At 45.1% G+C, this 72,089-nt stretch overlaps 1 long non-coding RNA gene across 1 annotated transcript; it reads right to left on the reverse strand.

Annotated features, from left to right (window-relative positions):
• Positions 1-35,513: 35,513 nt before the first annotated feature.
• LOC120230713 lies at positions 35,514-49,837 on the reverse strand. The gene is made up of 4 exons (XR_005528131.1): positions 49,815-49,837; positions 44,469-44,535; positions 38,707-38,805; positions 35,514-35,774 (listed from the first exon to the last, which is right to left on the reverse strand). It is a non-coding gene; the product is annotated as an uncharacterized LOC120230713 (long non-coding RNA).
• Positions 49,838-72,089: the final 22,252 nt, after the last annotated feature.

Raw genomic sequence — 72,089 nt, forward strand, 5'->3', positions numbered from 1 at the left:
CGTCAGAATTTAGTAGGAAAACCACAACTATGGCTTGCTTCTCCACTTTTTTCATGGTTCAAGTCCTCTCCTTTCCCTGGGTCTGCCTTTGTCTTCTGCCCTCCCCATTCAGCTCACTTATATTTGCCCCCATGGAGCCCCCACCCCAGGATTCCTTGAATGGGCTGGTTCATCCCCAGGGAGCTCCCAAGAGAGGCCTGGAGGGTTCGCTGTATCCCAGGACTGATTAGAGTCACCCAGCAAAGCAGTGCTAACCACCAATGGTAAGTCGCTTTCTGCACTTGTAGAGAAGATATGGGATGTTGAACAGCCCAAATAAACTCAGCAGACAGAAGACAAACATCTCAATGGAGAACTCACAAACACTCAGGACTTCATTATGCTGAGATGTCCCTAAGAGATCCTAGACATCTGGTGGGAAGCAGTAAAAGCTTGAAATGGCTCCATTGTGAGCAAATGAAGCCTGCAGTCTAGGGTAGACCACCCATTCTAGAAGTTCCCAGTGAAAGAGGAGGAGAATAGGGTGGGGGTTTAAAAACATAGATTGAAAGAGAGTTTTATTTGTCTGGGGCTACTTGAGCCTGTCTAGAGTTTGAGGGTCAGGGCTCAGAGGAGAGGTGTTTTGAAGGCACAGGAGTGGAGAAGGGTGGTAATCAGTGGATGGGCTCTCTCAGGATGGGAGTGGGCCCTGGGTGCTTGGGCCTGAGGATGAACAGGAGAAACAAAGGAGGCTAGCACTCCAATAAGAAGCACTATTAATGGAGGGCTTACTGTGCCCCAGATATCATGCTGAGAATTTCACACAGATTGTGTCCTTTCACACTTCAGACAGGCACTGTCATGTCCTCAATGTCCAAGTGACAAATCTGAAGGTCATGGAGGTAAAGTGACTTCCTCAAGGTCCCAGAACTAAAAAATGGCACAGCCAGGACTTCAGAGTTCGTGTTTCCAGCACTGCTTTATCTTTGTTTACATGTTGTGCTTCTTACATTAAAATAATAAGCATTGCTTACATTATTTAGTTCATACCTTGTGCTAGACACTCTTTTACATATACTAACCCCATTTCCTCTGCAGCAGCTCTATGAAGTGGAGGGTATGGCTGCTCTCCTGTTCTGCACATGCAGTGAATTGTCTGAGGACACACAGCTAGTAAAAGGCAGCACCTGCTCTTGACTCCAATGGACCGACCTCAGAGCCCGACACTTGACCCATGCTCCTCACTGCCCTTTTCCTTCAATGAGAACATGGTGTGAAGGAAGATGGGAGCAGAGGTGGGGAGTTCCCAGCTGCTGGCCTCCATGTTTCCTTGGAGGTGGTGGTAAGGGAATCTCTTGGAGGTGGTGTGGGGTTGGAAGGTAGGTTAAGGGGGAAGGGATATGGGAAGGCTTCAAGAGAGCAGGAAGTGGGAACAGGGCTCAAGGACCTAAGAGTGGGCAGTGAGGCAGAGCTGGTGGCAATTGCTCTGAATCTCCCAACTTGAAGTTCCCTTTAGTGTCTTCAGCAGAGAGCCCAGCCTTGGGCCTCAGTTGGGTGCCTAAGGCTCAAGACCATGTGGTCTTGAGTCTCAGGCACCAAGAGCAGGTGGGCCCCATGTTAGTTTTGAGAGCATCTGATGGATAAAAGGGGCTGAGCATGGAGAAGAGACTTGCAATGAACTGAATATTTGAGTTCCCCTTCCCTACCCAATGTGATGGCATTTGGAGGTGGGCCTTTGGGAGGTGATTGGGTCATGAGGATGGAGCCCTCATGAATGGGATTGGTACCCACAGAAGAAGACACAAGAAGCAGGATCTTTCTCTCTATGTGAAGATATAATGAGAAGTCAGAGTCTGCAAACAGGAGGAGGACACTCACTAGAACCCAATCATCCTAGAAACTTGATTTTGAACTTCTAAGTTTCAGAACTGTTAGAAATAAATATTGTTTAAGCCACCCAGTCTGTGGTATTTGTTATAGCAGCCCAAGATGACTGAGACAAGACCCCATGGAATAAAAGAGGCTGTTAGTTCTTTTTTTTTTTTTTTTAAAGGTTTTTATTTATTTCTAGGAGAGAGAGAGAGAAACAGCGTGAGCAGGGGAGGGTCAGAGAGAGAGAGAGAGAGTCACAGACTGAAACAGGCTCCGGGCTCTGAGCTGGCAGTCAGCACAGAGCCCAACGCGGGGCCCGAACCCACGAACTGCGAGATCATGACCTAAGCGAAAGTCGGACGCTTAACCGACTAAGCCACCCAGGTGCCCCAAGAGGCTGTTAGTTCTGGAGAGAGACCCCCAAGAACGTTCCCTTGGGTATACTAATGGTAGATGTTTATCTTGACACAGTTGAGCACTGGTCAGCTCCAGCTTAAGGGAACTGACTGGATCTAGGTTTCCCAATATCAAGTACTCATGGTCTTGAAACCCATGGGAGGAAGAATCAAACCTTCAGAAGAGACCCAGGTAAGAAAGGCCCAGAATTAGTCACATGACTGTAGCCTCTCCTCCCTTGTCCCACCAGTCTCTTTCTGTCTTGGCTTTTTCTCCAGGGGCTGATCCTGCGACTAGCCTTGACTGGTGCACCTCTTGGTCTCTCTGTCTCTGTCTCTCTCTGATGATCTCCTCTCAATGGCCTTTGTTGTTCCATGGTTCTACTTCTGGAATCATGAACTGAACTTGGTTCAGAATTGACCACTCCTGGGCTTGGGCCTCACTCACCCATGTTGAGTGCTCCCTGCACTTGAAACTCATTGCTATCAGTGTCCAGTGTCCAAACAGATAATAAGCTGCATGGCTCTAAGAGTGGCTCAGGTAACATTAGATTCAGTAAGATGAAGCCTGTAGACAGACATGGACAGATGTGAGGATGGAGACCTTTCATTCATAGCTGTCCTCTCTAGGGTACGAGTCTGGGAGCTCTTGTTCAGCTTTTGCCTATTGGAAGGAGAGCAGTGCTTAGCTTCATTCTTGAAGGGAATCTCAGATGCAATGACCAGAAGTAGCTGTGCTCAGGGATGCATCTGCAGAGCTCAGAGGGCTCATTAGAGCATCATCTTGCTCTGATAAGTTATTAGTTATAAGTCACCAGGGGTGGAGGGCTTATTGCATCTCACTGAGAATTCCTACCTCTTTCTAGACACATATTATTGGGAAGGAAGAATGTTATAGAGAGTATAAGTGGCTAAATATTCTGAGCATTATTCAAGCCTAAAATAATCATGCTTTTTGGACCTGTGGAAACCCAATGCTGTGCTGACTTGGTGTCTGTCAGAGAAATCATGCTGGGGCAGTATTAGGGGACAAACAGACATCCTAATGGTAACACTAGTAGTAAGATGAAAAGAAGCAGTAATTTATGGAGCTTCTAGACACTAGGCACTGTTTTGCACCTGTGCTAGGCTGAATAATGGTTTCCCAAAATATCCAGGTTCTAATCCCTGGAACCTCATGATAGCAAAGGGACTTTGCAGATGTGACTGCATTAAGGATCTTGAAATGGGGAGATTTTCCTGGATTGCCTAGGCAAGCCTAAAGGCAGTTTAGGAAGGCAGAAGCAGAGTCAGCTCAGAAAAGGAGGAGATGTGACAGAGAAGAGACCATAGTGATGTGGTCACAAGCCAAGGCATGCTGGCAGCCACCAGAAGCTGCAAGAGGTAAGGAGTGTGTTCTCTTCTGTAGCCTCCAAAAGGAGCCAACTTAGCTGTGACCTCTTTACTTGAGCCCTAGGAGACTCTTCCGGTGCCTGGTCTCCAGGACTGTCAAAGAATACATTTCTGTTTTAAGACACTAAGTTTGGGTAGTTAGTTAGAACAGCAGTAGGAAACCAATGCAATACCTTCTATACCTTTACTCACTCAACTCTCCTCCATCCTCTGCATTATGTACTATTCCAATCTCTATTTACAGATGAAGCTGTGGCTCGGAAGGACTGAGAGACTTGCTGAAGTTTACAGAGCTAGGAAGTAGAAGAGCAGGAAATCAAACTCAAGACTTTTTCCTGAGCTCATGCTCTTCACCATGAGTCTATATGACTCACAGCTACAACTCAACTATCAGCTGTGGCAAAGGTGGCTAGCAAATCAGGTAGCTTCTGCAAGGCTGGGCTAAGAAATCATGGAATTGTGACTGAAGCTACTTAGTGGAAGGTCCTTGGGCATGGTCACTGTCAGGAGAGAAGCCTCCAGAAGGGAAGGAAGAGAAGCAGTTATAGGTATCATAATCAAGATGTTTCCAGAGAGTGGGGAGAAGTAGATGGGAGTTAGCCATGGGGAAACTGAGGTAGTTGGGATGCCAGGCAGAGCGAGGCTGGGGGTGGGGTAGATCAGAGCAAACTCTGATCTGGAGTTTGCTACCCCTCAAAAGGGTGCCAAGGATCAAAACTCCCATGGGCGTCTCAGTTATGACCAAGGCAGTGTTAAAAGGTGCTATTTCCCGGAGGAGTCCACTGCGGAATGGGAGTGGATGTGTGTGTGATGACAGCCCTTTAGGTTCGACAGGTACAGTGCTTTTCATCCAGAGGGAGCCTTTCCCAGTCTCTGCCTGAGGGCACAGGGAGGCATGACACCAGCTCTAAGCCCTTGGTAAGGGGAGGAGTGGGTAAGGGCTTGGACCTCCATCAAGTGTTATGGGATTAGAAACAGGGCTCCCGTGGCAAGGGGACTGGGGTGCTGTTTGATCTGAACCCACTCTGCAGAGGCTGGAAAAGCTGTGACTGGTTGGGCAGGCAGGTGCTCAGGGCTCATCTCAGACCACCAGGCTCTGCCAACGCTGGGCCAAATTCAGCAGAAGCTCAGCCTGCAAGGGAGAGGCTGGAGTTCTTTTTTGGTTCCCAGCTATGCCCAGGACCAGCTCAAGGGAGACTTCCACAATCAACTGGTTGAGCCAGGGAGAGGGGTAGAGGTGGTGGGTGGGAGGAGGTAGACTGACAACAGAGTCACCTCAGAGGGAATTCCTGGTGTGATCATTCAGGAAGATCCAGGACACTGCTTCTCAAGTGTAGTCCCTAGACCAGGCGTATCATCATCACTTGGGAAATTGTTACAAATGTAGATTCTTGGGGCCCATCCCCCACCTGCTGAATCAGAAACTCTGGAGTTGGGGCCCAACGATCTGTGTTTTAACAAGCCCTCCAGGTGACTCCAATGCAGGCTGAAGTTTAGGAACCACTGGTCTGGAGCACCAACTAGGATATCATTGGGTTCTCCTAGGAAGACTGGGGTCATAGTCTAATGCTTTGCATTTTCTCCCCATGCCACACAGGTGGCAGATTTTTCAAAGATGTTCCACAGCTGTATCTAAAGCAATCCTCTGTATGAAAGGAGCCTTTTTTCCCCTTTCAGGGATGTGAATTCATATCAGCAGATAAGTATCTCCTTTCACTGGAGCTTTTGAATTATACAGGACTGTGGGAGGAGTTCAGGGGATCAGATATTAACTAGACCTTGAAATATATTTTTCCAAATGGATGCGTAGTCTTTGTTTAAATAGAAAGCATTTCTGGTTAAATTTGGTGGCTCATTTGTACGAAAACCAGCAGAAACCTGACTCCTGGGAGTCTTGATGATTTAAACCCTGTTAATATTAGCTGCCGGTTGAATCATAGGAAGAAAATCGACAGAGTCATTCTCCTGGGGGCAGGGAGGGGAAGGAGTCCCAGCTGAGCCAAGAATCCACAAGTGTGTGTCTGGGTGATTAATGGCATCAGACCTCAGTGCCCTCCTTAGCAGTCCAGCCAGTGGCCTCAGGGAACCCTGCAGCATCAGGCTTGTTTATGTGAAGCAGCTCCTGAGCAGTGCTGGGGACAGGAGATAGTGGGGGGGGGGGGGGGGGTCAGAGAGGAGACCAGGCCAAAGGAACTGTCTCCATATTCCCTCCCCAGCCGAGCCTGTAGCTTCATGTGCCATGAAAAAATGATCACTTGACTTCATTAAAGCCTTGTCATCTTTCCCCTACTGACAGCTTGAAAAGAGCACTCTTGCCTGAGCAAACGGGATCCCAGAGGCTGCTGGGGGCATGGACATCACAGACTGAACTTTCAGAAAGAAAAATCCTTTTGACCATGTTAAGCAAATGCTGATTATAAAAATGAAGGGGCTGGGGGGAAATTTTCCTCTGAGTTTAGGCAGGCCTGGAGCATGTACAGCCAAGGAACTCCATGTCATCAGGCCCATCCTCTGCTCTGGCCACTTAATGGAGGATCCTCAGGCATGGTCACGGTCACAAGAGAAGCCCTCAGAGGCGAGGGAGGAGGAGCTGTTACAGGTGTCATAACCAGCAAGCACCTGACTTGTCTTGCCTGGCATCACAGCTTGCCTGCCCCTGTCTTGCCTGTTTTAATCTAATCTTCCTCTAGCCCACATGGGTCAGGTCCTTGATATATGCTGAGCACCTAAAATGCCATATGATGGACACAGCCCCATGTGTGGTCCCCTTGATGCCTTCTTTGAAGGTGGCATCATTACTGCCATGTTGCAGAAGCAGAGGCTGGGGGATGGGAAGAGAGACTGAGGTCTGGTGATCCAGAGATGACACCAGTTCTGGAATATAGGCCTGTCTGACTCTGGTGGGCCTTCAGGTCATTGAGACATGGAAGAAAGCCTAGAGTTTCTGTGCTGCACTGAACCTCAGAGGTTCAATGCCTTGCTGATGGTCTCTCAGTTGGTTAGTGAAGGGATCAAAACAGAATCCTGATGTCTGACACATGCCTGGTGATCTTCTCATTCATTTATTCATTAATTCATTCATCAGCTTTAAAGATATTTTCTAATTTCTAAAAAAATTTTTTAAACAACATATTCATATAGTTAAAAATAAATCAAATAACAAAAGGCTTGGGGTGCCTGGTGGCTCAGTTGGTTAAGCATCCGACTTCCGCTAAGGTCATGATCTCAGTTTGTGAGTTCAAGCCCGGCATTGGGCTCTGTGTTGACAGGTCGGAGCCTGGATCCTGCTTTGGATTCTCCCTCTCTCTCTACACATTTCCCACTCAAACTTTGTTTCTCTCTCTCTCTAAAAAATAAATAAGCTTTTTTTTAATAAATAAATTTTTTAAAATTACAAAAAAGGCTTATAATAAATAAGAGCAGTCCCTGGACTACCTTACAATCTCTCCAGAGGAGATCATGTAAAACTCTTCTGCATATTTCCTTAACTTTAATTCTCTATCTCTACATTTATGCCTGTACTTCTACTTCATGATTTGTGGGTTGGGAGAGTGTAGCTTTCTTTTAGCAGCTCTCTTCATCTTACCCCCCAACCCCATCATACCATTTAGTCCTATCATCGTTTTCACTTAGGTAGATGATCAGAGTGTATTGCACTATATTTTCCTTCTTGAAGTTTTTTGTTTTTCCTGGAGTTTATAATGCCTAGTATTTCCCTTGCATCCTTTTCTACATATATGTCTTTAAATTTAAAAAATCAATCAAACCTGTCATCTACATAGCATTAGTTTTTATAAAAATTCCATCATATCACATAGTTTATTATCCTCTCCCCCCTTTTTATTCCTGGAGACCTCCATTGTAAGGAATGCTTTCCTGTCACTTCCAATTGTGATTGTCAATTTGTAGACCTCCTGCACAGCTACCTCCAGGGATTTCCTTTACTCCTGTCTTGGGCTGGATCTATCATTTTTTAATTGTTCATCTTCCTTTTTCTTGAACTACTCCCTAATTTTGCTGCAACACACCCTCCAAGAGCTTATTAAGAAAAGATGCATGAAAAGTAATTTTCTCCAAGTTTTTATGTTTGAAAATATTTTTATTTTCTCTTCACACAATTTCTAGTTTGGCTGAATATAAAATTCAAGACTAAAAGTATTATTTCAAAATGTTATTGCATTCATTGTTTCATTGTCTTCTACCTTCCAGTTCTATGCTTGGGAAGTTAAATGACATTCAGATTATCTATCTTTTGCATTATTTTTTTCTCTTTGGAATCTTTTAGGATCGATTTCTTATCCCTGATGTCCCCCAAATTTATATAAGCCTTGAGGTAGAAGTTGCAGTCTGTTTCCAGGAAATATTTTAACTTAATTCTTTGACAATTTCCTTTCTCTGGTCTCTCTTTCTAATTTTTCTCTTTGTCAGATATTGGATTTGCTGATTGGTTGTTTAAGGCTCTTGCATTTTCTTCCACATTTTCTATCTCTTTTTGTTCTGCTTTCTAATCAATTTCATTATCTTTATCCTCCAAATCTTTTACTTGATTGTTGTATTTTTTTCTCTCCTACTCTTAATTTCTAACAGCTCTTCCTTGTTCCCTAATTGTTCCTTTCTTAATAAACCCTATTCTTTAATGAAAGAAGTATCTCCTATTGTGGCTCTGAATGTACTAATTCTATGTTATTTATTTATTTATTTTAATGTTTTATTTATTTCTAGGAGAGATAGAGAGAGACAGCGTGAGCAGGGGAGGGTCAGAGAGAGAGGGAGTCACAGACTGAAACAGGCTCCAGGCTCTGAGCTGGCAGTCAGCACAGAGCCCAATGCGGGGCTGGAACCCACGAACTGTGAGATCATGACCTAAGCGAAAGTTGGACGCTTAACCGACTAAGCCACCCAGGCACCCCTCTATGTTATTTTTAATTTTTCTTCTGAGTCCTGCATTATCTCTACTTTCTTCAGTTCTTTAATACCCCCCCTACTAGTTTTGATATCAGAATTGTCATTTTTTAATGCTTTCTATGTTATGTTGGTGCATTTTTTCAAGTGTCTAGTAATCATGAAATAAGTATTAAATAGATGACTGAAATCTCTGTGTGTGTGGGTAGGCAGAAGGATTAACAACTGGTAGGTTTTCACCATAGGGTGATCAGATGCCAAACTGACTATTTCTTTTGGAAAGTCTCAAATGACAATGTGTGAGTCTTCTCTTTGGGGCCATTCCACTTACCCAGAAAAGAACCTTTCAATCCCTTGCCTGGTTGGCATGTTCTGGCATCTAAAAGGTTGAAAATGGGACATGGGAAGGGGCCAAAGATATCCATGTGCAGCTTAAAAAATATTTTTTATTGAAGTATAATTATGTATAGTAAAATGTAAAAATCGTCATTGTATGTTGAGTGAATTTTTATATTTCTGACACTCTGAAAGTTCCTTCATGCCTCATTCATGCACAGGCTGTTAACTAATTCTTGTTTTCAGTGTTGTACCTGGTTCCCAGCCTCCCCTTCCCCTACACTCAATGCCTCTGAATCCTGTCCTCTCCCATTTTCCTTCTCCAGAGAATAATCTTCGCCTCCCCACCTCCAGGATATAGCTGTAATGGATAGAGCCTTGACTTATACTGCCTTAAGCAAAAATATTATTCCATATAGCTAGAAGTTCAAAAGTAGGGAGTGCTCTAGATATGGTATGGATCAGTAGTTCAATGATGCCATGGAAGATTTAGGGTTTTTCAGGCTCTTTGCCTGAACGTCTTCTCAACATCTGATTCAAATGAGTTGGTTCCCTACATGACCAGAATATTGTGCCACAAGGAAATGAGCTATTCATTTACTACCCAAAGCATGGTCCTTGAACCAGCAATATTAGTATCACCCAAAAGCTTGTCATAAATGCAGAATCCAAAGTGAGGTCCCAGACCTACCAATCAGAATCTGAATGTTAATAATATCTTCCCATGATTCACATGCACATGAAAGTTTGAGAAGCACTCTTTTTATTATATACTTCCATATCCAAGTGAAGAAAGTGAGAGAAAATCTCTCTCTTAGTGCTTTTTTTCTATCTGATGGGGTCAGCCTGGGTCCTCAGCCTGTGTGAACCATTCTGTGCTAACTGGCTCAGGCCAATATGCTTGACTTCAGATTGGGTTTCCCCTTGAAGTGCATGCTATGTGGAAGACAGATTGGTCTAACAAGGCAGGGTTCTGTTAGGAAGAAGGGAACTGAAATGTGTGCAGACTCTTAACATCTCATTGGACAGTCTAGTCGTCCAGGGTTTCCACTTGGGTCTCTGTGTGCAGTCCTGAGCTTCACCTCTGCTCTCCACGGTACCTAGTGCCTCCAAGCTCTGACCTCTCCAGGGGCCCTTGGGCAGAGCACATGAGCTGTCTTCTCTCCAGAAGGATTTGCAGGTGTCGCTTCTTCCTCTCTGACAAAAGAGTTACCACCCCTCCTTCGGATTTGCATCCTCTAAAAAGTGTTAAAATCTCTTGTTTGTTGCTATTATTCTCCCAATTCTCTTTATCCTTTAAAAGATTTTACCACTATTATTTTTCTGTGGAGATAAACACTATGTTCAATCCACCATCTTCAACTGAAAGACTTCAACACGGATGGGGTTGATAAAGACGTTATGTCACACCACTTTTTTTCTGATCCTTTTCTTCTCTAAGAAGAAACCAAGCAAAGAGTGGCTTACTCTCTAGTCATAGACAGCATGGGCAGCATCAGAGCAAGGAATATGGCTGAGAGTGGATACATGAGTACAGGAGCCTGACTCTGAAGACAAGTCAAATGGAGACTGCCCCAAGAGCCCCGAATCCCTGCCCTGAAAGGCCAGTGCTCACCTTCCTCCACATCCCTGCCTTGCTTATCCCAAAATCACTCTGCTTTCAAGTTGCTTCAACAAAAAGGAATGTTTAAATAAATTATAGTTACACATGTGTGAAGAGGAACATGATTCATCTATTAAAGTGACAATGTCCATATCTACTGATATAGAAAGTTTCACACAATATACTGTTGAGGTGGTGGTGGTGGAGGCCATTTGAAAAGAGCAGGTAGACTACATGTCTACAAATAGAATGTCTCAGACTTCATCAGCTTGTGAGAACATATTTCAGCTAATTCTGTAAATGACAAAGGCTCTACATCTTGGTTTTGGTTGATCTCAGGAACACAGCCTCTCTCAGAGGATCACGTGGTCACTTCTGGGTGTCCCCCAAGGTGTGGTCTGCATGCATTGCCCTGCCTCTGCTTCCCTGCAAGCTCCAGGAGACAGGCTCAGCAGCCTGTATCTGGGACTGGTGACCTTCTGCCAGACTCTGCTGGTACTTCACGCTGGCCTTACGAGAACCAGAATTGCTCTCCTTTTTACCGTTCTAACTTCAACCCAGAAGAGCTCTTCCCTTAGTTACATGGCACAGCTAGTACTAATCTCTGCCTTCTCACTAGATTTGAGGATAACCAAAGGGAACCATCCCTATGAGCAAAACTGAAAAGTCCCAGCAGAAATGACGGCCATGGTCACCCCTATGGACCGTCACTGCCTTGCTGCCACCTCCACCAAGCTGGAGGCTGTCTTCCTCTCTGCAGGAAGTCTCTGTGATGTCTGGGCTTCCGAGGTTCTGGTTGTTCTAGGGAGAAGAAGGCAGATATTCCTCTCCCCGTCTGAGGCTCACCTGCCTGGGCCTCGCTTGCTTTCTCAGGATCATCCTTTCCTGGCTGACAGCACAAATGCTCATTTCTCCTTCAGTGAACTGGGCGGGCCCTGTCTAATGGGCTCCAAGTGGACAATGGCGTCCGGTACAATAGTTCAGTATCAGTTCATTCCCCTAGAGCTGCAGGAGGGAGGTATTTGCTTAATGTTTTGTTCAAAGGATTTCCCCCAAATAAACAGTTTACTCCTAAGGTCAGTGCTAGTCTGTATCACTTTCTGGACCAAAAACTGTTTTATCAAAGCTTTAACCATCAAGATTTTTAAAAAGCCTTAGGTCCAGAATTTCAGCTTGACACATATTTATATATTCACATGTAGGTATGGCATATTTACACAAAAATGTGAAAAAGAGTGGTTATTTCAGAATAGTTGGATGGAGATCATTTTTCTTAATTTTCCTTTGGCCTATCTGCTTTTTCTACAATAAACATAAATTATTTGTGAAAAAATTTTAAAGTTAAAAAAAGACGATGAACCACACTGTTCATGTTCCTTCAACCAGATCCTTAATAAAGATGCTAAATGCACTGAGTATGGGCACTGCCTCTTGTTGGCCACGTGCCCCTAAGAGAATCCATCACCCTTACATTTCCCCAACAGTCAATTTTGCAGTAATTTCTGTCCATTATCATGTCCCAGGAAATGTGAATGCATTTTCAAAGAAGACTAGCATCAGCAAACCTGTATTCTAGAATCTGAGTAGGAAAAGGGCTACTAAGATGGAAGCAATATTCTCCGATGGTGCTCCAGGTGCACCTCCCTGCCACCCCTGTCCTGGGAAGAGCCACTATTGGTAGCCACAAAGCCCTAAGGAGAGGACTAACCCAGGCAGGCTCAGGGCTGTGACAATGCAGGAGGCAAAGCAGAGGTGGCCTGTGTGCCAGGAGCACACAGCTGGGCCTCATCAAGTGTGACTCACAAGAGGCTGGAGGGAGTTCTTGGTGCTGCCAAAGGGTCTTCAGGAGCTGGAGTGTCAGGAAGAGGGTCCATGTAGCCTCTGTGTAGTTGGGGGGCTTCGGTCATAGAACCAGAGGACAAGGCTGATGGTGACCAGATGCTCATGCTGGGCTCCCTCCCCCAGCCCATTTGAGTGGGTGGCTCAGGAAGGTGTACCCTGGCACTGCCAAGGGTGTCTCAGGACCTTGACCGCTTGAGGTCTCATGCCAGCAAAGGGAAGATGAGAGTGCAGCTATCTCTTTGGAGCAGGTCCCCAGCATAGCCAGGGAGTGGGATTTATTTTTTTTTTTTTTTTTTTTTTTTTTATTTTTTTTTTTTTTTTTTTTTTTTTTTTTTTTGTTTTTTTNTTGGTTAAGAGCCCGGATTTTTTTTTTAAATTTTTTTTAATTTTTATTTATTTCTAGGAGAGAGAGAGAGATAGACAGCGTGAACAGGGGAGGGTCAGAGAGAGAGGGAGACACAGACCGAAACAGGCTCCAGGCTCCGAGCTGGCAGTCAGCACAGAGCCCGACGCGGGGCTCGAACCCACGAACCGCGAGATCACGACCCAAGCGAAAGTCGGACGCTTAACCGACTAAGCCACCCAGACGCCCCAGGGAGTGGGATTTAAGTTCCACTGCCAGACCCTCTGGCAGAGGCGCTGGTAGAGCTCAGGGTCTGCCCATCAGGCCAGAAGGCAGGGGTACAGGGCCAAGTTCCTGCCTCAGGGAGGGGTGTAAACCCTGGGCAGAACAACAAGGCAGAAGCTGGCCCTAGAGACCGACTGCTCTTCAGGACTGGGGGTTACAGGAAGGCAAGTGACCAGGAGGTGTCTAGGTGGTGAGGTCTGTCTCAGGGCTTGAGTCTGTCCAACTTAGTGAGGAAGGAGTGTCCTGGGGTTCTTGTGCCCCAGGATTAAAGCATTAAGAGTGATCCCAATCTCTTCCAATATGTTCTCAACCCTGTGGACCAGGCAGAGCAGAGTCATTTATTGAGCGCTTACTCTGCCGCTGTCCTGAGTGCTTCACACGTGTTAACTCACGTGATCCCACAGCAGGGATCACAGGACAGGGAATGTGATCAGCCTCACCGAACCAATGAGGACACAGGTGCAGAGATGGGGAAGAGAACCGCTTCCTGCCCAAATGGACAGACAGGCCCACCATGTACTCTCCATCTTCCTCTGCGCTCACTTCTCCTGACTGGGAAATAATGATGCTGGAACGGAGTCGCCCCAGGGTGGCAGACATAGTGGAGGCCCTGTCCTTGTCCCCTGAAGTCACCATCCTCTTCCTGGTAACAGATTTCCACGGCAAGCACTAGGTCCCTCTACCTGAGGGCATTCTCTATTCAGAGCATGCTGGGCTGGGAGTCGGAGTCAGGGCAGGATGGCTGGGTAGATCCCGCCTCTGGGAACGCCCTCAAGCAGCCACTGGAGAGAGTGAGTAGCTCAATGCTCACTTTCTGTCAGGTGTGACAGCTCCGAGGCGTGTTCCACACAGTCTCCCAGAGGCTCCCGGAGGGGCTGAGGCCTAGGTGCTCACATCAGAAAGCGTGTTGGCTTCCTTTCCTTCCCTGTGTTACTCCCCACGCTTTCTCCTGGGATCACGTCCCATGTAAATGACCAAATTCCTTGTCTCAGTCTGATTCTGGGGAGCCCAGCCCCACCCATCTGCTCTTCATTAGGCCTGACTTTCAGGACTTCTTAGGCTCACGTCCCGCCCCCATTGGAGTTGGCCTCTTTCTTCCTGAGTGCACCCTGAGGGGGTGTGGAAGGATGGAGGAGTCAGTTTCCGGGGACCTGTCAGCTGAGTTGAAAGGAACAAGGGAACATTGTGCTGTCAGAGAAAGCTGTCGCTTTACTCCTCAAAAGGCAGATGCTAGAAACGTCCCCTTCTTTACTCGTCTCTTAGAAATACTGGTTCCCGTCTGATTGAGGCAGTCTGCTGAAGACGTGTAAAGATGAGGGTGTCAAATTCTACTCCGCCATTCGGCAATTTGGGAGCAGCGTGCCGCCTCTCCACTGCGCACAATTTGACCGGGAGCTCTGAACGTCAAAGCCCAGAGGAACTGCAGCCGGTTTTCCTCTTCTGATCTTAATGGGAGCTAGGGATAATAAAGAAGGACCTGTAGCTGCAGTCAGATTTGCTCAGTTACTCCGCGCCTCCGTTTTCTCATCTCGCACGTGGCAATAATGATCCGCCTGGAGCACTGTTGGTGCAGAAGCGAGAGCATGTGGCCCACAGTATGTGTGTTTGGTTGTTTTTGAGATGATCAAACAAGGCTTCCAGTTTATTGGGAGGTCACCGCGGGAGGCCAGGGTGAGCTGCGGGTGAACGGGCTTGAGGAGTGAGAGAGGAAGGCTGTGAAATTGGGATCAGGGGTATTGAAATCTCCATGACTGCAGTCAAATTTCCCTGGAGTTAGTGATAGCAGGACACGTGGTCAGGTCCCCTGTAGTTTTCTCGTATTACAGCTGCTGGCAAGGTCAGACCAACAGGGCAGCATCAGTGCGTGAGTGTGAGTGTGTGCATGAGAGTGCATGTAGTGGGGGGGGGTTAGGGCTGGAGCATGAGCTTGGCCATGAGCTCCTGCCAGTGGATTGTCTGGTTCCCTAAACTCCTGTTAAATTTAAAAATAAAGTACCCAGGAGATACCACCTCACGCCAGTCAGAGTGGCTAAAATGAGCAAATCAGAGAACTCTAGATGCTGGCGATGATGTGGAGAAACGGGCACCCTCCTACACTGTTGGTGGGAATGCAAACTGGTACAGCCCCTCTGGAAAACAGTGTGGAGGTTCCTCAGGAAAATAACAATAGAACTCCCCTATGACCCAGCAATAGCACTGCTAGGAATTTACCCAAGGGATACAGAAATGCTGAGGCATAGGAGCACATGTACCCCAATGTTCATAGCAGCACTCTCAACAATAGCCAAAACATGGAAAGAGCCTAAGTGTCCATCAACGGATGAATGGATCAAGAAGATGTGGTTTATCTATATCATGGAATACTACATGGCAATGAGAAACAATGAAATCTGGCCATGTGTAGCAACGTGGATGGAACCTGAGGGTGTTATGCTGAGCGAAATAAGTCAGGCAGAGAAGGACAAATATATGTTTGCACGTATAGGAGGATTAGGAGGAACTTAACTGAGGACCATGGGGGAGAAGAAGGGGGGAAATGATGGGGGAAAGGGAGAGGCAAACCATGAGAGACTCTTGAATGCTGAGAAACAAACTGAGGACTGATGGATGTGGGGGGGGAGGGGGGATGGGCATGGAGGAGGGCACTTTGGGGATGAGCACTGAGTGTTATATAGAAACCAACTTGACAATAAACTATTTGTAAGAAAAAAAAAATAAAGTACCCAGGTGTCTGACCAGCAAAAGAAGGGTTTATTTGGGAATAGCACAGAATTACAGTTCTGGACAAGCAAGCTGAGGCAATACTGTAGGCAAGTCCAACAGACAAAGGAGAGGAACATTATTACTTCGTGGAGAAGAAGGAAGAAGTTGAGAGGATTTTTTTGAACAAAAGACCATGGGAAAAAAGCAAGAGTTCAGGATGTTGATGGTTTCTCACTAGCTGAATTACAGGGATAGTCAATTTCTTACTGGCGATAGTGTATAGCTTTCCCTGTTGGGCTTGTATTTGATGATTCTTTCCTGTTGAGATTCCTCTGTCAGGGTTGGTAACGGACAGTTTTTCCTGTAATTGACATTCAGTGGTAGGACTCTCCCTTCCAGCCTCCCCTTCCAGCCTCCTCAGTTCACTTTAGTGAGGTTTCCTTTTATTAAATTGAACACTCCCATATCCCTCCTGTCCCCCCAGAAAGTCTCTGGGGCCCATACATTCTCCTTACTGGCTATAGAGATTCTTTCCACCACAGCCTTTGGGTTTAAGTGATAGTAGGCCCGTCACGACCCCAGTCATCAGGCTCCTGTGCATCCTCTCTAACTGCTATATGAATGCCCATCTAACCCTAAGCACTTAAGGTGTGAGTGCCCCTTATGTTCTAACATTTCTACTGGACTTGAACTCATAGGCCCGATTGGTCCTTTTTTTTGAAGAATTCGGGGAAATTTTATCCAGGGCTGGTTTTGGGGACTCTGTTGGGTACCATACCAGATCCAAAGTACCCTCTCCAAATTTAGCCAGAAATAGCCACATTTTAAATACAGTAAAACCTTGGTTTGTGAGCATAATTTGTTCTGGAAACATGCTTGTAATCCAAAATACTTGTATATCAAAGTGAATTTTCCCATAAGAAATAATAGAAACTGAGACGATTCATTCCACAACCCAAAAATATTCATATAAAAATTATTACAGTACTGTAATATAACACAAAATAGTAAGGAAAATACGAAATATAATAAACAAATTAACTTGCACTTACCTTTGAAAACCTTTATGGCTGGTGTGAGGGAGACAAGAGAGGAGGGTTATTGTGTAGGACCACTTTCACTCTCACTAATGGAATCATTGCTATCTATTGGCCCAGTGGAGTCTTCTTCTGCATGGGGGTCATTTACATGCTGACACGGATGTTGACTACAGTATAGTATTAATAAACTCTTGTCATCTACTGTATTTAATGTAACTGGCAATAAAGCAGCAAAGGAAAGGGTCTATATCTGCAGGCAACTTGACCTAGAATGAAGCAAGTGCATTCCTAAGCTTAGTCTGGAATGGAAAAGCAAAGGACTGTCCATAGGGGCTTTGAAGTGACAAAAAAATACACTGGTGTCAGGTGTGGGCACCTTCCAACATTCTGTAAAATCAGTGATTTCTGCTGAATACCATGGCCTGAGACCAAGCATCTGAGCATGAGAGACAATCACCCACAATCAGAGAGAGAGAGAGAGAGAGAGAGAGAGGGAGAGAGAAGCATTGGTTCAGTCGTGATCATGTGACGTTTGGCATCATGTACTACTTGTATTGCAAGACATTGCTCATTTATCAAGTTAACATTTATCAGAAATGTTTACTTGTCTGAAGAACACTTGCAGAACAAGATACTCTCAATTCAAGGTTTTACTGTAACATATCCATTTGCAGCTATGTACTTCTAGGTCTAGTTAATATCTGACCCCTTGAACTCTTATATAAATCAAAGTTCCAATGAATGAAGATACTCTGCCCCAAGATTCCCAGCTCTGTGGCCTGTGTACGGGCCAGGAGGGTTTTTTCTTCTGATTTTCAGCTGGATTTGGCCAATGGGGAACACCAGCAGGAAATCCCAGGGAAGGAAGAAAATAAGGGAGAGTACTATTTTCCCCTGCTTCTCTCCTTGTGGGGTCACCATGAGCTAGCTGCCACCATGAAAGAAAACCACAGCTTTCTGCCTCCAGATTCCTGTACATGTTCCCCTCCCCTCATTCCTTCAGGGCTGGGGTCCTGCACCATCTTTTATGGCGTCTCTGCACCCTACCCACCCCTTTGTAAACTCCCTTCACTTATCCAAGCTCAGTGTGCCACCTAATTTCCTGCTGGGACCCTGACTGGTACCTAGAACTCAGGCATTTTGACTAGTTCAGAATCTTAGTCACAGGATGCAACCTGTCCCAGTGAGGACACTTTTTTTTCCCCCAGAGGATTCTCTACAAAGAGGTCACAACTCCTGTTTCCCAGCACCTGAGACAGTGAGAAAGTGAGACCCTGGCTGTATAGTTAATGAGATTATGTCTCCGTCATTCCGTGATCACTCAGGGCCTTCAAAAAAAATGGCGTTCATCATTTTTATCTTTATTTGTATTTTCTTCCTTACAGATGTCAGTTTTCAGAAAAGGGAACATCCAAAGCCCTAGAGCCTCGGAAGAGGATGCACTTTTGGCATTTTTATAACACTTAACAAAATGAATGGCTCTCTGTTAGTATTTTCAATCGATTTTATTTACTTTCTTGTATGTCTGTATGAAAAGCCCTTTTTTCAAGTTTTTTTTTTCTCTCTGTCTCTCTTTTTTTTAAACCAGAATTGCTGTGAGCTATCCCAAAGGGCCAGGAATCTGGCTCGAGGTTGCTTGTGAAATTGGCATTTTTCTTTTTAAAATGTAACTTTTCTTTTTAAAAAAATCAATAAGCCCATTGTGATACCTTTACTAGAGATTAGATCAGCTTTTCTTTAATAAATATTAGCTTTTACCTCGGGATACCTCGGAGTGATATTTCGACGTTGTGAGGAACTTGGGCCTTGAGGTATTGTGTTCTGAAGGTCCTGAAAAGATCCATCATGTGTCTTGCTTTTGTTTGTGGATGGTGATTTAGGGCCGTGGGACCCAGGTGGCATCTGTACATTTTTGTCAGGCTGGGATGAAGTCATCTGCTGGTGGCATGCTTCCCTGATACATTCCTGACTCTTCTGGGTTGGCTGATCTGTATTACAGGATGCACTGTGCTGGGTGTGACTTGGGAGGTCCCCTTCCTTCAGCCCTCGTGAAGCCACACACAGGCAGCCTCCCTCAGGGAGAAGGCAGGAGCCTCAGTTTCCCCATCTGGATATTGAGGCCAATCTTTCCACCTCAGAGGCTGTATCTTAATGAGGTAAGCCTTGAAGATTACTGAGCATATGGCCCACAGTTAGTACTCATTGAATGTTTTCTATTGCCATTGCTGTCACTATGAATGTAGTGACATATAGATCCTCAAATTGACAAATTTATATTAAGGAAAAAAGTTTGTTGTGTGACATCATAAAATAAAATTCCACACTATCACTTTCCTGCACTCAAAGAAAAAAATGTAAAGCCCAACCTTTGGGGAAGATACGTTAATCTAAGTTTCCCAGCTGTTTGTTCTTAGAAAGGACTGTCGTTTATTCTGATAATATGTCCTCTCGTTTTGCTGTTAAAATGTCCATGAAATGATGGCAATCGTAGATTTTTAAAAAATACTCTTGTTTGCCAAAACAAAAAAAAAATTGTAAGTCACGCTTTTTAAAAAACTCCGATGTAGAGGGTGGAGGACTTGGGGTTTCTGCAGTGTCATGTAGAGAGTGAAAGTGAGAGAAAGGAAATAGGTGACCACAGACTTCTGCGTATGAGTGGCTGTTCCTGGTCGTGTGTGGAAAACTCCACAAAGCCTTGGGCCAAGTCCCTTGTGTCTTGGGCATAAGTCATGTTCCAAACCGTTGTAGAATATGTCTACTCACAGCGGGGAGAAGCATGGAAGGGAACCAGCATCACGGAATTCATTCATGCCTCCAGTGTTTACTGAGCGCCTACTATGTGCCAGCACTGACCTAGAGCTAGAGCCGTGAACTAAGCAGACACATTCTTTGCCGTCGTGCAGCTCATGTTGCCATGGGGCTGTCTGCCTGAAAGTTTACAGCGTGATCCTCCAATAGCCCTGGGGGGATGCGTGTAAGGCCTCCCTCCTCAGGGTGAGAAAACCGAAGTCCAGAGAGGTTGGGCCAGCAGCAGCAGCAGCAGCAGCTGTGGTTTAGGGCCTTGGTCTGTCCCTCCTCATAGTCACCACTAGGGGCGCACTCTGTCAGCTGGACGCCTGGTTCCCAGGTGAGTGTGGACAGTTCAGCCTCAGGAGCTGAGCTGCATGATGGATGCTTTTCACTCAGGAGTTGTTGTGTCCGCTGAAGCCATGGCCCTAATGAGAAGTATGGACTCCATCTTGTAAATCAGTCTGGGTAGCAACGAAACTATGGAAAAGTTTCCAGCTCCAACCACAGCTCTGCCACTGACAGCTGGGTGACCTTGAGGCCATCATTTATCCCCCTCTTTACTGTGGCCATAATATTACTCCCTTGCAGAGCTTTTATAACTGTTCATAAAACAGCATATGTAGAAGCACTGAGCTCATCACTTGGCAAATATAGTTGCTCAATAAATGTTAGTTAAATTGGAATCTGAAAAATCGAGGCAGAGGCACTGAGCCTAATTCCTGAGCCTGGAGACCTCATCTGGCTCATTGATTTGCCTTTAAGCGACTGATTTTATATGTCAGGGCACACATCAGGATGATGCAGGGAACCCAATTTAGCAAGCTGGTTTTATCTGGTGTGGATGTGATCTGTGACTGAAATCAGAAGCGTTTCCACACAGGGCATCTGCGAGCTCTGTAGACAGGTGGTCCGCACACACACCTGTGGCCTGTGAGGATGTCGGTGCCAACCTCACTGGCCCTTCAGTGCCAGGTGGGTCCCCCCACCCCTCCTCAAGGAGCCAAGTCCCTTCGCATCTCTACTGCCTCCACCACACTTAAGAAGAGAGCCTAATGCCGTCAGTGAATGAGGAGCTCAGTACCCTTGAAAAGCATTCCTCTTTGTGTCAAGGAGCAAGCAGTCAGGAGCACCCCCCTGATCATTTCTTCAGATGTCAGTGAGGATAGTGGTGCTGGTGCTGGTGAGACTCCCAGCCAAGGCAGTGGACTTCATCATCTTGATGCAAAAAATAGGCGGCACTGCCACTGGGTCAACCAGGAGTTAGTGAAAGGACAGTTTCTTTGGAGAAAAGATCATGCCTTCTTTTTAAATGGGGAAGCAGATAGAAAATAGGCCCAGCCAGTAAGTCCTTTGGGCAGACTGGAAAAGAGGGGTGCCTCTTGTGCACAGTTTTGGAGCCTGGGAGCAAGAGCCAGAATGGTGTCCCTGGGACAGAGGGCCAAGGCCAGAGACAGGTGTCCAAATGAGTCATCATGTAAATGTGATGGAAGTGAGTGTCAGGTGCAAGGGTCAGAGGGGCTCTGCAATTAGACCTGAGGAGTGCCCATTGCCAGCTCCTGTCTACCCTAGGCATTAGGTGGGGCAAAGCTCTGGCCATGGACCTGGCCACGGGTCAGAGTGGGCATGGTGGCCACACAGGCAAAGGGGGAGGTCCCTGGACTCCTCCTGGTGGAGATCAGGATGCAGCCGGGAGGTCAGGCTGCTCGGAGGGCTCTGCAAGGGGACAGCAGTGAGGTGAAGACCTGACAGATCAACATGCACAGTGTAGGCCGAGGTGCTGTGAGTCCCAGGCCCTGGTGAAGACCTGGTGGCCTAAGGACGCTCAGGCCACTCTGGGTCTGGGGGGCCACGGGTATGCTCCAGCTCTTGGGTGGCCTCATACTCAGCACATGTCTCGCCTTCTGGTCTCAGGCTGCCAACTCCTGAACCCAAATGACTGATGTGTCACACCAGCTGGTGGCCAGGCACTGTATTTCCATAGACCCGGACACCCACACAGCTGGTGGTTTGGGGGAAATCTATGGCAAGAGATGTGTAAGGGGGTAGCTGTTGGTAGACTCATCATTTGTTGACTGACTGTAGTTCTGACAAGAGAAGATTCCTTACCCTCCTTTGGTCCCTTGAAGACCCAGCAGGAGGCCCCCTCCTCAGCCAGCCTGAGCCAGCAAAGCAGGGAACTGAAGCAATCAGCCAGATTATTCAGGCAGAAGTCCCACAATGCAGCTATTGAGATGGAGAAAATGCTAGTGGCACCTTCCCTTTAAAAACCCTACCCTCTCTATTTTAGTTGCTTTTTGAAAAAACAAAAACCCAACATATTGTGTTAAAGTTACTTTGGAGGTTGACTCAGCTGGGCTCTCATTGTGCTCCCCCCAGGATTCCACCTCAGCCCCAGCCTTCCCGCCTCTCCTAGGATGACTGCAGGATTGAGTTAAAATTGAACAGATTAGTAAATAGATTTCCATCTTCATGCTATACAATAAACAGCATTGGAGGGAACACAGGTAAGGATTACTGGATAAAAGAACCCAGTCAATCCAATCAGAGGGTAAGGAGTCTCTGCTGGGACTGTAAAGGAGTGTCAGCAAACATCTGGAGGGGAGGGGTGGCCACAGTCACTGAAGTCCCCACTGGGAACCACAGCTCATCCCTTCTACGAGCAGAGGTCCTTGTTTGTCCCTGCTCCTCTCTTTTCTGATGAGCAACAAACTGACCCGTCCACAGCAATATCCACACCGCCCCTGAGCTCACGCTGACCCCTCCTGTCCTGGGTGGGTTCCACCAGCCAGAGAGGCCCAGGCTCAGGCTGTGTTCCTGGGCCTCCTGTGTTCGTGGAGCCACACACTGCTCCTTCTCAGCCTGTGTGCCTGGCTGGCACATTGGATTCTGCCTTGGGTCTCAGCAGTGTCCTTTGCATGCCCCAGTACCTCTAGACCATTGCCCAACATGGAGTGATTTTGTTTTTTAGATGATGGAGGGGCATGCATTAACAAGGCACTTCTCTGTGTCTAGGTCAAGCCCCAGTATGGGGGGAATCGTCACATTCCTAGCATGTAGCAGGCGCAATAGGCTTCAAAATCCATCCTAGGCATATGGGATCCGAGGGGCATATGGGTTGACAGCAGTATGGCTAAGCCTGGATCTGCCTGCTTGTGGGATTCTCACTCGGGCTGGCTTGGGTTGCGATGGGCTCAGGGCCTGAGGGGGCCACACTGTGCAGGGATATATCTGAGTCTAAAGAGAAATAGGAAAGCCGTGGCATGAGGGCACAGACAGCAGGCTGCCGGCTGACTGTATACAAGTGTGACCCTGTGGCTGATAGTGAGGACTTTAGCCAGTGTCAGCAACTTTCCCATGCCAGCGTTTGCCAACACTGACTTCATGTCATACCCTCCTGACACACAAAAGTCATCTCAGATTCCCTCCTGCTTATAACTCGACAGACTGCATTGGTTGAATTTATTTCCAGTCATTTTTTTGTTTGCTAATTCTGGAGGTGTCCATTTGCTGGTACAAAAATACAAATCCTTTTACTAGCGTGATCAAATTTAACTCAATCTGACAACCCCCAGCCTGATGCAAGCATTTCATCTTTCTAATCCACAAGGTCTCATAAGGAATGAATTTAGAAGCATGTCGTGTCTTGGGAGTCAAGTGCTGAGCCTGAGTGCACGTGACCTCCACACCAGGATTGGCCAGTGGTGTGCAAACAGGGGGGAGGGCGCTGTGTTGGCCTAGCAACGAGGGGACATGGCTATGAACTGGACATTGGGCTGGCTGGATTCATCTCCCTCCTGCTTTCAGCCTTTTGCTCTCAGAGCCTGGTCCCTGGCCAGAGGCACAACACCTGCTCCCTGCAATTGGTGGCTCTTCCCATTCCTTTCTGTGTTTTAGGATTTAGCTTTGGCTTTGTTCTCAGCTTCATATAGTCTTTCAGTCTTGATGTTCTCTGGGGTCTCAGGTAAAGTACTCCATTCTCCTCTTTCATTAACCACAAGGTAGGAAATGCTCAGAGCCTCTGTCTGTGGATCTTCTGGACCACTGGAATAGCAGAAAGCATGCAGACTTGGGAGTTGAATGAACATGACTCTAAAGTAAGGCTGTGCCTCCTTATTGCCCTGGGAATTGGGCCCAGTTTGCTGCTCCCATTAAGGAATGCCATGCCTAAACAGATGACCCCATTGTTCTGCTGTCAGGGGGTTCACCCTGGTGGGTGATGGGACTGGGAAGAGTTCTTGGTTTTCTTTACCAGAAGTAATGGACACCTACTGTTTTTGTCTACTTAGTGTTCCTTTCCCCCTTATAACCACATCATCATTTCACTCACCAGTTGCTGTATAACAAATCCTTCTAAAACTTTGCATCTTAAAACAACCATGATTTGTTGTCTCTCATGATTCTGTGGGTTGACTGGGCTCAGCTGGGTGGCTCCTCTCTTCTTGGTGTTGGCTGGGCTTTAGTCCCCTGAAGCTTGATTGGGTGGGGAGGTCTAAAGTGTTCACTCACATGCTTATAGCTGGTTCTGGCTGGGAGTTGGGTGCTCACAGGGGCTGGGGGCCGAGCACCTTACTCTTTTCCACACAGTCCCTCTATGTGATGTAGGATTCTCATAGCACTGTTGCTGGGCTCTGGGTGGGAGCATCCAGGTACATGAAAGCAGAAGTTGTAGGTGTCTCAAGCCCAGCCTTAGTAAAGTAACACCATGTCTGCTACATCTTATTAGTCAAAACAAGTAACAGTCTGGATTATGGGGCTCATGTGTGGCTCAGTTGGTTAAACGTTGACTCTCGACCTCAGGAGCTGAGGTCTTGATCTCAGGATCTTGAGTTCAAACCCCATGGGGGCTCCACCCTGGGTATGAAGACTGCTAAAAATAGTCCAAATTCAAGGGAAGGAGAAATAATCTCCACCTCTCAATGGTAGGCATGCCAAAGAAATTTTGACCCTTTTAGTTTACCATGCCTTCCTTTGTTTAAAAAAAATTTTTTTTAATGTTTTATTCATTTCTGAGAGAGAGACAGCATGAGCAGTAGAGGGTCAGCAGTAGAGGGTCAGCAAGAGAGGGAGACACAGAATCTGAAGCAGGCTCCAGGCTCTGAGCTGTCAGCACAGAGCCCGATGTGGAGCTCGAACCCACGAACCGCGAGATCATGACCTGAGCTGAAGTTGGACACTTAAACCGACTGAGCTATCCAGGCGCCCCACCATGCCTTCCTTTGGAAAACTGCCTGGTGGGGATGATAGTCAGAGCTCTAGCCCTCTGGCCACAAGAATGGACAATTGGTCCCAGCCTGGATGGTCAAATTTCCCTGTTTGTGCTTCCATCCCCACAAGTCCTGCCATGACATTTGGCCCAAGAACGGGCATGTAACCCAAGCTGAGTCACCCAGACTTCTTCCTTGGGATCTAACATATGGGCAACAGAAGAGATATGTTTCCCTCTTTACTGTGGGGTTGGGTAGCTGGGATGATGTAAGCCTGAAGCTACCCACAGCCTGAGTGCAGCTCCAAGCCATTCGTCATGGAAGCTCATTTGCCTAAGGCAACAATAAAGCAAATGTTCAGAAAATAGTAGGAGAGAAAGAGCAAAGGGAAAACTATGGAGAGAATGGAGAAGATAAAGAAGAAAATGGCAAGGATGATGACAATGTCATTTGTCAAGACCTGGAGTCCTCAGACTTCCAGTTACATAAAACCAACAAATTCTCAATTTTGCTAAAGCTAGTTTGAGTTAGTTTCTATCACCTATGATCAAAAGGGTTCTGGTTAGGAGGAAGTCACTCATTAAGGTTGATTTCTCATCTAGAAAACAGTAACAATTGTAGTTAGAATGTCCTGAGCTTCTACCCAGGGCTAGGAACTGTGATGGGTGTGTTACGTACTTTTCCTAAATTAAGGTTCAGTAGAGCCCCAGAAAGCATGAGTCCAATAGTACCCATTTTACAGATAAGGAAACTGAAGCCCAGAGAGTTTTAGACCCTACTCAAAGAGTAAGTGGCAGAGTCATACTTCCAATTTTTTGAGCAACCAAACACCTATATTCTGTCCACTATTCCATAGAGCCCTGGGTTGGAAAGACCAATTGGACAAGGCCTGCTCAAAGTTGGCATGACTTTGTGAACAAGTGTGCCAACAGCACAAGACCATTGTGAAAAAAGGTGGATCTCTCAGTCCCTCTAAATCCTCCTTCTTTGGGGCACCTTTCAGAATCACTAATTCATGGAAAGAGTGCAGTGTCTAGCCATAGATAAATCTCACATTTTAGGGAAGGAGCTTCTCTTTATATTGCCCATCCTAATAAACTCCAATTGTTGAAGAAGAGGAGAGGGAATCAGTAGTGTGTGAGCTGCACTCTCAGCTCCAGGGAGGAACTCATCAGGTTCTGCCCAAGCTCCTGAGTCTCCTGCTCTGCATTCTTAGCTCTCCTGTGGGAGTCACTTCCCATCTGTTGTTTGCAAGTCACTCTGACAATTGTCAACCAGATGGGTGTCTAACAAGGAGTAGGCATAGCAGAGCAGATTAGGGCAGTTTTGGGATTGGACTATTTGCCAAATGCAAAAACCACTTCTCTACCCTCATCCTAAACATCTATTCCAATACCCATTCCCCACACGGGTCAGCTCAAGGCTGAGAAAGTAGAGTTGGCAAATGTCTATGAAAGAAGAGAGTCATGCATTTCAGTACTATTTACTGGGCACCTACACTACTCGAGACTTGACCAATAGTGAACCTTTAATGCAGCTTCTTTTATCAGGGACCTATTATCCAAAATCTCGTCCCTAGGCTGCCTGCCCTCTGCCTCCAGGCAAAGAATTCTGCAGAATTCAATTTGCTTCCTGATGGAAATGGACTTGAGGCCCTAGTGAAATATATAAATAAGCACACACCTGATGCATGTAACATACCTTTTCCTGTCATTCTTAACTCTGCTTGGCCCTTGCTTAGTCTGCACAGATGGAGGTAGCTTTTAAAATGACACATGCCAGGGGCGCCTGGGTGGCTCAGTTGGTTAAGCGTTCAACTTCGGCTCAGGTCAGATCTCATGGTTAATGGGTTCGAGCCCTGCATCGGGCTCTGTGCTGACAGCTCAGAGCCTGGAGCCTGTTTCAGATTCTGTGTCTTCCTCTCTCTCTGCCCCTCCCCCGCTCATGCTCTGTCTCTGTCTCAAAAATAAACTATAAAAAAATTTTTTTAAATGACACATGCCAGACCCAAGATCCTAGAGATGCAGTGGCTGCCCTAAAACCTCACTGGCAGGGCAGGCCCCCTGGCGTTGGAAATGATGGTCTTGCCATATTTGTCCTACCTTCTCCCATTTTATAGCTTGGCTTTGGGTGTCTTCTTCACTCTAGATTCTCTCCTGCCCCTCAGAATAACCCTTCATGGCTCCAAGAACCTGGAGAAACTCTAACTTGCCAAGAGATGTTAAAAATGTAGGCATGTGCGCACACACACATAAGTAGCTCACAAAAGACATCCATAATGGACCATGGGAGAGGACACTCTCCATTTGGGTGCCAGGAGTGGGGATGGTTTTCTCTTAGGAGGAAGGGGCCCTTTCTTGGCAATCTGGGGAAGTAGCTTTCAGACCTCCTGGGATGCTGGCTCTTTTCCAGATCCTGGTGACCCCTCCGTTGGAGCTGGGCCCTGTTTTCAGATCTTTCCTGTATCTTCCAGTACATGCAATGCACCCAAACACTGCCTAGAATTCTGGAGACCACCCCTCATCCTTCCTCATTCCATCCCCTTTGATCAGAATCCTTAAAAACCAAGGCTGAACTTGAACTTGCCCTATATCCCCAGACATGTGAGCAGAAGGATCACAGCCATGTCTACTTAACCAGGATGACCCTCTCCTCCTGCCTCAGAAGATTGCCTTGAGCTGTTCAGGGACCCACTCAGTTCCTCTGTCCTACCGCACCAGCCCCCACTTACCCCCACCTGCTCACAGCTAGGGCTGGGTCACACATGCCATTTAGGAAGATGTATCAAATGTCAAAAGTCTCCTTCTCTGTGCCAAACTGTCCTTTTGTACTTGCACTTAAAAGCCTCTGTATCAGCAGGGGGTTGGGGGGTAGGGCAAGCCAAGAGAGAGGACATGCAGATCAGGGGAAGGGTGTGGATCTGCGAGAGGGGGTGCGCCAAATGAACTCTCATTGTGGGTTTGTTGAGCACCCACCCTGTGGGTCGATGCACCAAAGAGGAAAGAAGGTCAAGTGGATGCTGGGAGCAGCCTCAGATGGGCTGAGCCAGAAACTGGAGCAGTTTCGTATAGGCAGTGCAGCAGACACAGAGAAGAGAGGTGGTGGGGACTAAGCGGCTTGTTTTGGCCCCCTAGAGCAGGGCTGGCTGTGGTCTGGATGTGGGGGAGCTTCTCCAGCAAGCAGAGAGGCTAGGACCCAAGGAGTGAGGCTGGGCCCAGCCGTCACAGCTCAGCTCCTTCATTCCAAGAACCTTGGCTGTCTGTTCCCCTCTTTAGAATCCCTGTCCTGCTGCCAGCTCCCTTGGCCTGAGCTTCAGAGGTACCAGAGGAGACACCTCCACAGGCCCACAGGATGGCCTTTTTCTCCCACACCAAGAACCGCACCATTGGTCTGGTGTGAGCTGGCCCGGAATGCCCCAGATGCGGTCCAGCCTCCTGTCTGCACGAAGCACAGAGACTCTGCTGCCTCCTGCAGGCCCCATATGGGTCCAGCACTCCCTGGGGATGCAGGAAGACTTCCTGACCTGCCCGCCGGCGCCCACGCCCACCATGTCCATGTTTTTGTGGCTCCAGCCATTTCGCCCTCCTGCAGTTCATGCATTATCAACCCACTCAGCAAAGGTAGTACATACACCTTCACTGTGTGGTGGGGCTACAATGAGCAAGTCAAACAAGGTCCCTGTCCTCACGGAGCTTGCTGACTAATTTGAGGCAGGCAAGTGATCACATAAAAGCATAAAGGGCATATCCTCTGGTGAGAGGGTGCAGTGGCTCTGGGAGCACCTAGTTGGAGTCTGCGATAGTTTCCTAGGACTGCTGTCACAAAGTGCCACAATTTGGGAGTTTAAAACAGCAGACATGTATCTTCTCATGGTTCAAAATCAAGGTGTTGGCCGGGTCATGCTCCCTGCGAAGGCTCTAGGGGCGGATCCTTTTGTTCTTGGTGGTTGCTGGTAACCCCTGATGTCATTGGCTCCCAGCTGCATCTCTGCCTCCACCTCCACATGGCATCTCCTTCTGTGTCCATGTCCTCTTTCCCTCTTCTTCCAAGGACGCCACTCATTGGATTAGGGGCTCATCTCACAGTCCTGTGACCTCATCTTAACTTGATTACGTCTACAAAGACTCTTTCCAACTAAGATCACATTCATAGGTGCTGGGGATCTTAGGATTTGGATATATTTTAGGGGACACAATTCAACTCACAACAGGACCTTTAGTATGGAGTTGGATCATCAGGGCTGTCTTCCTGGAGGAAGTGAAATTAGCCTTTAAAGGCAAGTAGGAGTTAGCCAGGTAAAGAATGAGGTGGGACAACCATGTGTGAAGTCCAGGGGCAGGAGAGGCTTTGGAATGCTAAGGCTGTAAAGGGCATGCAGTCTGGCTGGGGCAGCCATAGGAAGTTGGAGTGACATGGATAGACCTTGACAGGGGGGTGGCTGGTGCAGAGCCCTGTGTCACATGTTAAGGGGTTTGGATCCTGTCCTCAGGTTATGGGAAGACACTGAAAACTTTTATGCGAGGGACTGACATGGTCATATTTACATTATAGAGATATCATTCTTGGAGCCGCATGGGGAATGGATGGGAGAAGACAGCCTGAGGATGGGGATGGGGAGGGGTGGGGAAACCTTTGTCATGGTCCAAGGTAAAGAAGGCGATGGATTACCCTGTGGTCAAGGCACAGGGAATGGAGAGAAGCAGATGAGTAGGGAAGTATTTACAACAAGACTGTATGGTTGAGGGCATATGGCGGAATGAAAGAAAAAGCCAAACAGGATTTCAGGCAGGCCTCCAGCCCAGGAGATTTCCAGAGAGGCTGGATCGTACTTCCCTGGGGAGCTTATGTCAAGAAAGAGGGGGACCTGCACATAAGGAATGCACATAGATGTCTGAGGCTTTGATGTCAAACGCATACAGCATTTACACAGTGTGGAGTGAAATGCCCAGAGGACGAGGGTCCTGTCTTCCTTCAAAGAAAACTGTAGTCTTGTTTCCACCAACATGGGGAAAGCACAAATTGTGACCTTATTTGGAGGAACAAAGCTTCAAAGGGGAACAGTCCAGTGCAGGGCACTGCCTTTAAGACTGGGGCTGCGAAGGGGACTTTGCATGGGCAGGAAGGGGCTTTTGGGTCTCCATTCCACCTGACCTTTCTCTCTCTTGAGGTCACAACATCCTCCCGTTCCCTCTGCCCTTCCCCCACCCCATGCTCTGGGCTGCTGCTGATTTTTATGCCCTACCCCCCCAGCTGGCCTGACCTGTGTGCTCCTGAACACAGCCTGCAGGTCTGCCCAGCTCCCGGGAAGCTGCCAGCAGACCCGCAACCTGGCCTCAGGCACTTGCTGCTGTCCCAGTACGTGCCCTCAGCATCTGCTGATCCAGGCCCTCTCCCATCAGAAAGCAGCTGACTGCGAAAGATGGAAGTGAAGTTATATTTTTGATTCTGAGAATTAGTGGGGTTTGGGGACACTGGGTGAAAGGGACACCTGGGTGCCTCAGTCAGTTAGGTGTCCGACTCCTGATTTTGGTTCAGGTCAAGATCTCACAGTTTGTAGCTTCAAGCCCTGTCTTAGGGTTTGTGCTGACAATGCAGAGCCTGCTTGGGATTCTTTCTTTCCCTCTCTCTCTGCCCATCCCCTGCTCACGCATGTGTGCACTCTCTCTCTCTCTCTCAAAATAAATAAATAAACTTAAAAAGAAAAAAAAAACCCAGGAGAATAGGATCCACTGTTTATGAAGCCAAGCACTGTGCTAAGTGCTTTGCAGACATCATCTCACTTGACCTCCACACCCAAGTGTTATTTCCATTTTATAGATGGGGAGATGGAGGTTTGCAGAATGAAGTAACCTTCCAATGGTCACACATTGTCTGAGGTCACACGGCTGGTATGTGGCAAAGTCAAGGCTAAAACCCAAGACTGTGTGATTCCAAAGCCTGTGCAGACAGCCGTTCCCACCCCCCACCCCCATTCCCTGCCTTCCTGCGCCTGGTTGTGGAGCCCCCGCCAGGGATCTTTGTGGCACCTTGTCCCCCCTGCCCAGTATCTCAACAGCCAGTGTTAAGATGATCCCAGACCCAAACCAGCCCCATGATAGATTTACTTGAGATTAAAAACAAACAAACTACAGATCTCAGATATGGAAATGATGTTTATGATACTCATTATCATAAAAAGTCTGTGCGTGGCCTCTTGTTTTATGGGCTTTTCCCTACTTTATCCTCAGTCCTCACGCCTTTCCCTTCTCCTCCCCTCAGTTTTCACTCCAGTGTGTCTGATATATGGCCTAACATCTTCATGGATCCTTGTTAAAATATAACGTTGTTTTGTGGGGTGTATGTGTTTTTAATTTACACTAATGGTATTGTGCCATAAATCTTATTCTGTTTCTTACTTTTTTTTTTTTTTTCCACTTTGAGCTCTGTTTTAAAGATCTATTCCTGTTGCTCTTTACATAGCTAGCTCATTGCTTCAGGTGCACCCACTGCCTTTCTCTTGCCCATTCTGCCAGGCTTCAGCTAACCCGAAGCAGCAACAGGATGATCGTGTGGTGCACATGTCTCAGGAATCTGGTCAGGAACCTCTCAGGCTCTACACCCAGGAGAGGATTGCTGGGTTATGGACTTTGTGCCAACTTCGCTTCAGTAAATATGCCCACAGCACTTTCCAGAATGTATATCCCACTGTATGTGGTCACAAACAGGGTTTCCATCTCTGTTTTTTTCTCTTACACTTGGTTCCATCCACCTTTCTACATGTGTAACTTCCTTGAGATTGGCTGGCATCCAAGGAAGGGGATTACAAGACCACGGAGCTGAGCCAGTCTCCTACCTCAGAATAGCAGCTCCTCCTTGGCTGCTGGCCTCCAGAAGTGTCCATGCACTGGCCTTGCCACAGCCTGCTCTGTGGTGTCTGTGAACCCCTCTTTGCTCTTTGCCTGTCTTGACTTACCCAGCCCTGCTTAATCAGAGTCGCCCATCAGCATGGGTAGAACTCAGAATTAGTTGTGCTGTCTGGTGTCCTTGTGTCTGGGGATGTGCCCACCATATCCGTCTTCCTCTTGGCCCTCACTAAGTTTGCTCCAAATGTAACGGGGTTCCTGCCTCATTTCTAGTGCTGGTCCTTCAGGGCCAGACTTATTTCTGCCCGCTTCCCTGGTTTTCTTAATCTCAGCTTAATCCACCCGCCCAACCTACCTAGGGAGCAATCCCAGCATGCTTTCCTCCCTAGGACAGATGATTATTTCCATAAGTAACAGAGTGACCTGCTAAGGAGCTTGTTTTTGGCTTTTCACTACTGTAGCAAGACATTGCCCTGGGTGGGGGGGACTCACAGAAAGGAACAGTGCTCCTTCCACTGCATCCCCTGAAAAGCATGGACACTCCTTTGTGTTTCTTCCTGATTGGCCATCAAGTTCCACTTAGGAGTGGAGAGGTGGGTAAGTCCTCTGTGCCTCAGATTTGATGAAGGACATAGTCTGAGGCTGAGAGACAGTTGAGGGCTGATGGTAGATTCCTGAGAACCAGCTCAGAAGTCTATGAGGAAATCACGTGTAAGAGGAAGAGAAACCAAAGAAGCTGACCTTTAGGAAAAGAATAGATGAAGCAGAAGAGCAGAGAAAAGCAGAGACAAAAAACGATAAGGAATCTGAGAGCAGAAAGAGAAATGGGGAGAATCCTGCCGGACACCTATGTTGGTTAACAATTGCCCCCAAATGCTGTGTAACAAGCGACCATGAAACCTCAGTGTCATGGGCCTTGTGTTCATGTAGCCTATGCTTCTCTTGGTCAGCTGGGATGGGTGGGTCTAGGGTGGGCTCAGTTGATACTCTCATTTTCCCCTGGGACTAATGGGCTGGGCCAGGCATGCTGTTCTCATGGCAGTGGCAAAGTGCAAGACAGGGGCACTTGGGTGGCTCAGTTGGTTAAGCATCCAACTCCTGATTTCGGCTCAGGTCATGATCTTGGGGTTTGTGGGTTTGAGCCCTGCTCTGTACTAATAGTGTGGAGCCTGCTTCAGATTCTCTCTCTCCCTCTCTCTCTGCCCCTTCCCTGCTCTCTCTTTCTCAAAATAAATAAACAAACATTAAAAATAAAAGCACAAGACAGCAAGTCCAATCATGCACATGCTTTGGGCACATGATGCTTGTCCTGATCTCACTGGCCAAAGCAAATCACATAGCAAAGGGCAAGGAAATGAGGTGAAAGTTTGGGGCCATGAGCGTACTCTACCACGCAAACTTTCAGTTCCTGTGAGGGCTAGTTGTGTTCCCTGTAGTTTAGTTTATGAGTGGGACCTTTCTCCCTTACAGCCAAACAATTCCCAGTCGAGGTGGGTGTCAGGATATAGCTTAGGAGATCTGCTTGACTTCTCTTTGCATCGTTCTTATGGCAGAGGGTGTGAGGCCAGAAGACACATTGGACACTTGATAAGGAGAGACTGATGGGCTTGACCCACCAGGGGGAAATGATTAAGAAAGCAGTGTTGTTATGGCAGCCTGCCTGGGTCACCCCAACCAGAGGACCCTGGTAGACTCTACTTCCCTTGGCAGGGCTGCTTTCAGTGAGATTGTTTGTAGTGGTGTGTAGTGTGGGCACAGTGGCTGGGCTTCTGGACATGGTGATTCTCAACATCAGGTGGAGTGTCAGACAGGGAGGCCTCTCTGGGCCAATGTGAGGGCTTCCAGAAGGATATTTGTCTCAAGAAAGGAGGAGGAGCTGGTGTGAAAGTAGACCCATGGGTCAGAATCCAGCTGGTCAGGCTGCAAGTCAGCTTGGGGTCCAAGTCCAACAGAGAGCTGGGGTGGGAACCAGGCACCAAGCCCATGACAGGGGGCAGTCCCACCAAAGGGAGAAGCAGGAGAAAGGCTCTGGCTCCATTTCTGCATGAGAAGTGTGGAAATGTGGCATTTTATGATTCCCTACCTGGAGAAGTTCCTGACTGCCTCCAGACCCAACTCTCACTGGCCCAGGGCCAGGAGGTAAAGGATTCAAGTGTGTGTGTGTGTGTGTGTGTGCGTGTGTGTGTGGTCTTATCACCCTACTTCAGTGGGCCTAGGGTAGGTAAGTACTACAGAAACAAGAGCTGGAAGCCTGCAAATTCAGATGAGAGCTTCCTTTCCCTTCCTCCACCTTCCAGGAGGATGGGAGCAGCCTCAGCTGCCTCAGCTGCCTGCTAATGCTGCTTCAGAGTTATTGGTGGTCTCAGGGGCCCTATCCCTCACTTACAACAACTGCTCAGGAGCCAGATCTTTGGGACGTTTATGGGAGATGAGGATGTATGACCCAGAACAAGTTTGACTCTCTGACCCCCCACTGAACAGGCAACAGGAGAAGTGAAATCAATTCTGGTAACCTGAGCAGCAGGAGAAAGCCAGCAAGAGTAACGGGAAACTGTCAAGGTCATTTTCTCACCCACACAACAGGGAAGAGGAGAAAAAACGAGCCAATAACAACACAATGATTGTGTATTGATGCCCGCTACGTGGCAGATCTTGCAGTGAATAATGAGATATGAAAGTGCATGAGAAATGGTCCCTGAACTGGTCCTGGACTAGCTGACATTGAAGGAGCACACGTAAGCACCTAAATAAAACATGCAACCATGGGAGAAAAGGCAGAGTGCTGTTTGAGCCTAGAGGAGGCAAGACCAGCCAGCTTGGTCAGGGAGTATGTGTCTGTCAGCACAAGCTAGGTTATACTGCAGTAACAAACAACCTCTGTACTTTGGAGGTTTTGAGCAAAGGTCTCTTTCTCCATTATGGGTTGGTAAGGCTCTCTGCTCCACATGATCGTGCTTACTGGGATCCAGCTTATCAGAGCAGCTGCTATCTGGAATGTTACTATTTGCCATGTCACAGGAAGAGAAAGACCCTAGAGAGTGTCACATGACAAGCAGGTACTCGGGTGCAGAAGGGACATGTGTCATTCTACTTAGGACCCATTGGCCAGAACTAGTCACAGGGCTTCATACACAAGAGGCCCAGAAATGTGATCCTATCGGGTGGCCAGCATGTAGGAAAAATGAAATATCTGATGAGCAGCACTGATGATGGCCGCAGAATGTTTGAAATTACTCCATAGAGGAGTAGAATCTTGAGACAGGGCTTAGAGAAGTAGACAATGAGGCAGAGAATAGGCAAGGATGTTCCAGGCCCATAGGCTTCATGGAGACATAAAAATGAGAGGTGTACACCAGGAACCCGCGGGATACAGTGAAGTTGGAGCCCGGGGGTGGTGGGTGGTAAGAGGGAGAAGAGGGTGAGGGGGCCTCACTATGACGCTTCCTGTGAGTCTTGCTTGGGAGTTAGGAGTTTATCCTCCAGCAATGTGCAGTCAGCAGGCGTGGTTCGGCAGCCCAGCACTGGGGATGCTTAAAAGGGAAATACCCAGGAGGATTTGGGGAAAGCTATATTGGGCACTGAGCTTCCCATGCAAGGGCCTGCAGTCAGCTGGTCTCAGCCTTCATTGTCTTTGTTTCCCTGGATAATGCTTTTTATAACTCTGTAATATCCAGCACTCGCTTTTAGTATAAGATTTTTTTTTAAATTTTTTTTTTAATGTTTTATTTATTTCTAGGAGAGAGAGAGAGACAGCGTGAGCAGGGGAGGGTCAGAGAGAGAGGGAGTCACAGACTGAAACAGGCTCCAGGCTCCGAGCTGGCAGTCAGCACAGGGCCTGATGCGGGGCTTGAACCCACGAACCGCGAGATCATGACCTAAGCGAAAGTCGGACGCTCAATCGACTAAGCCACCCAGGCGCCCCTAGTATAAGATTTTTAAAACCCGCTGTTTTGACTAGGGTGCAGTTAGACCGTCTGAGCTGGGATTCTTAGGGTGAATGGAATCGTGTTTTTTGTTGTACTTTGGAGTCAATACATACAAGGGATCGCACTGATGTCAACAGCTGGGCAGCTCCTGGAAGTGCCAGAGGCCATTCTCAGTTAGGGCTGTGGATCGCACGTCGCCATGAGACAGGAGCAGGCAGGAGGCTTCAATGGTCAGACTCCTGAGGACAAATGTCTCTGGAAAGGATATACAGTTGCGGTTTCAAGTTGCCTGCCACCTCCCTTCTCTCTAGAGAATTCTCCTGCCAACATAAAGGGGAGAGGCTGGATGGGAGAGAACTTTGAAAGAAACTGCAATGTGGGAAGGGCTTAGTCTAAAATACCTTTGTTAAAGTTGAGTTCTTGGAGCCACGACTGAACACTGTGGGGAGAGGAAGATGTGTTCACATGTGGTGCCCCCTGTGGGGGGGCCCTTAGCACCCTCCTTGTTCCCTGCTTGCACAGGGTAGAGAGGACTTCGTTCCTGGTCCCCAAGAAGGGAAAGTGTTGGAGAAAGCTCTCTTGGTTTCTCTATTCTTTGCATCGTTGTGCTCCCTCACATAACTGAGGTGAAGCTGCTGCCTCCCCAGGTAGACTTTCTTCTTCCTCAGAGAAGACCCAACTGCTCTGAAGGACTTTCAACTGATTAAGTCAGGCCCACCCAGGTTCTCTGGGGGTGCTCTCTCTTACTTCTAGTCAACTGATTATGAACTTGAATCACATCCACAAAATACCTCCACAGCAACACCTAAATTAGTTTGCTTGGATAACTGGGGATTGTAGGCTGGCCAAGGTGACACATAAAACTGACTATCCCAAAGGGCTTTGTCTATTTTCCTCATACCAGAGACTGATATTTCAGAAGATTCACTAGAAAGGCACGCACAATCTTTGGTTTTGCTTTTTGGCACCCACAACAGCGTAACAAGCTCCAGAACTAGCTTTTTATCAAGTGCCACCTGAGGTAAGGAGGAGCCTGGCTACGGGATCATGCGAATCTACCCAGAGGTCCAAAAGAAGGATTTATATAGCCTCCAGGCAGAAATCCCAAAGAACTGAGCTCCCACATTGCCTCCGGTGTAACATGGGAATCCTGATACTTACTTCAGAGGGTGTTTCTGAGGATTAAATAAGCCAGCAATAACTTGTAAGCGGTAATGCGCTGCTCAGATGAATCAGCTTCGTTCTCACAGAGATGATAAAATAATTTCTAAGTACCAGCCTCCAGTTCTAACTGTCTTCTCAGATAAGACTGGTGTTCCTCATCTATTACCAGTCATCTGTAGTTGTAGGATATGCTAGATTTCGGCAACATAATAAGAAAGCTTAGCTTTAAAAAGCATGGACCAGTATTCTAGAAAGTTATGTGAAGCTATTTCAAGAAGTGTGGCAGAAATGACATTTATGTGACTCGTTTTGTACATAATCTTGGAAAACACCCACTTCTCACGTCTAACTGAAATGTCACCTCCACGGGGAGGGCTGTCCTCGTCTTCCCAGGCCTGGTTCTGTGCTTCATCCGAGGGTGACCACTGGTGATGGTGGCCTGAATGCAGACTCCACGGCTCACTGCCTGCCTCGGCCGCCCTGACCTCCGGCTCACCTCCAGCCCTAACATGCATCTGACACACGCGCTCCTTCCTGCCGGTGCATTGGAGCCCCACTCCCTTTGATGAAGGGCGGATGGTAAGCTGTTCCCACCATGCCTGACGTTCGCTGGCCCTGAGGAACTGACCCCTGGTACCCATGGTCATGTTAGCAGCTGTGGGTGGTCCACCATGTTTCAGGTGCTGTGCCTAATGCTTCATGTCTGTTATTTCACTTAATCTAGAACACAATACTAAGAGCATCTGACATTTATATGTGGATCTACAGCCTTATGCATTTCAGGTTCTTTCCTAAAAACTGGTCACATATTAATTTATGGAACTCTCAGAAATATGAGAGTTCAAATCATTCCATTGTACAGATGGTAAAATTGAGCTTAAAGGTCTTGCCCAAAGTCATACAGACTGGTGAGTGACTGTCAAATTCACCTAACTCCACAGCCGGTGTCCTCAACCACTACCTTATGCTGCCTCCATTAAAACAGTCTATGGGACACCTGGGTGGCTCAGTTGGTTGAATGTCCGACTCCTGATTTCAGTTCAGGTCATGATCTCACAGTTCATGGGTTTGAGCCCAGCATTGTGTCCTGAGCTGTCAGTGCCGAGTCTGCTTGCGATTCTTTCTTTCTCCCTCTCTCTCTACCCCTCCCCTGCTTGTGTGTGTATGTGCTCTCTCGCTCTCTCTCTCAAAAATAAACTTAAAAAAAAAGCAAAAAGCTCCCAAAAAGCTGTCTAGAAGTTTCTGTTTCAGTTATTGCCATCCCCACCCCCACATGCACACACGCACATGCACACCATTCAAGCCCCTAAGATATTACTTTTAGTTTGGGGTTTGTGGCAGCCCAGACTTTGTGATCTGGGCTTCTCTCGCTCTCCTGACTTAGCTGCAGCTCCCTCCCCTGCCAGCTCTCCAGGAGCCACAGAAGCCCAGCGACTCCTCACGTGTCCCATGACACTGGCCCACGCTTCTATTCTCTCCCTCACTGCACTGACTTTATCTGATGTGTCTCCATCTCTTCACTGGCCTGTGGATTCCTTTAGGGCAGAGATTGCATTTCCATCTTCCTGTCTTCCGATCCTGACTCAAAGGAAGAAATGATGGGGTGAGTTGATCTGTAGCATTAGTTGGAAAACCCCTTCTTTGGCACAAGTGGAAATAAAACCAATGGAAAAGGTTAAGGGAACCAGAGAGGGTTGGATGTGCCCATAGCTGCTGGCTAACAGGACTGGAGAGCAGAGTCCCACGGAGAGCAGGAGGCACCTGAGGGGCTGGAAAATTCACACCAGGACCCTGGCTCTGCCAGTTAGAGGCGCGATGAAATGTGGCTGACAGCTCCCCCCACTTCTGCTCAAGCATCACTATCTGATTTCTCTGCCATTCACATTTATTAAAATTCAGTGCTATTTCCCAGAGAATGACAAAAGTACAAACAGACCCACCTTAAATAGCTTAAAGGAAAAAAATAAGGGAAGGAGAATAAGAGGGAAGAAGGAGATGGCACAGGAGGGAAGGAGAGAAGGGAGGGAGGAGGAGATGGGGTGGAAATAAAAACAGGGGAGGAGAGGAAGAGAATATTTCAAAACAGACCTCAAGAGGTTCCATGGCTTGGCTGTTCAAATCAACAATCACGTTGGTGGGTTCTTATCTCATCTCTACCATCTGTCTCCAGGATCTCAGTCTTGCCCCCTGTAAAATGAGAAGTAACACATCTTCCCCTACTCTAGACTCTGCCGTGAAGAAGGACTTACATATGATCTCAAGGATGTGGTGATTTCTCAGGACCTCACTCTCTTCCCAAGAAGATCACAAAACTTGTCAAGTCTTCTGCTGGATTTGAGAAAGCACTGCACAGAGGTGGAGAAAGAGTTACTCACCAGACTTCCGGGGAGCTGTGGAAGGCCAATCAGCCTCACGCTGCTCTTGGTTTAGAGAGCAACTGGCACAGGGCTAGTTGGATCCCACCTCCCAGGGGGGCTGCATGTAAGGGTCAGGGTCTCTCCGCAGGAGGGGCAGCTTTGAGAAACAACAGGGCTTGAGGGGAAGGACTGGAGCCGTTTGGTGTCTTAAAAATTACTGAGGATCCCAGGGGCACCTGGGTGGCTTAGTCGGTTAAGCGTCCGACTTTCGCTTAGGTCATGATCTCGCGGTTCGTGGGTTCGAGCCCCGCGTCGGGCTCTGTCCTGACTGCCAGCTCAGAGTCTGGAGCCTGTTTCAGAATCTGTATCTCCCTCTCTCTCTGACCCTCCCCTGCTCATGCTGTCTGTCTCGCTCTCCTAGAAATAAATAAAAATATTAAAAAAAAAATTACTGAGGATCCCAAAGGGCTTTTGTTATGTACATTGTATTTATTATATTAGCATATTAGAAATTAAAGTTGAGAGCATTTTAGGACAGCAGAATACACAGTCACATACTCCCTCAGCTGAGCGGTGACATCATCAAACATCAGATGGGTGCTAGAGAACTCCACTGTATGCTTTGGAGGGAAAGGCAAATAGCATCTTAGTGTAGTTATGAGGAATTTCGATATCACAGACACCTTGGGAAGGTTTCAGGTCCTCTCTGTGTCCCTGGATTCCACTTCGAGAACCTCTGATCTACACACAGAATGTTGTACTTGATGGAATTCCTCAAGCCCCCGGCAAGACTCTAAGATACTGAGCAGTGGAATCACAACCATGACTGGATTTCTTGAGCTATGGGTATCCTTTGATGTGCAGACAAGTCAGGATGGCTCACCCAGCCAGAGGAGCAAAACGAGAGGGACAGAGGAAAAAGCATGGGCACAGATTTGCAGAAAGCACAGAAAGGGCTCTGGATCCATGCAAGCTGTGAAATTTGGGGGTTTTGACCATATCTGTATAAATCTGCCAAAAGCAGAAAGACTCCAAGTATGATTGAGGTCCAAGCTTGTTGTGGTGACTCCACTCAAAGGCCTTGGACCCTCCAGCAGCATCTGTACCCAGGCCGTGAGGTCAGTGTCTGCCCTCAATCCCCCACTGCCCTCCCCTTCTTGGTGCTGGAGGAAACAAGAAGCTGCCGCAATCAAAATGAAATGTCAAATTTTTTAAAAACCAGAGGAATAGCTGTAATTTGCAAGGAGACAGAATGCAATTAGCATACACTTGTCAGAATGGGAGCTGGTTTTGTGAGCCCCAAGTAAGACTGGGCTGATTCTTGCAATTCCATTTGCATTTTGTCCCATTAATGGCCAAACCAGTACAATAAACAGAAGTCAGTCGGGAGCACTCGTGAGCCTGACCCTTAAGGTTTTTCATGGAGGAAGAGAGGAAGTAAGTGCCTGCCTGTGCCTTTCTGCTTGGGGCAAGGGGAACTGAAGACCCCAGCCCGGGATCCATCAGCTCCCTGCTTTAGCACTTTGTGTAACCTTTGCTTTCCGGGTCACAGCTTTGGGGGTAAAGGCAAGAAAATCAGGTCAGATGGTAAGTAATAGCAGCGTTAGCCTGGCCATCTAGATGAGGCCCTCGGGGCGGGGAGAGGGAAATCACAGTTCCATGGCAAGTTCCAGGGTGGAAGTTTCTGCTGGGGCCTCTGTTCTCCACTATACACTTGTCTGCCCCTACCTGACCTTGAGGTTGCTACTGGGGCTTACCATCCAACCCATTGCTTCTCTCAGTGCTGCTGCAGCCTCGTTCCCTAGGTTCTGCAGATCTTCGGGTCTGAACAAATTCCCTGGTGGGGTCGGGGGATGGGGATTACCTGCCTCCGGGACCCTCAGGCCCTCTGTGTGTGTCTCCGGTCCTGGGGAGCCTCTTCCCTGGGCTCCATTGAAGGAGCAGCTGTATGTTGAGCCAGCACAGCCCACGGATACAGCTGAAGTGCGGTTTTATTTTTGCTCCCATTCTCCCTTTAAAATGTATGCAGTGAGGACCATTTCTTGCCTGAGGATGAGATCTCTGTCTCAGGCAGGGCCCATAATTTTCTCCTGGCTTTTCGGTAATAAAAAGATCTCTGGTCACTTTAAACCACAAATACAGCCTCAGTTCAGTAATTAAAATGGTCTAGTTCGAGATAATAAAAATTCCGAACTCGTTTTAATGCCAGCTCCCCCTCGCCCCTCCCAGCTTGGCTCATGCTGGAGGTTCTTTGCCATGGAGAGGGGGAAGGCTCTTTGTCCAGCTTCGAGCCCAGTGTTTCTCCTCTCCCAGCTGAACTGGGGGTTGCTGAGGTTTCTGACCCTTTCAGAGTCTAGCTCAGAGCAGGCAGGATGCAGAAAGGGCATGGTTTTTCAGGTGGGAGCAGTTTTGTTTTCTCATGCAGACCCCTCAGCCTCTGGTTTTGCAGTGTCTCTGCCACACAGCATCAACTCACTGGATCCCCTTTGCCTGGGTCTAAATGGACCCTTGGTAAAATGTGGACAGTCCCAGGCCTGAATGGTCTGCTTGGGGAATGGTGCATAGACATTTGTGGAGAGCCATCCTACCTTCCTCCTTAGCTATGTATCTTGATGGGGGTTGACATCATCCCAACCCCAGCAGTGGGTCCTGTGGCTTAAGCCAATCAGCTTACTCTGTCCCTCTCACCACGGAGACTGGCTAAGCTATGGGCGCCTTGCCAATCAGAGCAGAGAAGGGCTGGAGACACAAGCTGGGATTTGCATGTGGTCTCTGTTCTGTAGAAGTGACCAAAATCAACAACCTTTCTCTGCCTGGACAACGGGGTATGAAGCAGTGAGGTCTGGAATTGTGACAGCCTTTTTGCTACCACAAGATAGCAAGATACACAAGATAGTGTGGAGCTGCCAGAGGACTACCACGTGGACCCTAGGATGAAGCCAAGACTGCAGAAAGCATGTGCCTTGACTGTAGGAAGCAGGTCCTGGTGACACCATTTAGCATTCCTTAATGTTGGGTCCTCAATAAGGGGATATGGGTGAGAGTTCTGCCCCTCAAAGGACATCCGGCAATGTCTGGAGGCATTTTTGGTTGCCACAATGTGGCGGTTACTCCTAGCACCCAGGGGTAGTGGCCAGTGATGTTGCTAATCATCCTGCAATGCACAGGTCAGGTCAGGCCCCCACGATGAAGAATTATCTGTCCCCAAATGTCACCAGTGCCTGTCCATTGAGAAAGCCTGGTCTACAGCCAGGACTATATCTGGACTTTTCCATTATGTGAGCCAATGTGTTTCCTTTATTTTTTTATTCAGTCTGAGTTGGTTTTCTTGTGATTTAAAATAGAATCTTAACTGATAGTTTTCAAAAACAATGCCATCTCTTCTTTCCTCCCCAAACCTCTCCTCTCTGCCTCTCCTTGCCTTGCGGATTTCCTCTTGGGCACATTGACAAAATGACTCCTTCTGCCTCTTTGTTAGGCACTTTCCAGAAATAGAGTCCTACCTACCCCTGTGCCCCTGTCAAAAATCCCATCTCCTCAAGTCTTAAAGGTACTTGGGTGAAAGCATTTACAATTTTGCTTAAAAATTTCAAGGTTGATACAGAAAATTTTTCTTGTGGAATATATCAGATGTACAAAATGAGTGATATAATAAGCACTTTCATACACTCATTTTCCAGCTTCATATTCCTTTTCCTCAATAACACTTTCCTTTCCTTCCCCAAGAGAAACTAATATCTGAAATTTGATACTTACCTTCTCATGCATAGTTTTTGTGTTATATCATCCATTTATGTATTCTTAAGTAATACTTAACATTTCTTTGTATCTTTTATATACACTTATATAACATGCTATTATATTGTCTGTTCTCTTGTGGCTTGTTTTCTTTGTTATGTTTCTCAGAATCCTTTAGGCTTTTAGATAGCTTTGGGTCTTCCAGGTCTGCATGGTGCTCCATCGTAGGAATTTCTAAATCCATTTGCATGGAGAATCATCTTCTAATTTTTCATAAGTAGAAAGGATGCTGCTTGGAAGATTCATGAGCCTGTGTTCTAGAATACATGTATAAGAGCTTCTAGTGGATCCATCTAGGAGTGGAATTATTGAGTTATAGGGTATGTGCCACCTCCATCTCCACTCTCTGTTAGTCTCAAAGGTCACTTTGATTTTACTTATGATGTATGCATGGTATAGATGTGTTGGAGGACACAGATATTGTTCATGGTCTTCATCTGTCTTGACAATTCCTGAGATTCATGGGGTCTTTGTGTACTAAGACTATATGAATAAGTGTCGTAGAAAGAATAATGGCCTCTCAAAGATGTAACATTCTAATTTCTGGAATTTGTGAATATGTTACATGGCAAGAGGAACTTCACAGGTGTGATTAAGTTAAGGATCTTGAGGTAGGAACATTATCCTGGATTATCCAGGTGGGTCTGATGTAATTACAAGGATCCTTATAAGAGAGAGCAGAGGGGTCAGAGTCAGAGAAGGGGGTTCGAGTGGTTCAAGGAGGGGTCATTAGCCAAAGAAGGTGGATGGCCTCCAGAGGTTGGAAAAGGCTAAGCTTCTTCTGGAGCTTTCAGAAGGAACACAGCCCTGCTGACCTATTTTATACCTCTAATCTCCACAACTGTAAGATAATATATTTGTGTTGTTTCAAGCCACCGAGTCAGTAGTGATTTGTTACAGCAGCCGTAGGAAACTAATAAGCAAAGCCAACTCAGAATAAAATCGAGAAGGCAAAGCTGGTCTCTAGTGACTCCACACACTCACTATTATACCTGACTTATAGTAGATGTTTAACTGATGTCTTCCCCTTTCTCTTCTCCCCATTTTCAATCTGTCCCCACTGCCGACATTTTAGGCTTACTTTTAGGTTCTATCAAAGGGGCAATCTACTGATAACAGGTTCCAATGTGAGGATGCCTAGGAGAGCGTTAGGAGCTCTAACCCAAGAAAATCACAATTATTACATGTCAGGCGCTGCCCAATGTGCTTTCACACGGTATCTTATTTAAGCCTTACAACAGCCCAAAATGTAATAATAATAATAATAATAATAATAATAATAATATAATAACTACTTACTACTGAGACCTTATTATTGGTTCCAGGATCCATTCAAAGACTCAGTTTAACCATCCACCTAGGCATGGTTGTCTCTTTTTTGCTGAGGAGGAATTTAACCCTGACAATGGTTTGTAACCTAGATTCACATGATCTCAGAATCTGTTTCTTTTATGACCACTTCCTGAGAAAACAGCTGTGAAGGTTTCCCTCCATAGCACTCAGCTCCAGGCTTCCTCCTGTACATGCCACATGGCCATCAGGAACCTCTACCCCTCAAATCCAAGAGATACCTCTGTTATGTGGCCACTGGTTATGTTTGCTGCAAGAGGACTATCTTCCTGCTGCTACTAAGGCATGTTGACAGGACACTCCCAGACAAATACGGTAGTGACTTTAGAAGGTGGAATGACTTACCCAGTTCCAATGCCCCTGTAAACATTTCTCCTTCCATCTGCTGATGATAACCTTCGGTTTGCCTCCTCTACAATCAGAAGCAAAGCACAGGGTATCTGTAAGCAAACTCTGATGGGTTGCTGTCAACATATGCCTCTGTGTGTGTGTGTGTGTGTGTGTGTGCGTGCGCGTGCGTGCTTGCGCTTCACACATGTACGTGCTTGACTCTTGTGTGAGCCCCTGTATGATGGCTGGGCTTGACCAAAGGTTTGAAGCATGGAGATCACTGCAGTCTTTGATCTGTTGATGAAGCTTGGAGACAGGAGTGGGGTGCAAATGAATGAGGAAGCTCCAATGGCCATTAAACTTTCTTAGCAATGGCAGTACTATGCACCAGGAAAATATCTCATCTCTGAACAGGCAGAAAACGGGTTTAAATGACAACTCAGTTTCCCCAAATGAGGCAGATTTAGTTATGTCCTCCAAATCCACTGTCCTCCCCTCCTAAACTCCACTGCTCCCTTCCTGAAATTTATTCTCTCCTTCCTGAGTACACATGTGCTCAGAGACTATTTCCCCAACTTCTCTTGCAGTGGTTGTGATCATATGACTAAGTACAAGGCAGTATGAGCAGAAGTGGTATGTATAACTTCTGGGTCACCTCCAACAAAGACAAGCTGTCTTTCCTGGATGTGGCTCTGTTCTTCCCTTCTTGAGATCTGAATGCTAATGTGCCAGTGAATCCAGCTTCCACACTGCAAATCAGGGGAAGGTCCTACAGGAAGAGCAACAGGATGGAAGGGGTGTGGGATCCTGACTGAATTCATGGAGCACAGCTGTCCATCAGCCTAGACTGTCTGCACTGTTATATAAATGGAAAATAAATGTCTCCTCCATTTAAGCTGCCTTTTCTTGGGGCATTTTTGTTACAGAAGCTGAGTAATTCTACCTTAACATTTACACTATACACAGCACCAAAAGAATGATTTACCAGGTTTTATACTTGCAGAAAGGATTAAAATTATTGCAGGGAATAAGCCTTGATTTTTTTTTTTTTTTACAAATAGTTTATTGTCAAATTAGTTTCCACATAACACTCAGTGCTCATCCCCACAAGTGCCCTCCTCCATGCCTATCCCTCCTACCCCCCACATCCATCAGTCCTCAGTTTTTGTCAGCATTCAAGAGTCTCTCATGGTTTGCCTCTCTCCCTTTCCCCCACCATTTCCGCCCTTCTTCTCCCCCTTGTTCCTCCGTCAAGTTCCTCCTAATCCTCCTATACGTGCAAACATATGATATTTGTCCTTCTCTGCCTGACTTATTTCGCTCAGCATAACACCCTCAAGGTCCATCCATGTTGCTACACATAAGCCTTGATTTTTTTGACTGCATGGATTGCAAACTGGATCATTCCTTCATCTTTATTCTTGACAATATAGTTCAATTGCATCTTAAGTTGGGTTAATTTCTGAAGTTAGGGTATTAGATAAAAATGATTAATATTCAAAATATACTATAATACTCTCAATGCATTCAATGTAGCAGTGTTTTCTTCAAACTTTGAAATGTGGTTATCTTTGCTTAAACTCAATGAAGGCTGACATTTAAGGACCTTATTATATAAAAAATATATTTTTTAATATGCTTAATTTTTTCCTTTCTCTCCAACTTTTTCTTTCTTTCTAGTGGATAGAATTGAATGCACCTAAGTTTAATGTGTGTATGAAGCAATTCAGCATAAACACTGGTGGCCAACAGCTTGGCTGCCAGGAATGAAGCCGACTCTGAATGCTGGAGGCCAGAGAGCTCCCAGTCCATCTGGTTTGCTTCAGGTGCAGTCCTGCCTTGGGTTAGGGAGCTGGACACAGTGATTTAATGAGATTGCTTTGAGCAAAGACAGGCAGCTTCCGGAGTGGCAGAGGAAGCAGTTGGGTAATTATTTTTCTCTTTTCCCATCCTCTCCAATATCTATCTTAACTACAGTCTGATTTACATTTAAAATTTTAGAATTAGAAATCTCTTTACTCCGACTCAATGCATTAATAGATGTTTCAACACAACTCATCACGGCATTTTATTTTTCCTCATTTACATTATCATTTTTGCAGCCTCAGCTTGTTTATTCAATGTTCACTATGGACATTTGGTAAAGAAAAAAATATCACTCGTACTCCTGTTACCCTGCCCTAACAACTACCTTTATTTCAGTTCAGTCACTCTCAGTCTTTGTCCAAATGGATATATTTTTCCTTACTTGTAATTAAATCAAACATACTGTTTGATATTTGACCTTTTTATTTCAAAATTTATTACCAAAATCTTTCTTTGTAGGTACCTCTTTGTAATTATAGTTTTAAGAGTTTTACAAAAGTCTGTTGAATTTATGTGCTATGTTTTACTACACAGCTGTCACAGCCTATAATGGAGAGAATAATATCCACTTCTCAGAGTTGTTGAGAGGTTTACATGTGGTACTTATTCCAGCACCTGGTACATGACAGGATTAGTGGAGAGCATAGTTTCTGGACCCAGACTTCCTGGCTTAGAATCCCAGCTTCACCTCTACTTGGCTGAATAGCCCTTCAGAATTTATTTAATCTCTCTGTGCCAGTTTCCTCAGGTGTAAGATGGGAATGACAGTATTCTAGATCATAGGTTTGTCATGGGAATTCAGTAAGGGCTCTGTGTTAGTTGTTGTCGTTTTTGTCATTGTGAGTTTTATTTCAATCCAAAATACTTGGTCTTTGCCAAAGTCTGAGAACCAATTCTTTCAACTAATTCGGTTTCATGTCTTATTGCTTTATCTAAAACTCCAACAATAATAATAAACTATTATAAAGTTATTTGGCATATGTGTTCTGTTGCTTAAAGTTGATACATTTTTACAGTTATCATTAAGCATAATGTGGAGGTTTTGTATACAGTGAATATCAATTTTTATATAAAAAGGGGACAATTTTGTTCCTTTTGTTAGAATTCTGAACATAAGAAATAGCTGCTATACTGTATCAAATGCTTTGTATCACCTACTGAAATGGTTGTGTTGTTTCTTGCTTAACTATTGAAGTGACGTGTATTCTTAAATGTACGAGGTTTCGTTTCTTTATCAAACTGTTTATTTATTATTTTCTTTGTTTTGATGCCTTTTGGGTTTTGCTCTGTTCTTTTCCTGCCTCTGTCTACAGCCTCTATACATATGTTAAGTGGTGAAAAAGTTTACAAAGGCCAAGTGAGCTGACATGAAAGTTCTAATGGTCAAGTGAGATCACATGAAAACCACTTCTATTAACTTTTAAGAATTGACATTCACAGATGACTAGCAACTAGGTGACTAGTTAAAAGAATTTAATGCATTTTGAGTGCTTATTTACTTAATATTTGAAAATAAACCTTAGCATTTCTATAATATGTAATGTTAAATATTTCATCTATTTTGAACTTAAGAGGATTTGTTCTATGTAGTTCTGTGACTGTTACATGAATGGACTTTTGGCAGAATTTGCTTATACCCTTGGATATCTGTATCTAGTCACAGACAATATTGTGTGACTCTCTCAAGAATTTTTTCCAGGATTCATTAAGTGTTATATCTGACAGGAATGTAATTATTAATTGTGTTTACGATTGAATATGTGCATAAATAATAAAATAGGAAATTTTAATAACTATTAAGATCTTCCCAAACAGCACATGTTATGCCAAGTATGGCTGATAGGAATAGATTTCCTCATTATAAACCACCTTTATTTGCTGCAATAAATTATATATGTTCCTGAAATATTATTCTTTTATAGGGCTGATTTTACTTATTGATATTTTACTTCAATATTTTTATTTGCATTCAGATACTGTGTTGGCATAGATTTGTTATAGTATTAGTATCTTTATCAGATTTCAGGCCTTCTATCATACTGACCTCATAGTCTAATATGGGAACCCTGAAATTCTTTTCTTTGTTTTGGAACAGTTTATAGCATACAGAAATTATTTGTATTAGGAAGAATTAGCAGCACATCTCTATGACCTTTGTCATATAATAGATAATCTTCTGTTAAAGCCTAACAATGTCTTCTCATTTTTCTTGCATCAAGTTTGTAATCCCATGCTTACTCCCCGCCCCCCCCCCATTTTATTGCAGTTATGTTTATCTGACAATTTGGCATAATGTGCTCGTATAATTAAAAAATATTTTATATTGTCTGTTACATCAGATTTCTGATTTTAATATTGTTAATCTGAATTTGGTTTTGATTAGCTTTACTAGTTTAGGCTTCTTTATTTTGTCATTTACTTAGTTTTTCCTTTCTTTCTTCCTTTGGGGTTCAGTTGCTGTTATCCTTGCCAATAGTGCCCTTGCCATTTGACCTTACTTCCTTTCCTTAGCCACAGGTGTTTGGCTGATACAAGCACTGGTCTTCCAAAAGGCAGGACTAACCATTATATCCTTGCTCACTAGCAATGCAATTAAGAGGCCCAAAGACTGTGCTTGCTAACTGTAGGGATTTGAGCTACAACATCAGAGTATGTATGAACCAATATTGTCACCAGCAAAGCCACATGCTAACTAAAATTAAGGGACAAAAGCATACCACTCTGAGCTATGGAAGCTGGTAGGGGAAAAGGCAGAGACATGCAGAGGTAAGCACAGGTTAGGGACCATGTAGCCCCAAGGAGAGGAAGAAGAGAATCTAGCTGCCTTTTGTTCTTCCAGCCCATTGGGACCTGACTTTATTCCTCATCACGAATTTCCATGAGGATCTCCCCCTATTTTTATATAATTCCATTTTGTCCTTAAGCTGAAATTTCTGTTTCATGAAACTAAACACATCTTAAGATTTTCTTATGCTTTTAAGCTTAATGCTTGTTTGACTTATTTTTTTAATAATAGAAGAATTTTCAAGAGTCTCTTGAATGCTGAGAACTAAGGGTTTATGGGGGTGGGGGGGAGGGGAAGGGGGGTGATGGGCATGGAGGAGGGCACTTGTGGGGATGAGTGCGGGATGTTATATGGAAACCAACTTGAAAATAAATTGTTTAAAAAATAATAGAAGAATATTAAAATTAAAAGGCTAAAGTAATACTAATCCATCATTTCTCACACTAATTATTCAGAAGCATTCATACCCCATGATTCTTTGATAATCTTTGCTTTGCCCATTTTCCCATATGCCTACCAGCCAAGAGCAAGACACGGTTTTTTTCTCATAATGATTGTCTTAAGTTTTTCACAAATAGGTAAGGTACCAGATTCTCATCTCATTCTCTCTCTTTCTCTTTGAATTACAAATCAAATGAAGCAAAAAATCTTACAGCATCTCTGTGAATATATATCTAAACCTACACAAGAAAAAAAGAAAGAAAATATACCAAAATGTTATCAGTGGTTATCCGCAGTTCTTATTTTGTTTGTTCTTTCCTGTTTTCTGCAAACAATAAGAGCACATTATTTTATAATCAGATAAATGTAATTATATGATACTAAAAAATGAACAGTTAATTTTCTCTGAGTCTGAATTTGCTCTACTACAGAGGTTTTATATATAGTGTTTTTATTTTCATTGATTTCCACATTTGCAATTATTTGACCTTAATGCAATTTTGCAGAGGGTTTTTACTCTTACAAGCTTTAAAAAAGTTCTGTCTGTTCTAACTTATATTACTAATAGAGCATTATTTACCTGACCACCAGACTTGGAAGAAATAGTTACAACACTTGTTACTGTTGACCCTGCATCTGCTCTCTTAATTGGTTCTGACTCGTCTTTCCCAGGCACTGGTAGATCAAAATGACGGATGCTGGTGCCTTTGTTCATTTATTCATTGTTTCCAATAATTATTTGTGTGATGCTTACAGTGTGCCTATCACTCTTCTGGTGTCTGAGGATACATGCTAACAATACTGAGTCTTCCTATCCATGGAGGTGGAGTATCTGTCCGTTTATTTAGATCTTTTTTTATTTCTTTTATTAGAATTCTGTAGTTTTCTTCAAATAGTTCTTGTACCCATTTTGTTAATTTCAGTATTTCGTTTGTGGGGGGTGCTAATGTAAATGGTATTGTATTTTAAATATCAAATTCCAATTGTTTATTGCTTACATGTATGAAAGCAATTAACTTAGGCACGTTAACCTTGTATCTTGCACACTTTCCATAATTGCTTATTTGTTTCAGTGTTTGTTACATCTTTGTAATTTTCTATATAGAAAATCATGTCGACTGTGAACAATGACAATTTTATTTCTTTCTTCACAATCTTCATACATTTTATTTCCTTTTACTGTTTTACTTCATTAGCTAGCACTTCCAGTATGATGTTGAATACGTTAGTGGGAGTGGAAATCTTTGCCTTGTTTCTGATCTTGGGGGCATCATCTACATCATCTATATCCTCACCATTAAGTATGATGTTAGCTGTAGATTTCTTGTTGATGTTATTTATCAAGTGAGAAAATTCCATTTATTCCTAGTTTTTAAAGAACTTGATCATGAACGAGCACTGGATTTTGTCAAATGTTTTTTCTACATCTATCCATGTGATCAAATGATATTTTTTTAGACTGTTGTTCGTGTGACAGATTACATTAATTGATTTGCAAATACTGAAACAGCCTTACATACCTGGAAATCAATCTCAGTTGGTCATGGTGTGTAATTCTTTATATACATTGTTGGATTTAATTTGCTAGTGGTTTGTTGAGGATTTTTGCATTGATGTTCATGAATTATACTGGTCTGTAGTTTCTTTTATCTGATTTTAGTTTTAGGATGATGCTGGGCTCATAGAATGAGTTAGGGATTTTACCTTCTGCTTGTGTTTTCTAGAAGAGACTGTTGAAGATTGGTATCATTTCTTCCTTAAATGTTTGGTAGAATTCACCAGTGAAATATCCAGGCCTGATGCTTTATATTTTAAAGACTATTAACTATTCATTCAATTTCTTTAATACATGTTGACATATTAAAATTATCTATTTCTTCTTGTGTGAGTATTAGTAGATTGTGTCTTCACGGAACTGGTCCATTTTATTTAAGTTAGCAAATTTGTGGGCATGGACTTTTCATAATATCCCTTTATTATTCTTGTAATATTCATGGGATCACTACTGATGGCTCTTCTTCTACTTCTAATATTAGTAATTTGTGCCTTTTTTTTTTTCTTGGTTAGCTTGGCTAGAGGTTTATCAGTATTATTAATCTTTTCAAAGAAACAGCTTTCGGTTTTGTTGATTTTTTCCCCATTGTTTTCTTGTTACTCTTTCACTGATATCTTTTCAAATTTTTATTATTTATTTTTTATGCTTGCTTTAGGTTTATTTTGCTCTTCTTTCTTCCTCTAATTTCCTAGGGTGGAAGTTTAAATGATTGATTTTAGGTATCTATTTTTGTCTAAAATATACATACATTGCTAGAAATTACCTGCTAAGTATGGCTTTTGCTGCATTCCACAAATTTTGGTGTTATATTTTCAGTTTCATTTAGTTCATATTTAAAATTTCTTTCTGTTGAGATGCTTTTTTTGACCCATATTTAAAAGCATGTTGTTGGGGCACCTGGCTGGCTCAGTCTGAAGAGCATGCGACGCTTGGTTTTGGGGTCATGAGTTTGAGCCCCATGTTGGGTTTAGAGATTAAATAAATAAACTTGTGTTTATTTACCCTTCAGCAGACTGAAGGAGTACCAGGTGAAGCAAGGACATAAGTTAGAAAATATTACAGTCACCCATTCCAGAGTGGATGGCTGCTTGGCCAGCCTGGCAGCCATGGGGTAGTGAGTATGATCAAATATGGGATATATTTAGAAAGTTAGGCCAGCTGGAAAAATACAAAAGAAGAAAATTTAAAAATATTTCTAATATCTTATTTCACAGTGAAAGCTCTTATTATCAGTTGCCTATCGTTTTTTACATATATCAGATATTTTATTTGCTACTTTCTCAACTATGAAAAAACATTTTTCAACATAAATGCATAAGATTTGATTATGAGATGCACCAAACTTTACTCCGCTCATCCTCTATTGCTGGACATTCGGGTTACTTCCAATTTTTCACTGACTTATAAACACCTGACACATATGTTTATTCTATTAGCTAAATGCATGCGTTCTTACTTATTTCTTTAGGATACTTTCCTAGATGCAGACAAATGGTATGCAAGTTAATCTGCATTTATTAATTACCCTCCAAATTATCCTCCTATCAGCAGTTTATGAATACCCTTTCTGTAGCACCCTTATTAAGCATTATCTATCTACTTACCACAGAATATTATCATTGCATTTAATCTTTGCCAGGTTTCTAGGCAAACAATGTTATCTCATTGCTTTAATTGGCTATTCTTTGATTTTAAGTGAGGTTGAACATTTCCTTGACTGCATCGATTGACTCTTCCCTAGTCATTACTCCGGTCACAGTTCACCTGTGTTGGCATGAAGGATAGACTAGGTGAGGGGGCGGGGCATTTATACTGCAAGTGACAAACAATCCAACTAACATAATCGAAAAGTCCAAGGGTAGAAAAGCCATATTCAGGTCTAATTGGATTCAGGACTCAAAGGATGTTTTCTGGGCTTCATTTGTCACTGTCGTTTTTAGTTCTGGTTTCTACAGTGTTGTTTTTTGGTCTCAGGCTCATTATGGTACCTCTGTGGTGGTGGCCATGGCAGAGATTACTCCTCTCAGCATCAAGCAGAGCTGGCAAAAACACCTGCCTCTGCCTGGAAACTGCATCCAAAGCCTCAGGCATCCCACTGGGTCTGAGGGCCGAGCTGCCAATCCTGATCCAAGCCTGGAGAGGGTGGGGCTTTCATTACTTTGGGTCTGGGGCATGTGTTCTGCCCCTGGGACTAGGGGTAGAGGCAGCCTCATCTGAAATGGACAGAGGGACGCCTGGGTGGCTCAGTCAGTTAAGCATACGCCTTCGGCTCAGGTCATGATTTCACGGTTTGTGGGTTCGAGCCCCATGTCGGGCTCTGGGCTGACAGCTAGCTCAGAGCCTGGAGCCTGTTTCAGATTCTGTGTCTCCCTCTCTCTCTCACCCTCCCCTACTCACGGTATCTGTCTCTCTCTCTCTCAGAAATAAAACATTAAAAAAAATTTGAAATGGACAGAGAGAAGGAGAATGGGGAGTCTCAACTGGACATTGAGGTACTATTATCACTTTGGAGCAAAAATAGGAAACTTCTACCACAAAGGAAGTAAATAGCCCTTCTCTCTCTCTACCCCGTTAGGTTACCTGAAGTCATGAAGGACTCTTTTTCTCATATGTATGGCTCTTGGCTGGGCATGAACAGAGAGGGGCTAAACAGCCTTGTCTTCAGTGTAATGCCATATAGTATATATTTATTGATTACATACAATAGGCAAAGAAATAACTGTGGTGCTGGAGAGGAAGGAGAAAGATATCAGGGTGTCTTAAACATGGTCTCACCCCTCAGTGAGTTTTCATTGAAAGAGGCAGACACAAACAGCCATAATTCAAAGTGAAATTGAAGTAAGGTCTAACTAAATGCAGGTTAAGTGACCCAGGGCGACTAGATAAACTAGCAGAGGGGGGAACAATCTAGGAAGGCTCTGAAGGTTCAGTACTTCTGCTGAGCCTTCAAGCCTGAGCTGGTTTTCCATAGGTGGAGAGAATGGTGATGACACCCCAGAGCCCACAGCATTCGATATATGGCTTCCAAACCCTTTCTCGCAGAGCTCTGTGCAAATGACGACTTGTAAATTACAGGGAATTAATTGCATCATTTATATTCCCTACAGATCCAAGCCAGATCTGGTCTCAGCCTCTTTAAAGCAAACGGCACGGCCACTTTCCTACCCTATGGCATATGCTGCCTTCTTTCGATAATTTAGACTCATTTGGACCCGATGCTGAGGCTCAGCCACCCAGATAGGCACTCTGGCCGATGCTGCAGGTCACCAGGAGTGCCAGGAAGGCAGGTGAGGCAGCACCAGACTGGCCCCAGCTGTGTTCGGTCTGATTCTGACTGGGAAAGACTTGCTAGTCAACAACCTTCCTAATAGTTACTGTTTTAAATTTCTCCTGAAATATCGGCAGGAGAAGGCTGCAGGAGAAAAATGAACCTAGAGAGATTATTCACAGACACAAGGTGCAGCCATGCTCACAGCCATGCCAGGTTGCCCCATCAAAGGCTGCTCTGTCCATTCCCTCTTCCCAATTCCCATCAATAACCCACTAACAATGACAAATTGCTACATGACATCCTCACCGTGCAGTTGAGGCTAAGCACCTGATGAGGTGTTTGCAGGAAACCTGACTCCTCTCCTTTCCTTTCCTGTTCGTATTTCATAGAGTCCACAAATATTTATGCAGTGCCCACCTCAGGTCAGGCACATAGCAACCAAGGCTGTGAAGGACTCTTTCCCTGTGATACTTACGTTCTATCATTCTATCAAGGGACACAGGCCCAGATGAAGGAAAACAAACTTGCCACTCTGCAGCAAGAAAGGGTGTAAAGGAAACAGAATGAGCTGGTGAGATGACTGGGGAGTGAGGGAGGGAGACTATGTCCTATTGAATGGTCAAGGGTGAACCAGGGGAAGCACAGTCCAGAAAGAAGAGATGAACCAGGAATGTGGGGGATGAGGTGAGAGGGCTGGGGGCTGGGCTGTCGTGGGCTGAGGGAGGGGGTGAAGCCATAGAGCACATGATACCTTCCTCTCTGGCCTCTTCATCCTCCTCCCTGTAACCACCACCCACTTTGTCCCCATTCCCTCCCTTGCCTACAGAATTCCTCTCTGTCACCCCTTGGTCTGTATCCTCCACACTCATAGACTTGGACTCATAGTCCAAGATATTGTGTGTGTGTGTTTTTTTTTAAAGTTTGGCTCCTGGCGAAGAGCCAGCGCTATTTCCATCTTGTGTGGAAAATATAGAATTACCGTGAATTATATTGAAAAATTAGATTCATTCACTGCTGTGATAATTTATCTCCCAATCTGTCTCAGAGAGTTAGCAGCTGGTGAGAAAATAAAATGTAATTTAGGCAAAAAAAAAAATCACTTTTAATCTATGTCTGGCGGGGAGAGAGCCTATTAAGTGAGTTTACTCTTTGCCAATCAGGTGGTTTTCTTTTGCACCCCCTCAAATGAAATGTTGTGACGGAGACTAACGGGTGGCTTGCTTCCTTGGATAGGCCCTGCTGACCGTGGGTTGAGAAGTGAGACCCCAGTTAAAATTCAGAGCTTCCTAATGAGGCGCTCCTCCAGGGGCTCATCTCCCCAGATCCTACGGGACTTGCCCTGCTAAGAGAAGGATATACTTTATAGCACTGGGGTTTTCCATGACAGTCTCTGCCATAGGAAGGAGGAGAAACAGCCCCCAACTTTAAACCTTATCGATTTAAGGTGTTTGAAATATTCCTCTCCAATTGGTAATGACGGTCATTTTTCTTCTCCGGAGTGCCTGATTATGTGCCCTGGAATTATCCTGACATCACTGCATGAGTCAGAACACTGAGCTAATCGTGCTCTGCCCAGAGTCGAGTCCAGAGCTCCCCGTCTCTGTGAGTCAGCCCTCCCATTAGGAGGCCAGGCGAGGCCACTCGGGAACGGTGAGCTCTAGGCTGCACCTTTTGAGACACTGACCAACGCCCCTCCCCACTGCATCCTGCAGCATCTGAGCAGCCTTCTTCCCTTCCTTGCAAGGGTCCTGCCCTCCCTGAGCGGAGCAGGGCAAGGTTAGTGCAGCCCACCTGCTTCCTGGAGAATGAATTCCCTGGATGGCAAGGCTGGAGGGTCTGGGTAGCAGGCACTTGCTGCTTCCCTTTCTTCCTAGCCTAGAATACTGCATCCTTGGGGAAACTGAGGCACTACCGAGCAGAAATGTTCTGAACTGGAATCATGAGACTGGGGATAAAGTGGAGGTTTTGCCATTTGCATATCATATGACCTTGATGGGGAGTCTTCCCTTCACTTGGCTGGAGCTGCCTCTTCTATGAAGTGAGGAGCCTGAACACGATGGGCACATTCCCTTCAGCTCAGAGTTTATTAATCTGTGCATTTGGAATTCAGGCTACACAGATATGTGCCCAGCTCCACTCTTCCCCCACTGGGCAGAGCAGAGATCTTGCATCTGCATGCAAGCCTACCTGGAGTCCTTGCTCAAAAGACAGTGTCTCGGGTGACTTCAGGGAATTGGGGGGGGGGGCTTCCATTTGGGGAGGGTACCAAGTAGAGGGGCACATCAACTCAGTGGTTGCTTGCACTCTGGGTGCATCTGACAGGATAACCCACTGTGTTGACAGTTGGTTTTCTTTAGATGACCTAGGGACTCCCCTGCAGCAGCCAGTGTGACCCTCCTGATTGGCAACAGTGACAGGGAGCTGTGGAGGGGCCTCCTAGAAGTCACCTGACCTAGCAGGTGTCACTCCAGACAGAACTGTGCCTCATCCAGTTCCCTAAAGATCTCGACAACTTCTTGAACGTGACCTTTGAGGTCAGGCAAAGAGAGAAAGGGTTTGATTTAGATTCAGTTTGAACTTGAAAGAAAGCCAGAGCTGTCATTAGAAATTCCACTTGCCCTCCCTCCCTCCAGCCCTGGTCAGGTTAAAATTACCAGTGGAATATAAAAACAGGGGAAAACATACACTGGTGCTGTAAAGTAGGCAAAGCTGATGGAAATGTAGGGAGACTTTTGAAAAATAGAAGGCAGGCTGGCCAGATGGAAGGAGGGCTGACAGTGTCTGCAAAGCAATGGGCTACATCTATTCACGCATTCAACAAGCACTTACTATGTGCCAAGCACCGCTCTAGGCATTGGGGATGCAAGTGAGAACAGGAAAGACACATTATCTGTTGTCATGAAGGTTCTGTTCCAGTTTGGGGAGACAGACAGAAAACTAATACATAAAGATGTAAACAGGGTATTTCAGAGGAAGAAGCTCTGTGAGACCTAACAGAAAGAGTGTGTGGGCAGGCAGAGGCGGCAGGTCATCTCTACAGGGGGGTTAGGAAAGCCTTTCAGGGGAGGTGAGCTTTGGGCTAAGACTTGATAGATAAGAAGAAGCCAGTCATGCAGACGACAAGGGAAAAGATATTCCCAGTGGTTTCTGAGATGGAAGCAGCCTGCGTGCTGGAGGAACAGGAGGAAGGGCAGAGTGGCTGGGGTGTGCGGAGGTAGGTGAGGAATAGCACAGAAGAGGGCCAAGAATGTAAACAGGCCAACCGTGTAGGGCCCTGCAGGCCGTGGTGAGAAATTTGGGTTTTATGTTAAGAGTGATGGGAAGACATTGAAGGGTTTAAACAGAATAAATAAGCTGGTTTATATTTTTTAGCAAGCACCTAGTCTATGGAGGATAGATATGGTGCCTCCGAAGGTAAAGCAAGAGATCCTGGCAGAAGTCCAATATTATCAGCCCCTCCCCCTTCTCAAAGGGAAGGGCTGAAGGTAAAGGTGGGCTGTGGGCATGTCAGGGGCTCCTACGGATCCAGCCAGGGCTCCGGAAGCATGCCAGAGTCATGGGGGCCTCACTGTGCTGGGAGTCACAAGTGACAGATTTCTGGCTGGGTCTGAGGAAATAAGAGCCACTGCCCCATTACTTTGGGACACCTCGCCAGAAACAGCCAGACCACCTTTTGGAGCAAAGAGTCTCAAAGCACTGGAGTCTCTCCTTCCCTCCTCCTCCAAAATGCAGGGTCTCTGATCACCTAGGACATTTACAGTCAACCTGTTCTTTCCTCTTCTCCTTTCTGCCCGAACCTGACAGATTAGAACAGGGGCCAGTCTTGACCATCTCAGCCAGAACTGATCTCACGTCTCAATATTGAGCAAACCAGACTTGCCCATGGAAAGGCAAAGGGGCAGAAAATAACCAGACACAGAGAAAGAAAATAAAGTTCAAAAGAAGGTGTCTGTCTGGGACATTGGATAACAGGTCTTCCTAAATAGTAAAATTATGAGAAGAAGCGGGAGATAATTTTAGGCAACTTTTAATATTCCTCTCAACGAGATTCAAAATGTCATTGCATCTATGAATCTAAAGTAGAAGTTCGGCCGTGAAAGTATGAAGAGAGGACAAATTAGGACAAACTGGGCTAGAAGACCATGCTGGGTGAGGATGAGGAGCCTCAGCTGAGAACAGTTCCATGCTTTCTGGGTCTCTGGTCCCAGACAAATTCTAGAGCTCATCAACTTCCATGAACTGGGGATTTAAAATAAAGCATTGCACAGCTTAAACCAGATACCAGCATAGGATCCATTCTTAGCATGATGCCAGGCTATCGAGAAACACCCAACACACATTATTCCTCTTGAGAAAGTATGCAAAAACAGGATGTGACTGCCTGATGGATAGACCACACTGAGTACCAAGAACAGCAGGTTAGATTCCATAGAAAACCAACAGCATAGTAGAAACCAAGTTTAGGGACTCTTCTTTGATTTGAAAGAAAAGTAATAAGAAATGAAAATACTAAGGTGTTTTTAAAAAGACTCATAAGTCACAGGGGCAGTCAATACAATAGGGAGAGCAGTTGAGTAGGTGAAAATAGAGCAAATGCAGCTGGAATTTTTTTTTAATATAAAATAAGAGACCATTTTACACTATTTCTGCAAACTGAAAAACCGACTGAGCAACAGGAAAGGAAAACAGACCAACTAGAAACATCCTTGTGGAAATCTTGAATCGCAGAGCAAAGAAAAAAGATTTGCTGAAGGTAAGAGAAATATAAAAGAAGTTTATTACAAAGGAAGAAAATCAGGCTTGCTTTAGATCTCTCCACAAAACCAAACAGCGGACGAGAGGCAACACCAGAAGAAATGTATGATGGAAAGTTCTGATTGTCGTTCCAGATTATCAGTCCTGTGACGGGAGCAGAGAGGTTTTTTCATACAGGAAAAGACTCAGAAGTACACCTCCCATGGGACTGGGATAAAAAAAATCACTTGAAGATACGGCCTAATGCTTAAGAAATGAATTAAATACAGAATTTAAGACTGTGTAAGACGTAATTTGAAGAAGAGGAAAATGAACTATGAAATGGAGTTAAAGCTGATTATCTTTAATGGCATTTCACAATATGCAAATATAAGAAATAAACCTGAAAATAAGTAAATATTAACTAAGGTCTGAAATCCTGCATTTCTTTTGCATTTCTCTGATGACTGAGTCTTGATTGATCATGTTGAACATCCTTTCATGTGTCTGTTGGCCATCTGTATGTCTTCTTTGGAGACATGTCTGCTCATGTCCTCTGCCATTTTCTAAATTTTTTTTTAATGTTTATGTTTGAGAGAGAAAAAGAGAGAGAGAGAGAGAGAGGGAGAGGGAGAGTAGGGGCAGGGCAGAGAGAGTGGGAGACACAGAATCAGAAGCAGGATCCATGCTCTGAGCTGTCAGCACAGAGCCCAGTGTGGGGCTCAAACCCACAAACCGCGAGATCATGACCTGAAACAAAGTCAGACGCTTAATTGACTGGGCCACCCAGACACCCCCTTCCTCTGCCCATTTTTAAATTGGATTTTTTGTCTTTTGTTTTGCTTTTTTGTTTTGTTTTGTTTGGTGTTGAGTTGTGTAGGTTCTTTATATATTTTGGATATGAACTCTTACTGCATATGTCATTTGCAAATATCTTCTCCCATTCAGTAGGTCATCTTTTTGTTTTGTTGATTATTTCCTTTGTTGTGCAGAAGCTTTTTATTTTGATGTAGCTCCAGTAGTTTATTTTTGTTTTTGTTTCCCGTGGCTTCAGAGACATACTTATAATAGCCAAGATATGGAAGCAACCCAAGTGTCATTGATAGATGAATGGATAAAGAAGATGTGGTGTATATACACAATGGAATATTACTCAGCCATAAAAAAGAATGAAATCTTGGTATTTGCAGCAACATGGATGGAGCTAGAGAGTATTACGCTAAGTAAAATACATCAGTCAGAGAAAGGAAAATACCATGTGATCTCACTCATATGTGGAATTTAAGAAACAAAACAAACAAAGAATAAAGAGACCAAAGAAACCCCACTCTTAAATATAGAGAAGAAACTGATGTTTACCAGAGGGAAGGTGGGGGGGGGGGGGGAGGGGAATTAAGAGTATACTTATGACTGAGCAATATATAGAATTGTTGAATCTCTATATTGTACACTTGAAACTAACATAACACTGTATGCTAACTATATGGGAGTTAAAAATAATAATAAAAGTTTATTTCAATTAAAAAATGAAAAAACCTGCATTTCTTTTAAAAAGTTTTTATTACTGTATAATTGATGTATAACATTACATTAGTTTCAAGTGTACAACATAATGATCCAATATCTATATATATTGTGAAACAATCACTACAATAAGTCTAGTTAACATCCATCACCATGCATAGTTACAAAAATGTTTTTCTTGTGCTGAGAACTTTTAAGTCTATTCTCTTAGCAAATTTCGAATATGCAGTACAATATTATTAACTACAGTCACTACGCTACAGCACATCCCCATGACTTATTTATTTTGTAATTGGAAGTTTATGCCTTTTGACCCTCTTTACCCATTTCACACACTCTCCATGGCCCTGCGTCTGGCAACCACTAGTCTGTTCTTTGTATCTATGAGTTTGGTTTGGTTTCAGATTCCACATGTAAGTGAGTACATATGATATTTGTACTTCCACTTAGCATAATGCCCTTAAGGACCACCCATCTTGTTGCAAATGGCAAGATTTCCTTCTTTTTATGGCTTAATTATATTCCATTTATATACATGTCACATCTTCTTTATCCATTTACCTATCGGTGGACACTTAAACTGCTTCCATGTCTTGCATGTTGTAAATAATGCTGCAGTGAACATGGGGGTGCACATGTCTTTTCAAGTTAGTGTTTTCATATTCTTTGGATAAATACCCAGAAGTGGAAGTACTGGGTCAAATGAGAGTTCTATTTCTAATTTTTTGAGGAACGTCCATACTGTTTTCCAGAGTGGCTGTACCAGTTTGCCTTCCCATCAACAGGGCACGAGTGTTCCCTTTTCTTCACATCCTCACAAATACTTGTTATTTCTTGACTTTTTGATAATAACCAATAAGCCAAGTTCTTTTTCAAACTGAGGAATACGGGTGATAGGAAAGAAGCTAAACTTAGATTTTCCTCTTTTCACAAGGAAGTACTGATAAAGTGTTTCTTTTTTGACAAGAAGTAGGGAGAAGCTGGTCATTTTTACATTGGAAAACAACTTTTCAGGACAAAAAGAGGGTGGAAATTTCAAATTCAGCAGACAAGAACAAAAAAAAATGCATTTCCAGGGAACAACAACAAAACAGAAAAAAGAAAATAATATGTAACCATGAAAACAAAAGCTTAAAATAATAGAAATAAAACCACCTATTTTTTTCATTGTGAAAACAGCTATGAATGAGCTCAGCTCCTTTGTTAAAATTAAAAAGACTCTCAATGAAATAATGAATTGAAGTTCATCAAGTTTACATCACAGGAAAGTTAAAACACTTTTAACTCTAGGATGTAAAAGATCGTGAATTAATGACAAAATATACCATGTTCCTGGATAAGCAATCTCAATATCTTAAAGATCCAATTTATTTCTAATTAGTTCATAAATAAAATATCATTCTAATAAACATGCAAATAGAATTTTTTGTAACTTAGCAAAATTGCTTCAAGTTACTCTACAAGAATAAACATGGGAGAAATCAAAGTAAGAATTTAAAAAAATGAAGCAGTGGAATAAAGGGAACACTTATATTTTTTATATTAAAACATATTTTAAAGGTGCATTAATTAAGAGAATGTGTATGGATATAAAAACAAAGATATCACTTCTATATACTAGAAACCCCAAAATAGATCCACATAAATAAGGCAGCATTTTATAGAGTTGGGTAAAGAATAAGTTATTCAGGTGTACCGGGGTGGCTTAGTCTATTTAGTGTCTGGCTTCAGCTCAGGTCATTATCTCACAGTTCATGAGTTTGAGCCTCCAATGGGGCTCTGTGCTGACAGCTTAGAGCCTGGAGCCTGCTTCAGATTCTGTCTCTCTCTCTCTGTCCCTCCCCCACTTGCATTCTGCACCCTGTCTCTCTCTCTCTAAAATAAATAAACATCAAAAAACTAAAAAAAAAAAAAGAATAAGTTATTTAGTACATCATAGTGAAATAAATTGCTAATTATTTGCAAATTAATAAAAAATTGCATCACTACCTCATAGCACATACCTAATTGAAAACCAGATGGATTAAAAGATAAATGTAAAGGTAAAATCATAAAGCAACTAAAATAAAATAAATGTAAAACAAGGATAAATGTTTGCTTGATCTCTGGGCAAAGCAGGGATTTCTGGGCCCAAAAAACAAAGGAAGATAAAAAACACAATAGAAGAAAATGTAGGACCTCATTATACTATATAAATATAAATATAATAACTACTTCTCTTTTTAAAAAGCCCATAAATGAAGTCAAAGGAGTAAACTAGACTAAACTAATGTTTACACACTCACACCCATACCCATACACATTAATATCTTGGCTATATAGAAATTAATATTAATTAGAAAAAATATAAGCACCAAACAGGAAAAACTGGGCAAAATATACAACCTGATGAATTACAAATAGAGAAACACAAGTGGCCAGTCAATATGAAAATCAAACAATATCAACCTCATTAGTAAATAAAGATACTCAAATTCAAACAACATGCCTATCAAATTGGAAAAGATTAAAATAGATACAATTATTGAATGCTGGAGAAGCTCCAGGAAGCAAGCACTCTTATACCCAGGGGTGTGGAGGTTTTAGCAATATACATCCAAATCCTTAAAAACTTCAAAATCGTGGGTATCCCATTCCTAGGAATTTATCCTAGGTAAACATCCAAGGATTTGCAGTAAGATTTACCTGAAAGGATGATCTTTACAGCCTTTTAAAGGCAGGTCAGGATTGATATAACAAATGTAACATCTATTTATTGAGCACATAAAATGCCCAGGCACTCTGCCAAGCCCTCCACATGCGTTATCTCCTTTTATCCTGAAACAGCCATGTGACGTCCCTCCCATCCTTACCTCTTTTTTACAGATGAGGGGTAGAGGATTAGAACGACTTCAATGCCATGACTTTGGGGAAAAACATATATAGAACATATGTATCTCCCTAGGAACAAGGAGAGAGGGTGAAAAGAAGTAAAGAGGGGGGATGATGGAGAGGGGACAGGAGGAAAGGGGGAAGGCAAGGGGGAAGAGGGAGACAGTGGGAGAGGGAAGCGGCGTGGGTGGAGAGAAAGCTGTTAACAGTGGTTTTTCTCTATCTAGGTTATAGAAGGATGATAATACTAATTTTCTTCTTTTTATTATTCTGTGTCTTCAAATTTTCTTCAATGCACATGCAATTTTCAAATAAAATAGAATTTTATTCAAGGGGGGGCAGATAATTGATGTCATTTCAAAGGTCTTTTTAATAGAGAAACAGGATTGTTTTCAGATTTATGGCTGAGCCCTAATGGTTTATCCAGGGTTAGCCAGGCCACTAAAGTTCTCAGAGCTACCTGATCCTAGAAGAAGAATAGGGCTGATTTATTTACCCTGGAATAATTCAACCCTTCAGTCCAGAGAGACTCTGGCTTAAAAGACATTCCTTAGATCACTAAGTCCTCCCTCTGGCTAGGGTTTTGTTCTGAGGCTGAAGCCCTGTGCATTTTCCAGCTTAATATATATGTCTTGATGTTGCATAGTGATATGCTGAATGCTTCCAACCCCATGCTGGTCTGGATGGAGTGACAAATTCCACTGATAATCTCTTGAATTTCCACAAGCCAAGGTTTTCACTAACAGGGAAGAAAATCCTAAGATTTCCTGGTCTGGTCATTGTGGCAAGGTCATTGTGCAGAGATTGGGGCTTAAATGTAGAAGGGGGTGTTAGGTCAAGTCTGGCTGGCTTTGGGAATGTAGCCACAATGATGACCACCTGTGGATGGGTCACAGTATGCCCAAGGCCAAAGCCCACAGCCTGGAGGACTCCTTCCAGAAGGATAGAGCTTCAGAAATCTTAGACGGAATGGTCATCAGGTCAGGGAAATAAAAGGCTGCCTCCCCCTCAAATAAGTCAGAAGAATACCAAAAAGTCTCCTGCTGGCAATGTGTGGTTCTATTTGGTCTTTTCATTCACCTACTCATTCATTCATTCATTCATTCATTCATATGTTCAAAAAACATCTATTGAACACTTGAAATGTACCAGACACTGGAGACATAGGGATGAACAAAAACAGATAAAATTCCTGCCTTAATGGAAGTTTACAGCCTGATAGAATTAGATACCCAATAAACATGTACATACATAGACATAAGGGTCAACAAGCAAATAATGCAATAATTTCAGATAGGGGTAAGTGCTCAGAAGAAAATAAAACAAGGTAACGAGACGAAAGGGATTAGGGATTACGTTCTAGATGGCCATGGAAGGCTATGCCAGCTGACAGCCAAGCTGAGATGAATGAGCAGGAGAAACCAGCCATCCTAAACAGCACAATGCTTCCTATTTCCCCTAGCCTATGCCTATCCACCAGGCCCATCTCCTCTGGGAAAACCTGGAGGACTTGGCCACATTGCTGTCTTCTTTCCAGAGCACCCAGACTGTGCCACACAAACCATCAGACTATTCTCTCATGGATATATGTGCGTGGCTATGCCCACACATAACACACACAATGCACATGCATGTTCTGCCTTTCCACTAAGCTACCTGGTTGGTGGGTAAGCTCGGGGTGCATCCTGCTGGTCAGTCTACAGCTAAGGTGTCTGAGTTCTTCCCAAGCACTGGCCCAGATTCCCTTACGCAGTCGCTCACTGCGTGGATTTACCTTAATCACCCAATGCCTTGTGTTCTGTACATCTAGAACTGAATTCATTACTTTCCCACTTCCCAAGCCTGTTCCTCCTCCTATGTGTCCTGCTTCACTGACATCTTAGCATTTATTTCTTTAAGGGTCTGTCTCTGGCAGGATCAATGTTGTGACTGAGCAGTTTGTGCACGGCACAAAGGCCAAGAAGATGAGTGGAAGCTGAAACCTAAACTGTACTCTTAGTAATCCACTCGATCCGGCATGGATCCTTTGGATTCCCCCAAAGGAAGGAGTGCCTTTCTTTTGCCCAACCTGCACCACAGGTTGCCTTTGCCAGAGAAGGTAACTTTTTCTAATTTGTACAAAGATGCCAGCTTTCTGGGCCCCAGCTCTCCCCTATAGTGTGACCTTTTCAGCACATCTTTGACCCCAAGTCAGTCAATACATATATTTTTAACATTAGAATCCACTGGGACTTTTAAATTTTATTTATTTATTTATTTTGAGAGAAAGAGAGAAGAGTGAGGGAGAGAGAGCAAGGGAAGGGCAGACCGAGTGGAGAGAGAGAATCCTGAGCACCCTCTGCACCATCAGCATGGAGCTAAACAAGGGGCTCAAACTCAACAAACTGAGAGATCATGACCTGAGCCAAAACCAAGAGTCAGATGTTTAACTGACTGAGCCACCCAGGTGTCCCAGTCAATATTTCTTCAGCTATCTATACCTTCTCCAATCTTCAAGATCATTCTAGCAGTGCGATCACTGAGTCATAGGGGAGTTCTATTGTTAATTTTTTTGACACTCCACACTGGGAGAAGAAGGGAAAAAATAGTGGGGAGAGAGAGGGAGGCAAACCATGAGAGACTCTTGAATGCTGAGAACAAACTGAGGGCTAATGGGGGGGGGCGGGTGGTGATGGGCATGGAGAAGGGCACTTGTTGGGATGAGCGCTGGGTGTTATATGGAAACCAACTTGGCAATAAACTATTTAAGAAAAAAAAGATCATTCTAAAAATTTTTTTTGGTTTATTTATTTTTGAGACAGAGAGGGACAGAGCATGAGTGGGGGAGGGGCGCAGAGAGAGAGGGAGACACAGAATCTGAAACAGGCTCCAGGCTCCAAACTACCAGCACAGAACCCAATGCGGGGCTTGAACCCATGAACTGCGAGATCATGACCTAAGCCGAAGTTGGACACTTAACCGACTGAGCTACCCAGGTGCCCCAATCTTCAAGATCATTCTAAAATCCTCTTTCTTCCAGGAATTTCTCCTGCTACCTGAGCCCACAGTAACCTCTCTCCAGAAGCCATAGCATAGGCTGCCTGCACTGGTCTCCTGTCCTTGCCTGTATCTTCCATAAGTGAGTCTTGCCACCCCAACTAGCCTGGGAGTTTGCAAAGCCTGGGTCTGTGTGTTGGGCCTCGGAGCAGTGCAACAAGTAATGCATGGATCCTGGAAACCTCAAACATGCTCCCTCTACCTGCACATGGAATTCTCCACATGGCACTGTTTTCCAGAGTGTTTTCTGCAAATTGTCTGCAGCAGTGTCACCTATGTGTTCCTTGGCCCATGCTGGACATACTGCATCAGAATCTCTAGGGAGTAGGTCCCTGGAATCCGAATAATCAAGAACCTCTCAGGTGGTTCCTCCATACACTGAAGGGTGAGAACCACTGTCTCAGTCACATTAAATCTCCAGAGAAAAGAGCACCATGAAATGAAAGGACCTGGCTAAGAGGGACCCTGCAGGTCACCATGTGGTGAGTCACTACTCCTTGCGTCCTCCCTACATGTTTCCAGCCCTCGGAAGGAATGACAGACACCTCTGAGTGCTGACTACTGGAGCCTGTTTGTTTGTTTGTTTAGAGAGAGAGAGACAGAGAGAGAGAGAGAACAAGTGGTAGAGGGAGAGAGAGAGGATGTGATATCACACTCCACATCCAGCGTGGAACTCAACGTGGGCCTCGATCTCACAGATCATGAGATCATGACCTAGGCTGAAATCAAGAGTCAGATGCTTAACTGACTGAGCCACTCAGGTGCCCCTGGAGCACTTTTTGAGTTGTATCTTTAGTTTAATAAAAGCAAAGCCCAGACATCAGAAGAGTATGTAGAATGCTATAATTTGGTAAAAATAGTTAGATGATAGATAGATAGATAGATAGATAGAAAGACAGACAGATGGGCAGGTAGATAGAGATATATATGCACGTTTGTAGGCGTATACAGTATCTCTGGAAGGATACATAAGAAATTAGTAATGGAGGCTGCCTCTAAGGAAAAGAACTTATAGGTTAGGGTAGTTGAGAAAAAAGTTTTCCTCATATACATTTTACAGCCTTTAAATAACAATTGTGCAATATAAAATTTCTCCCATACTGTTATAGCAAACCATTATATAATGAGTACCATGTGGCAGGCACTGGCTTATGTGGCTTTTTCCAATTTAACAATTCTAAGAAATAGATACTATGATTCTTTTGCCCAAGTTCACACTCGTAATGACAGAATAAGCACTGAAATGCAGGTGTTCTGACTTCAGAGGTCCTGTCCTTGACCACTGGGCCGCACTGCTCCTTGGGCCTCCAACACTAGATTGGTCACTGGGAGAAATTCATCTGTACTTTGGCTCTAGCAGGATCCATAAAATTCCTGACCCAAGTATTTTCTTCTCTCTCCCCAGCTGATGGGCCAATTATAATTCCATGCACAGAGCTCCAACTCATGTGTAGAATATCTAAAAGTGAATGAATGAATGAATGAAGTCAATCAGTGAAGCAGGAGACCAGTCAGTCAATGGAGCAAGTTCTTTAAAAAGGCCATTCAAAGGGAGACCTCTCTGACAGATGAGGTTGGCCAGGAGAGGGTGAGGGGGTTACATTCCATGTGGAGGTGGAGGAAGTATAGAAACACAAGGCATGAAGAGAGGTCAGTGTGTCTGGAGTGCAGTGAAGTGGAGCTGATGACCAGAGAGAATGGTTGGAGAAGTAAACAGGGGCAAGCTCGTGCAGGGCTTTACAGAGGATTTTGAAATGTGTCCCAAGAGCCCCTGGTGGTCATGGAGGGACTTTAGCAACACAACTGACTTCCCCAGTCAGGCAATGGAGTGAGGTGTCAACAGCTGGGCACTGCCCTTCGTGAAGGCTGCTTGCAGTTAAGAGGCTTGTGGAAGAAATGAATGGGGATGGGGAGGGATTCTGTCCCTAGCACACAAGTGAGGAGCCCAAGATAATGCCCACAAGTGCCTGGAGGGGGTCTTAGAAAAGAACATGCTAGAATTCCCTATCACTAACTCATGTTCTGGCTCTAGCCTCTGTCCATCCCACCCCCCTAGTCAGCCTGGACTTGGGCTTTTCTCCAGTTGGAATCTTAGCCAAAAGGTGGCCTTCCAGATGGTGGCCTGATTCCCCAGGATTCTGAGTCCTGGGCCAGTGCTGGGAGAGGTGAGGAGGCCAGGCACAGACATGTCAGTGCCTAACAGTCCCTGAGCCTGAGGCCAGCCAAGCTTCTGCTGGGGTCATGAGGACAAAGCAAATTGAAGCACATAGTCGCCCAGGGAGGAGACAGAAGTGGAGCCATCCAGGTCCACACAGCCCTTCAGCCAGAAACACTGGCCTGGCTTTGGTGCTTGACTCACACTTGAGCTCTTCTCAAGGCCCCTGCTGCATTAAAGAGCCCCAGAGCCCACCTCTTTGCAATCACCTTGCCCCAATCAGGGAGCTGGGACACAACCAGAGGCGTGAGACTCAGGGAGAAGTCAATTCAGCTCATCGCCAGTTCCTGCAGCTACATAGTCTTCACTTCTGGGACCCACAATCTGTGTGAGAAGACAGGCCTCAGAGAAACAATCCTCTGACAGAGTGTTAACAAGTGCAATAACAGGCCAGATGGGCAGGGGTCTTCCTGCTGGGGGTGGGGGATCAGGGGAGATTTGAGACTAGGAAACATTTGAGCTGGACCTTGAAGATTGAATCTAACTCTAAGGGAACAGGAAGGGTAAAAGCATCAGAGGCACGGGCAGGGAAAGGATAAGCAAAGTCAAGGAGGCATGAATGTCCTCACTGTGTTTCAGAAACAGACAAGCAAAATGATGAAGTCAGAGGACTCTGAAGCCAGACTGCTAAGGTTGGACGCTGATGGCCACTTATCAGCTGTGTGACTCTGGGCATGTGAGTTAACCTCTCTGTGCCTCTGTTTCTTCATTATTTAAAAATAAAAAGCAGTAATAATAGTATTGACTTCATAGGATTGGAGTGGGAATTTTGAAAGTTACTACACTTGAAGTTCTTAGAAGAGTGTCTGGCATGTTAAGCACTACTAAGTAGTGGCTGTTACTATTGTTGCTATCGTTGTTATTGCCGTATCTTTGAAGGGCTGCCCAGGGTGGATTTAAGTGAGGCTACAGGTAGACGAGTGGTCATAAACCAGAACCAGAGAGGGAATGGGAGACCAGCAAGCATTTCAACCCTCCTCGTCCACGGTGACTCTCCGGAGCAGGCCAGAGGCGCAGATGAGGAGAGGCTTACACATACCAGTGCGCTGGAGCCATGGAACAGAAGCTCCGACAGAGCCGGAGTGCCACGTTCAACCCCTGCTTTGGCCATCTGGCAGGCTGTGTGTGCTCCAAAAATGATCGAATCAACCACAAATGCCCCCATTGGGTCACAGGGGCCTGAAGAAGAAAGTGCAGGCGGCTTTGTCCAAACCAGATGACCTCAGGTGAGTCTGAAGGGCAGCCCGGAGGCCTGGACATGAAAGGGGAGAGCCTGGCTGGGGTTAGGACCTGCCTGCTTCACACACAGAGTTGGCCCCTGAAGCAGATCTGAGAATCCAAGGGCAGGATGGATGTGGGACCCAGCTAAGGCCAAACAGAGGGTGAAGACTGAAGCAGCAGTGCCTGCACCATGGGTCTGAGCCCAGAGGGAGGCTCTAGTGAGAAGTGGCCTGGACACCAGGGCCCCAGCCAGGTGAGAAGCTCTGCATGGGCCTCCATCTCACCGGGGAGGTTAAACAGGTAAGATGATGCCTCAAACGACTAGGATGCCAGGGTGAAAACAGAAAACAACCTTCATTTCTCTCACACCTGTCCTTTTAATCTCCGCCTTCCTACCTCTGGGGTGATCTTGTAATCTGGGCTGCTCACTCCTTTACCATCAAGGCCTCTGGGCACCCAAATTATCTGGTTTGTAGTAACTGAAGTGCCTAGCTCAGTATAATAGTTAAAACCCAAAGCTTTAGTTAGGTGGCCTTCCTGCCTGCCTGCCTGCCTGCCTGCCTTCCTTCCCCCCCCCCCCCCCCCCCCAGCTTGGGCCCCCTTCAGTACAGCAGAGGGAAGAGCAGGGGGTTGTTGGGCTGTCTCCTCTCTTACCCCACTCACACCCACCCTCTGCCTCACCCACGCCCAGCAAGCTGCCTCTGACTCCTCCAGGGATAAAGCAGGAAACAGGAGAGAAAGTTAGGGGAGCAAAGCCTTACTACTCTTGCTGCATTCAGTATGGATTCTCTCTGGAATTGGCTGATGTCAGTCCTGGCTCAAGGAACCTTCCTGGGTAAATACCTTTTTGTTGCAGTTGTTGTTTTAGTTTTTATTTATTTATTTTGAGAGAGACAGAATCCCAAGCAGGCTCTGTGCTGTCAGCACAGAGCCCATCACAGAGCTCAAGCTCATGAAACTGTGAGATCATGACCTGAGCCAAAACCAAGAGTTGGATGCTTAACTGGCTGAGCCACCCAAGTGCCTTACGTAAATTCCTTTTGAATACTGGTCAGTCCAGTGCTCTCTCTGTCCTTTTGACCATGGGGAACCTGGCCTCCTCTTCACTGGTGGAAGTGTAGCTGGTCTCCAGTGCAACCTGGCCTCTCTCTTTCTTCTTTACCCCACCAGCCAAGATTTGACCTCTTGCTCTTAGATTTCTCAGATGAGTGTCAGATACCAGGTCATCATCTCCCCCTTATTTCCAAGGAGCACATTTTTTTTTAATGTTTTTATTTATTTCTGAGAGAGAGTGAGACAGCATGAGCAGGGGAGGGTCAGAGAGAAGGAGATACAGAATCTGAAGCAGGCTCCAGGCTCCGAGCTAGCTGTCAGCACAGAGCACGATGTGGGGCTCGAATCCACGAACTGTGAGATCATGACCTGAGCTGAAGTCGGATGCTTAACCGACTGAGCCACCCAGGTGCCCTCAAGCTTTCTAAGAGGTCCCCTCAAAGTCCTCTTCCCTACTTGGCTTAAGGTGAGGAGGTTATCCCTCCTGTTCACATAGGGTGATGGTGGTGGATGCATAGTGCATGGACTCTCTCCAGTAAATCCTTCTGGCCCTTCTCCTGCAACATTTCAAACTGGACCCTGAGTAACCTTGACTGGATGATGAGCTAAAGTTCTTAAAACTGGTTTGGGCTACTCCTTCCCACTGGCAAGTACTGCATGGGCAGTCATCTGCCTCCTTTCTAGATGGAGGGTTGCCAAGGACAAGGATTGTGTCTACCCACAGCTATCTGCTCAGCTCTCCAAACTGCACTGGACACTCTGTTGATGTAGTAGGCAGAATAATGGTTCCCCCGAAATGTACACGTCCCAACCCACAAACCCATGAATATGGTAGGGTGCACGGAAAAAGGGACTGAGGTTGCTGATTAGACCTTAAGAAACGAAGATTACTGGATTTTGCACATGGACACAATGTAATCATGAGAGTTCCTGGAAGTGGAAGAAGGATGCAGAAGATCAGAGTCTGAGAGAGATCTGAAGATGCAACTCTGCTGGCTTTGGAGATGGAGAGAGCCCCAAACCAAGAAATGAGGGCAACTTGTAGGAGTTGGAAAAGGCAAGAA

Source organism: Hyaena hyaena, unplaced genomic scaffold (assembly GCF_003009895.1).
Source record: "Hyaena hyaena isolate Hyena2069 unplaced genomic scaffold, ASM300989v1 scaffold_3, whole genome shotgun sequence".
NCBI classification, from domain to species: domain Eukaryota; kingdom Metazoa; phylum Chordata; class Mammalia; order Carnivora; family Hyaenidae; genus Hyaena; species Hyaena hyaena.